Raw genomic sequence first — 61847 nt, 5'->3', positions numbered from 1 at the left:
AGTAGCAGTTGAGGTTACAAAGGCAATTGTAACTTGTTATCGCTTGTTATGTCTACTTTGAATTGAAATTAAAAGCTGTTGCAATGGCAATTCATCTAGTATGAAGAATTAGGAAACAAAATACAATTGCTTCACTTTTATGGACCTTTGCTAGCAACCATTTGAAAAGTAGTAATTATAATAGTAATTACATATTATCCACTGAGGATTGAAATGTCTACCTTTCAAAACATTGCCTGACACTTTCAGAGTTTAACTTGTCAGTTCACTTACAGTAACTGACAAAAGACTTTTGCCTGCAAGTGCCATGTGATTATTTTACTTTGCAGTTTTATAAAATAAAGCTTTGTATTGGCAAAGTTTTGGTAGAGGTGGAGCTACAGCAGTGGTTTCTGTGAGAAGCTGCCAAAATTTTTCCCCATGTCCAACAAAGGCAATACCAGTTGGCTCCAAGATGGAAGGGACCCACGCTGGAACAGTCTGTTCCTGAAGGGCTGCACCCATGGAAGGGACCCATGCTGGAGCAGTTCATGGAGGACTGCAGCCCATGGGAAGGACTCGCACTGGAGAAGTTCATGGAGGACTGTCTTCTATGAGAGGGACCCCAGGCTGGAGAAGGGGAAGAGTGTGAGGAGTCTTACCTGAAGAGGAAGGAGCAGCAGAGACAACATGTGATGAACTGACAACAGCTCCATTCCCCATTCCCCTGTGTTGCTGGAGGGGCGGAGGTATTGAAAATCAAAAGTTGAGCCTGAGAGGAAGGGAGGGATGGTGGGAAAGTGTTTAAAGATTTGGTTTTATTCATCATTATCCTGCTTTGATTGATAATACATTAATTTCCCAAATCAAGTATGATTTACCCATGGCAGTAATTGGTGTTGCTGTCCTTATCTCAACCCACAAGCCTTTTGTTGTATTTTCTCTCCCCATCCCAGTTGAGAGGGGCAGTGATAGAGCAGCTCTGGTGTGCACCTGCTGTCCAGCCAGGGTCAACTTACCAGAAGGCAAAATAGGTACTTCTAACCACAACTTAAAAAAAAAAAACAGCAAATCACCAAAGTAAGGAGTTGCAGCAGCTACTTTACAAAGGGAAGAGAAACTGGAGGAAATTTTTCCACCAGCAATAGCTACCTGGTGTTCTCATTAGAACACCAGACCTCGCTGAGCAAAGGAAGTAACAAACTGAGAACTGACTCACAGATCACAGGTATGCCAAGATTTGAATGGAACTTGACTTTTTTATATGTAGTTTTACTAGAAAGCGGACTCAAAAAAAAAAAAAAAAAAGAACAGTTCATGGATATGATCACACAGCTCTTTCTTTACTGTTTCTTCCTTTCAAATAGTGCAACAGAAGTGGGGCCCCCCCTCTCAGAGCAGCAGGTACACATGGCTTCATTAGTGCTCCCTCATCAGATCCAGCCACCTGTGTCCTCTCAGAAAACAGACAGGTAGAGCAGGGACAAACATCATCATTGCGAGGCTCTTGCTAGCACATTGGTAATCTCCAGAAAGACATTATACCAAATGTTTTACCAATTGTGATACACAATTTTTCATCTCCATGAACAAATTACCTATTGCTTCCACCATCCACTTGTACAAAACAAGAGGTAAGGTATTGGTTTTGCTTCCAAAGCAAACATGGTAAAAGAGGCATGGGATGTGCAAAACACATTTTATTTAGAAGCTCAATAACAAGTTGCATTTGTGCAACTCTCACAAATGCAAACCTTGTTTTACCCTCATCCCTTCAGTTGTGTTGTAATAGGAATTTCCACCATGTCACATCTGGTTTTGTGTGGGCACATACTGCATCACTGCAAAAGTGGTGCAATTGTACCCACAGGTCTGTTTTCCTCACAAAACTGACTGACATAGGTATGAAAGACTGCCCAACAAGCACAACTTATTGGCAAAACTTAACAGCATAGAACAAGCTAAGACATTGTACTAAATTAACAAGCAAGTGTTTGCTAGAGGTGTTTTTTCTCCCCAAACAGGTTGTAAAATTTGTGTTAGGCACTCAGTACCTCTTGCCTGCTTTGCCTATTTTAATTCCTCAAAAAGGCATCAAGCTAGCTGAATCACACTAAAAACAGTTGAAACAGCAGGCACTACAGCTGTCCCAAATTAAAAGTTCACCATGACCTATCAACAGAAGAGAAACCCAAGCAAGTAACCTCTGCTTCTGTTAATTCTGCTCTAATTGCAAGTGTAGAGAATCTCAGCTACGTACTTGTTTTTTTTTCATAATTCAGAATGTATCACTAGACAAAAAGAAAAAAAAAAAACCCCAAACTTGTGACTTTTAATGATTTATTTTTTTGAGTACATCTTGTCAAGTTCCCATATCCATCTATGTTATTCTAATACAACCTTACTATTGCAGTCCTCAAGACCTCATTTGAGATAATGAAATCAATGGTACAAAAGCCTTGGTCAACCTTCACAAGTTGCAGCAAGGATTACTAGCAGGAAAAAAAGTACTCAAGCAAGACCCTGCAAACCATTACTTTATTAGTAGAGGATTTCGGGGAAAGATAGAAATGTCTCTGTTAAAAATTGCAACAGATATTATGCCCAGTAGCAAGCATACATGCTTTCTCCTTCTGGAACAGGCAGAACAATTCACTTTCACACTACATATTTTCAGGAAAATATTTTTCAGTATCAGATATTTTCAAACAGAGAAAATCTGTAAGGTGCTGAAAGGGGAAGGGAGCATGAGTGAAGTGTTGATAAATAAACAGGATATTGTTTAAACAAAAGGCAGTTCTAGCATTTGACCAAGTTGACTGTATGCTTTTCTCCAATGTACCTTGGTCTTGAAATGCAAGAATGTTAGAATCATTTAGGTTAGAAAAGACCCGTAAGATCGTCAGGTTCAACCATTAACCTAGCACAGCCAAGTGCATCACTAAATCATATCTCTAAATGTGACACCTACATGCGTCTTTTTAAATACCTTCAGGGACGGTGATTCCACCTGGGTGCTTCCGTAGGCGGCCTGTTCCAGTTCCTAACAACCCTGTTGGTGAAGAAATTTTTCCTCCTATCCAATCTAACCTCCTGTTGTTTGAGAGAAGAGACTGACACCCACCATGCACCATCCTCCTTTTAGGCAGTTGTAAAGAGTGGTAAGGTTTCCCCTTAGCATCCTTTTCTCCAGGCTAAAAGAAGAACCCAGTTCCCTCAGCTGTTCCTCTAATGAACTGCCTCAAATTCTGCATTTTACTCAAGGAAGGTTCCACCAGTATAACGAGAATATAAAATATAAACACACAAAGAACAAAACTGTCTTTATTTTTTAAATAGCCAATTAACCCAAATTTCTAAACACACTGATATTAACACCCCTTAGACCTTAGCTTTTCTTTTTCATAAAAAGAGAAAGGACACAGATCAGCTGTCAAGCATCATATCCCCATCCTGCTATAGGTTAACCATAAATTAACATTATGTCAGCAAATTAGATGAATTTTTAGTCAAGATATTTAGCAGCACAGCACCACAGCAAAACTGAGGCATCAGTACAAATTTTCTATTAACTATGATAAAAACTACCACTTACAGAGAGCCACAGCTCTTAAATATGAGGATACATACTTAACACTAAGCAGTTTCTCACTGTTTACTATTAAAATAATATCTGCCTTTTAATAAAGGCCAAAAAATAAAAATGAGGCGGTAGATTAGAAACTAAAGTGCTGCAGCCAGATTTTTGTTTTTACTGGTTGCTTGTCCCATTAGCGATTTTTTTTAATGACAAATATCCCTAAAGATATATTAATTTACCACAAACTATGCAAGTATTTAAACTATGCAAGAGTAAACAGTGCTCTTTGAATCCTATATTCTTCCCCTAAACCAGATTTTGATAGCTGGATGATTCAGATACCAAGATTTAGAAAAACTGCCACAGGGATGTGATATGGTTTAGAAATATCTTAATAGCTAAGACTAAATTTCTAAAAGTCTCTTCAGAATATGATTTAAGTGATCCTACTGAACTTCTTTTGTCCACTAACTCCACTTTAGTACTTCTAATATACTGAAGAATAAGTCATCCTCCTCACCCTCCTCTCCCTAGGGTACTTCATGTTCATCAGAACAGCTAGGATCAAATATCAAATTATAGTGTGATAACAAATACAAGGGAAGCCTCAAACTTCCTGTAAAACACTAAGGAAATATATAAACACTAAAGAAATTATTAAGCAACCTGAAAATTGAGTAATGACACTAGTATTAAATGAATAGATAATACTACATGCTCTTGGAACTGGACATTTTGGATATTATTTGGGATTATTTGAATAGTATTTGGAGAGCAAGATTGGTCATCCCTGTCAATGCTACGAGGAGCAACTGGCAGTCCAAGGGCTTAACTCTAGATAAGTTATCACTACAGGACTGCCAGTTTCCCTCCCACCCTTCCTTTGACTATTTCAGTCTATAACAATAGACTTTTTTGCTACACAACTGAATAAATCCTTAATGACAGCCAGGACTTCAGTGTAGCAAGTACTGGTTTTGGTTTGTGGTTTTAGTTTTTCTAAGTTTCCTGTAGAATTTCTTAGAATTTTCTTTTTCAGCAATTCTGAAAAATTCTTTAGCATCACAAGTATGCTAAGGATGCAGATATGCCTTAAACTTGAAAGTCAGGATACCTGGGATTCAATCATGTTTCTGAAACCCTTCTGGAGTCCTTCAGGAGAAAAATGTAGGTGTATGAGAACTGACATTAGTAAAACAAGCAGCACTAGAAGACTCCAGATTTTTTAAATATAAAATCATATGGTGTTATCAACAGGAGCAGGAAGACACTTGATTTTTTTTAAAACAGCATAGTAAGGAGTTCTTGTAAAAATCCAAGGTTTTTTATAAAGTAAGTTAGAAAACATTACACAATTGTTCGCAGTGCTGTACTGGCCTAAGTATCCCAAAATACATAATGTCTTCCAAAAAACAGTCTGGAGTGAGAAAACAGATTAATATTGAGATAGTTATCAAATTGCGAGGTAGATGAAAATCTATTATTTGGGAAAGGTAGCAAGAAACTGTTTATATAAATGGTGTTAAGTCTTACCTATGCAGAGGAGGAAGAACACTGTCCTTCACCTAACAGCAACTGTATTCATCTAATGTCCTTGGTCTGCATCAGCAGCTCTCCTGGAGACGCATGTTGGTGGAATAAAGGATAGGAAAGTAGAGGGAGAAAACTGACCCCATTTGTGTATGCTGGCAAGTAAAACACCATCCAGACTGCAGTGAGGGTGACTGGACTAACAGCATAATGCTCAGAACAGTGGCTATATTGAGTGGAAACAGCAGAAGCCTGCATAGAAAGAAAAGGAAGCACCGGAAGTCCCATACAGTATTTTCCGTAATGCGAACTCAGACACATTGCCCAACGTATTTATGATGGTGCACAACTGCTGAAAGTGTTTCCATTCCTATTCACCACCTCCATCAGATTCCAGGTTTTCATGAAAAGGAAAAGCAGTAGCTAAGTAGTACTGATGCAAGGCCTTTTCACAGTGATGATCAGAGTACCACCTGTAAAGTATTAGCTGTCACAGAAAGCATCCATTTCACAAACCAATGTTAAAAGGACAGCTCAGTACACAAATGGGATCACAATTTTTCTGTTCTTCGGGTAATCTTCAAATTTCTCAAGGTACCATCTGAAAAGGAAAGATGGGAATCTCATGAATACTGAATCTTCAAAATGCTGTCAAAAAAATTATGTAATTTTACAATGTGTTTAATTTAATCCATATATTCTAAAACTACAAACAAACAAAAGGAGCTGTTAGAAAAGTGCTTTCCCATCCTCATCCTATGACATCTATATGGAAAAAAAGTTACTGCTCCCAGCAATGGGAAATCCAATCAATTGATGTGAGAGCAGCCAGGGAAGGAAGGAATAGCTTGCTGGTGCAAAATATGTTGTTGGGCATCCTGAATATTTGCATTTTAGAAGTAGAGAGAAAGAAGAATCCAAAGGGATATCATGTCAAATTGTACGACTTCATGTGGAAGCAAGGAATACTTCATATAATGGAATGACAGTCCTCTTGTGGATCATCATCAGCTCCAGTCAGGATATGGATAATCAAACTGGAATGTGACAAACATTACACTACACTACTGCTAATCCCCCTCAAATAGCATCATTTTCAAATCTAGACCTTATAACACAAACACATTTTCAAGTATTTATTCTTCTGCTTCTCTAAGATTACAAAAGAAAAAAAAATAACTTCATCTGGGCTCCTCAAAGGTGCAGGAACTCATTATCAATAGCTAACTGCAAGATCAAAGCTGAAGTAAGCAGCATGCAATGCATGATAAGCTGCAGCTGTGGAATACCAGCATTATGCTATCTATCCTTTTCATTAAGTTTTTCAAACTAAACGGATTACATCAAAATATTTCCTGACTTACATGGATTCGCTCTTTTTAGTAGTTTATTCTTTTTTTTTTTCTTTCTATACCCCTCTTCCATTTATGCAATTTTTCCCTTCAGCACCAAATTACTTCCTGTAACAACATTTACCTTTTCATAATGCTCTGTATGTCAAGAGCTCTGAAAGAGTTCTGTCAAGGCATAAGATAGAATATAATATACAATGAGAGGCTGAGGAACCTGGCATTGCTTTGTCTGCTGAGGAAGAGACTAAGAGTCACCATTATTGCTGCCTAGAGGTATTGGTAGGGGAGTTAAAGACAATGAAGCAAAACTAAGAACAAAATGCAAACTTGGCAGCTGGAGTGCAATGGCCCCATGCAGAAGTACAGGCCAGAGACTGACTGGCTAGACAGCAGCTCTGCATGAAGGCTACGGGCATCCTGGTGTACAAGTTGAACATGAGCCAGTATGGATTCCTGCAATGATGAAGGCTAACTGCATATTGTCCTGCTTCAACAAGTATAGAGCCACCAAGTGCTTATTCTCCACTATTCAGCAGTTAAGAGCCTGCATCTGCATCACTGCCTCCAGTTTTTGCTTCCTGTGCTACAGAGATGTCCAGAAACTCGATAAGAATCCAGCAGATAGCTACTAAGATGACTACATGGCTGGAACACATAAAAGGACAGGTTTGGGGAACTAGGCTTGTTCAGCCTGGAAATGAAGTTAGGAGGTAATTGCAGTCTTCTGCTACCTACCACCATATTAGAGAGAAGGCACAGCCATATCCTCCCTTTTAGGCACACAGCAAGTAGACAAGTGGCAGGGGATAAAAGTTGCAGCATGGCAAATTCCAAGTAGATGCAAAGAAGAAACCCTTTTCCCAATGAGAATTGAGAAAATCCTGTTCCAGTGTTTTGCCACAGATTGGCTTAAGCCTCCATTCTTGGAGATTCAGAACTCAACTGGACAAGTCCCTAGGCAACTATGTATAGCCTTGCAGTTTGCCCTGGTTGGAGCAGGTTATGCCAGATGACTGGGCAAACTTTGGATGCTCCTCCCACCTAAGGTACTCTTTGACTCCAGAGAAATTGCAGGTAGTAAAACAAGGAGAGATGGTCACAGAAGACAGGCTTGGAAGGTGCAGGTTGCTTGTTCACTGGGAAGATAATACAGATCTGGAACACCCTACATACAAACTGCGGGTGAACATCTGTTTCTGGAGTTTTTCAAAACCCCACTAGACATAGCCATGGCTGCCCTGACAGACTGTTAGCAGTGTTTTGTTGGTTTGGTTTGTTTTTGGTTTTTTTTTTTTTCCCCAACCTATTTCCTTCATAAATTCATGTTTATTTCCTCTCATGCCACTGTGTTTCAGCATAAGAACCAAAGAAGGAAGCTGAAAATAACCAAAACAAAATTAAGGTGTTCAAATTCCTTTAAAAATGCTGTTCCTTAAAAGGAGTCATAGCATAGCATCATTTAGGTTGGGAAGACCTTTAATATCATTGAGTCCAACCATTTTAACCCAGCACTGCCAAGTTCACCACTAAACCATGTTCCTAAGCACCACTCCTTTCAAGAAACAAGTCTTCTCAAACTACGATCCTTCTGTTAACAGGAAAGTCACATTAGCAGTCAAGATTGTTTAGTTACAAAGCAGAAACTTTATTAAATATCACCAGAAATGTCTTCATATTGTCAATACAGTTGATTATAGACAATATGATACAGACTTGACTACAAAATGTGCCTGAGACAGAAGACATTAGAGTGATTTTCAAGATTTTAATACCATAGCAATAAATTTGAATTGCAAGGGAAAGTATAGCAGATTAGCATTTAAGACAATTTTACCCAAACTCATCTATAACCTTTACAGATCCAGGATGAACTGTGTTCCTTTAAGCATTATTTTAACCACCTCATTGTGCTTATGCTCAGTACTATCCTGTTGAAATTCAGCAGCACTTAATACTACTCAGTGTTCTCTATTGTACTCTCCACCGCAGTAGCAGTCTTTCACAAGACTTGCTCTGCAACATCCCTCTGGAATGAGGTGTTAATTTGTGAAATGGAAATGAAGAGTGGCATAGAGTCAAGAAATTATAAACCCCAAACACTTACTGGTGGTGTTGTTTTGCCCTTGAACCCAAGATGAAAAGAGTGCACAATGCAAATGCAAGGCTTTCAATGGTGCAGCAGGCAAGGGCGAACCCAAACCATTCCAGGATCTCTCCAAAAAAGTTGGCTCCACTGACATACTCAAACATTCCTCCTGAAAGCAGGACAGTGTTAGTTTAAAACTCTTATTAAGGTTTTAGAGCTATAACAGGAGCTCAAGGAGAGCTCAATAAGAGCTATATCACCAGTGTCTCTATATAATTTTTAAAGGCAGTGGATTTCATTTCAACCTGCTCAATGAAGGATCACTTCAGATCTTATCCCTAGACAGACCTTCTCCAGTTCTATTTTTCATCTTTAAATCATGAAAGAAAGGCAGATTTATCAATATCAGAAGTGAGTTCATGTCTTTCTAAATAACTACTTTAAAATTATATCAAACTAGTTTTTTGATCACAAACTAAACCTTTTTTATAATAGGTAAAAGCAGAAAATATGCTCCCCTTTAAGAATTCCCAAAAATACCTATAGGGTTAGTTAGCATACAATGTTTAATTTCTTTAAGTAGTTCAGAAATAAGTTAATTATGAACATTATTATGAATTAAAGTTCCAAATTTATCCTCTAGCTTAAAATGTGTTGCAGTAGACCATCCCCTGTCTGGTCTACTGCTTCAGCCCCAGCACTCAGTAAAAGTAGTAATTACCAGTCTGCATTATATGTGTTTTATAGCAAATTACACATAAACAATCAGCACTCACCTGCTGGGAATTTTATAAAAGAAGAACTTTCACCCTAGTTCCAAAGTTCATGTACAAATTGATAAACATTTCAGTATGGGGTTTACCAGTGGGATTAAACAAACAAGTATTTGCCAAGTGTAATAAATGACATGTTTTGACCTTGCTTTAATTATAATTCCTTAGCCTCTGACAAAAGAGAAGCAGAATTCTAGGACTTGAACTGGATAAGCAATATCAAAAAGACCAACTTGTCCTGATTGTACATCAAATAACATGTTATTTCCTTCAGAACTTTTTTTGTACACTGAGTGTAATACACTATACTTATTTTCACATGGGCACTTGGATTTACTTCTATTTATAAGCTGCCTTGGTGAAAAATAACAATCTATTTGGGGGTTGGAACTCGATGATCTTAGGGTCCTTTCCAACCCTAACTATTCTATGATTGTATTGCCATATATATATATATATATATATATATATATATATAGTTATTCCAGTTTTAGTTTTAAAAGTCTCATTAAAAACCAAAAGAGTGACAACTTAAGGGAAACACTTAGAAATATCAGAATTCAGAGGTAACCACTGTTTTTTTTCTCACACTGAGTGTAATATACATTGTAATATACCTGGAGGAGTCTAATGTTTCCAAAAGTGTCAATAAACGTTAACACTTAACTAGATTCCATAAAAAGTCCTTTCATAGCCTTCATTTTCCCCACAAAGAACAGAATTTATAATGCCCAATTTCCTCTGGACGTTTGTCCCCTTTTCTCTGTGTCTCCCTTATCACAGGAGTCATTGCTTTCCGATTACCTAAGACCTTATCTAAGGTCTTCTTTCTCCATCCACCTACTCATTCTTATGAAAGGTAGGAGAAGAACCCAACTCCCTCTTCTTCATTCCCTCCCATCATGTGTTACACATCAGTAAGATTCTCTTGAGCCTTCAATCATCCAGGCTGAACAAACAGTCCCAGCTCTCTCCACCTCTCCTCATATGGGGGACGTTTCTTTTGCTATATAGATTTCTAACACATTTACTCACCTCTTGGTATCTTGTAGCCAGTTTCCCCTGGTTTTCTCAAATTTCTGAGAATATGATCAGAATGAATATTGACTGCCATGCCAATCAACCACCCCATAAAACCTGAAGATAAATATTTAAAGTACTATTGTTAATACACTTGAGCCGAAGTATGTTCAGAAAAGAAACTACAGTCATATATCATTTATTAGGCATATAATCTCAAAGAAGTAATAATGTAAGCAGTATAAGCAATTCTGTTGATATCCTACACAATCCCACTCCCACACTGAGCTCCTCAGCAGACCTCACAGTGATCAACAGGTCTCTACAAAGGAATAGCATTGTAAGTATAAAGTTTATTCTTATATAAATGTATGCATGTGTACATATACACAGATGTAATATTTCACTGACTTCCATACAGAAAAATACATTAAAATTTCAAACACTGAAAGTAACAGCCATTCTTATTCCTGCCAGAGGGATACATAACCCCATTGTCCCACTTTTCCTCTTTTTTTTTTTTTACTGACATCACACCAGAGTTTCCACAGCAGGCTTCTGTGCAATAAGAGAGATAATGAAACTGTGAAAGAATTCAGGCACCATTCACTCACGTCATTCAATAAAATGTGTTAACCATGTATACCAGGCTTTCACAGAAACCAAGATTATTGTTGCATTCTGCACCCTTACGTTTTGTTGCCATAATTGCATGGGATAAATCAAAAGGAATTTAGGATTGAAATTTGGTATTTTCACCCTTCCATTTTCAGTCTTTGGCTACGTTACCTATGTTATCGTCCTTTGAAGGCAGCATTCCTTGTTACTAGGAACAGACAGGATTCAGGCTTTGAGGGTAGATCCATTGTATTGCTTTGAATCTACCTCCAAAGTTATTGATTTTTATTGTCAAGAATATGCCAGTGATGTGCTTCTAAGACAAAGTCCCTTACATACCAGACTAAGACAGCTTTACCTTTTTGCACCCATAATGCAAGTCTTTCAGATGGTTATCTTTCAATACAGAGTAACCCACCATCTCAGCAAGGACACTTAAGTGGATATCAGGATGTAAAGGGCCATGTTGCAAGACCAGCAGGTTGTCAGAGCATACTTTACCAAGCTTTAAGCTACATTTCAAAGTGAAGCTACAGATATAAGTGAACCTTGCCTCTCAAGCATGTTCAACGGGCAGCTTGTTCTCACACTCCCCTGTGGGATACATTTACCTAAAGCATCGAGCTGTCTGCTTTCACAGGGATTAGGAGGAAATGACTACTCTGCAGAGAAACGAAGGTTTCTGCATGAAAGCTCTTTCCATATTTACCTATATAAAGAAAGTTGCTTGATTAGCTTGGTACAATCTGCTTATGTTACAAAACTAATTGCAGAATTCAGTCATGTGGACAAGAGTGTTTCTTAACCTCTTGCTCATACAGCACAGTGCAGTAAGTTTCCATTAGCAATCAAGGTGTGTAGCTGCTGTATGTGAAGTCTTTTGCAGTGAAATTTTACTGTAATCCTTTCAACTATATATTCAATGTAATGACATCATCATGAGATAAAATTAGAGATGAATTAGATCAACATGATGAGGAATTTACAGCCCGATTCATATAACAACAACATTCAAAAACACAGGATGGATATTTCAAATGCTGTTGAATTCCACTTTTAGGAAAAGATAGGTTTAACTTTTTTCCTTCAGAACGGATCTCTGTCCCAACAGAGAATATTGACTCCCCAGTGCATCCAGCAACAAAAATATTTTGCTTCTCTCAGCATTACTATTTAGGTATTAATTTGCTAATTGCCAGAGGAGATTGAGACTACCTTGGAAAACAAAGGATGTTATTTATACAACTAAAGAAGCAAGTCATTGTCTCTATCCATACATTTCTACTCTGAAATGCCACCATAATTTGAGAACATTATCTGCGTATTTGGTCTTCATATCTGTTTGCAAACTACTATAAGAAGTTTTCAGATACGCAAAAAGACTGGAGCTTGTTTGAAGAGTGTCCATTTACTACATAATATTAGTTTGATTTTGTGCATTTTTAAACCTCCTAGTTGAAAACTACCACATCAAAAGGAAACCAAATCTTTCTTCATGGAAAGCAAGCCAATGAAGGTAGGCTACTTTAACAGCACCCCTCTTTGATTTGAAGAACTACTTTCCCCCTGCTGAAATACTGCACGTAACTGTGTTTCCTGCACCTGTACTCAATGGACAGAGAATAAAATTGTGGAAAGCCAGAAGTGGCAGCAGCAGTGGGAGTCTCCCAATATTCTCCACAGATCACCACTGACTGAATATGACTTCATTTCAATCATCACCCCAACAACAGATGAAATCAGATAAGCTCAGCAGTGATGAAATCAGAACTGACGTCAGTAGGCAACAATCCAACACCATTCTCCTGCCCTGAAGGACTGTTAGGGTAGATGAAACCCAACATCATGGACTGAATGAACTCAACAAACTTTATAGGGATTGTTCATTGACTAAATACTGACATTTGTGTGAATATATAGAGATTATATATATACATACATATATATATATATATATATATGCAGAGAGAGAGAGAGAGAGAGAGAGAGAGAGAGAGAGATTGAGAGAGAAAAAGAGATGGTATACTGGAAAGCGTGGGACCTGAGCATGGTGTAAATAGTATAGAATAAAGGGTGGATACTGTCCTGGATTCAGCTGCAACAGTTGTTTTTTTTTCCTAGTAGCTAGTACAATGCTGTGTACCAGCTTTTCTGACCTACTAGAGTTCAGCTGAGAAGGATCTGGGAGTACATCTGGAGTTCTGTGTCCAGTTCTGGGCTCCTGTGTACAAGACAGACAAGGAGCTACTGGAGAAGGTCCAAAGGAAGGCCACACAGATGATCAAGGTCTGGAGCATTTCTCATGAGGAGGGACTGTAGGAGCTGGGCCTGTTTAGTCTACAGAAGACCAAGAGGGGATCTCGTTAATGAATGTAAATATCTCAAAGGTGGGTGCCAGGAGGTTGGTGCCAGACTCTTTTCAGTGGTGCCCAGTAACAGGACAAGGAGCAATGGCCAGAAACTAAAACACAGGAAGTTTCACCACAACGTGAGGAAGAACTTCATTACATTGAGGGTGGCAGAGTACTGGAACAGGCTACCCAGAGAGACTGTGCAATCTCCCTCTCTATAGACATTCAAAACCCACCTGGACATGTTCCTATATAGCTGCTCTGGGTGGCCCTGCCTTGGCAGGGGGACTTGACTGGATGATCTCTAGAGGTCCTTTCCAACCCTAATGATTATTTAATTCTGTGATTGGTTCACTGTCCTAGTCCTCAGATTCTCACCATGACTAAGTCCTAGGACTGCACTCTACAAAGCCAAGAGCTGGTTATGCACCATAATCTATTTGACTTGGCTTCCACCACAGGGAAATGTGGACATGTAAACAGGAAGGAAGCCACAGCATATCCCAGTAGATTATCAGAACCAGAGGATACCCCATACATAATAGTCTTCTGAGGTCATCTATTCAACTCAAGAGGCTTTTCTCCATCTGGATAAACATGGAGGTTAAGGCCTGGCTTCATATTAGGAGAACCCTTGCATAAGAACAACTAAGTGTATATTACCAAACAATGTCGTGCAACAGAAGAGCACGTATGCATTGTTGCACCAGTGCCCTCTTCACCCGTATCTATATAGAATCCCATGCAAAATGACCTACCCTTCTTCAGACTATTTCAGAGTGACAGCATGATAACTGCCATCTGGTTCACCTCCACACCGTGTTTCAGGAATATGCAGTACAAGATGATGTACAAAAAACAGCAGGAGGCCAATTTCTACAGGTGTCAGAAGTGCCTTGTAGACACTTAGGGTAAGCAAGTGCCTTATCTCATTTCTGTGACGAGTCTCTCCAAGGCGGCACAAAATCATTTGGAGCATCCAGATGCCAACAGATATTAGGAGATATACTGACTAACCCCCATCCCTCAGTCACAAGACCATATGAAGATATGGACAACACCCATGCTCTCCTCACGTCTATTCTGTATAGACAGCTGAGGTAGCACAAGTCCTTGGTTGCCTGACTGCCAGATAAAAAGCCTTACACAACAGATTAAGTGCTGATGTTCTGTCATCTGCGCCTTCCGAGTTATAGGTACTGCTCTGCTTCACAGAGCTGCTGCAAGGAAAAGTGTTTTGATGAACAGAAGGGTTAGCCATCAACATGAAAGGAAGTAATTGGAAAGGGGATTTAAAGCAGTAAAACAAGACACATTGACATGCTCCCATACTACAAAGGGCTTGATGAAGCTAAAGCAAGCAAAGGAAGAGCTTCCAACTAGAAGTGCAGACAGAGTAGGAAAGAACACAAGGGAGAAACATGCAGATGCATATATATCCCTGTTTACAGCACTCACCACTTCAGAGTATCATGGGTTCTTTTGGTAAGTTCACAGGCTTTCTACTGGCACACTTGTGTGAGGTACATGCTAAAAATTTACAAAGTTAATCCCACAAGCTCATGGTTTTATCAAGTGTTGCACTGCATTTGACGTTCATTGTTCTGAGCTAAGCCTACATGCAGTCCAGAGAAACTGAGCAAACCACATCAAAACTGTATGCTGCTTCAAAACAATTGCTGGTGTAGGGATGAGCTATTTCTTTCCCAGAATTAACTCCTAAACATCTGAAAACAGTCAATCTGTATATTAAGGCTTCAGAGAGAACACATCAGCTATTTGAAACCTCCCACCATGATGGTCAATCAGCCTCACTTCTCTAAAGTTTTGTCTTAACTGCAAATTTATCTAACTTCAGCTTCCAGCTACTGAACCTTGTTTGGCTGCTACTTGTAAACACTCTCTCATTTCTCTTCTACTCGGTAACTTCATATGGACATAAGAAATACCTCATTAACCCTCAGCAAATATGCCTTCTTGCAATTGTTATTTTATAATCTTTTACTATTTTTTTTCTGCCAGATGTTTAAGAACCAGAACATAATAATCCTGTTGTTCAGGGAGTATGCAGTGTACAACAGCACTGCTGCATTTGAGTTGAACAAAGCTACAAGCATAAACTGCAAATTCGGTGATACCTAGCTGAGATGAATACCAAATAATTATAAACATCCTCTGTGTTCCAATTATCTTGATGTGCACTACAAAATTAAAAGAAAACCCCCAAAAGCCCAAAAGATGTTCTAGTACAAGAACAAGACATCTTCGGTTTGGCTGTTTCATAGCCATGCCAAAGTAAAGATTTACTGTAATAACACTCAGAAAAGTCAGCAAGTGACATCCAAAATGGTTGCTACCATTAATAACACCATTACTAATAGTATTAATACTATTATTAATAGAACTGATAACAGCATTAATTAGTAATACTAATAATTAATAGTACCATTAATACCATTAACAGGAATGTTCACTTTCATAGTTTTCAGGATAAGTTTTTAAAGCAATATTTTGACTCAAAACAGTCATGAAAGCAACACTTTGCTTATGACTAGCATTATTGGAAATATACATAAGCATATATTCCAAACTGATACTATTTGGGGAAAAAAAAAAGAAAAACAAACCCAAAAAAACAGCAAACAAACCCTAATTCATACACAGAAGTATTCACAACAGAAGGCAGACGAATCCAGCTATTATTATTTATACATTTACATATTTTAGAAATCCTTGATACAAAAAAAAAACCCATGAAACCTGGGCAGCAGTCTTATGACCTTAAGTTTTTCAGATGTTACAGGAAGGATGAATTGTTTCATGACTCCTGACTCATGATTTAACAGCACTATATTGAGGTATCTTTTGATTAAGGTACTAAACTAGGGCACCGGAAGGAAATCTACGGTGCATCAGTCTTCAACAATTTTGATCCACTGATCTTTTAATCTTTTTTCTTTTTTTTTATCAGACCAAATTTTAACAAGACTGGAATTTCAAAAATACCAAGAGAATTTCAAGCACTTCAAGTGCCTACCACCCACTGAAGTAATTCCCTTGTGCCTCAATTTCTCCATTTTTAGAACACAAGCAGTACCACCTCCTAATCCTGGCAAAAGAATCTATTTTGACTTACATTTTGTCAATCTTATAGTCATGACAGCATTTAATACAGCAGTCTATTGTCATCCACAGTGTCCTGGGTTGAGCAGTAGCAGTCATTTTTCTCCTTCTTGGTAGCTGGTGCAGTGCTGTGTTTTAACCTTTGGGCTGGGAACGGTTGCTGATAGCAACTATGTTTTGAGTTATTGCTCAAATGTTTGGTTTGTCCAAGGCCTTTTCTGAGCTCATGCTCTGCCAGGGAGGAGGGGAGGCCAGGAGGAAGGAAAGACAGGACACCTGACCCAGGCTAGCCAAAGAGGTATTCCATACCATAGCACATATACCCAGGAGGTAACTGGGAGTTACCCGGAAGCACTGGAGCTCTGGGGGGATGGAGGAGGTATCGGTCGGTGCTCAGTCAGGCAGGGTGGGGTGAGTTATGGGTCGGTGGCTGGTGAGGTGTTGTAATCTCTTCACTTGTTATTTGCTTTATCATTGTTACTATTATTAGTGGTAGCAGTAGTGATTTGTGTTGTGCCTTAGCTATTAAACCGTTCTTATCTCAACCCGTGGGGGCTACATTCTTTGGATTCTCCTTCCTAACTCTCTGGGAGTTGGGGGAGCAAGGGGGGGAGTGAGTGACGAGCTGTGCGGACTTGGTTTAAACCACGACACACAGTAACACTGCAGTAAAGATAAAAGCTTCTTATTCTAAAAGTCTTGAGAAATCTGGGAGAAACACTGATTTGTAAAACAACAAGAGTGGTACTGGGTCAGATCAAGGACCCACACAGACCAATATTATGCCTTTGAGTGACAAGGAAAAATATTCTGGTTTATCCTCAGATCAAAAAGATCTTCCTGGTGCCACTACACATCATACCCTTTTAATCATACACATGGCTTTAAGTATAAATGCAACCTCATTTCCTGATAGGAGTGAGTGATCCACCCCTCCAAACACTTCTTGGACGACCAGTTACATTGTTCTGCAAAGTCCAATCCTATTACGGGGGGGGTAGGCTGGTGCATGTGTGTGCGTGCACACCTAAATACCCTAGCAGCGAGGACTCTGGGCATTAGAAATGGTATCTTGGTATTTAGCAGCTACCCTTACTGGATTTGTACTCCATGAATTCATTCCCCTGTGTTTGGCCACATACAAACCTTTAGTACCCACACATTGAGAAACAAGGGATTTCAGTTTAATCTACATGTTATGTGGAAAGTTTGCTTTGTTTGTTCTAAATCTGCACATTAATAGTTTCATTTCAGGCCTCATGTTCTTATATTCAAAAACAAAACAACAAAAAAACCCAACCACGTGACCCATATTTACTTTGGTGTTAAAGAATAAATATGACAGTCAGCTCAGCTAAGACTGACATTGTGGGAAGGAGTGCCAGTTCATAGTTCTAAAACAAAAAAGGTTAAAAGGCTTCCAGCTACAGCAAACAAAAGAATTAACTATGAGAAAAGTTATAAAATGGGATTGAAGACACTATAAAATTATAATGAAAAATTAAAAGCTGTGAAGACAAAGGAAAACTACACCTAATACTCTCATAACATGTTTTAACTCACCTGTAATAAAGCATGGATCTTTTAACCAGCCTGAAGGGTATTTTGCATAGTTGCTTAAGCTTCGGCCTTGCAAGTATCCATTGTAAACACAGAACAGAAGTGCCAGCGCAAAAGTGAAAAATGGTGTTGGCTTTCCTTCCCGGATCAGAAGAGGAAATATGAGTGCCCTATAACAGACAAGGAAAGAAAAACTGTTGCATTAACAAACAGAAAAGATATTTTTGATCTCCAGAACGATAATCCATAGCCCATATTATCATGCTTTTGAAATTCTCAGCAGTCTTTAATCCCAGTTCAGAAGGAGAGTTACACTTGCTTTGACACCTAAACGATTCTGTTGCCACATCAGAATTAGAAGATCAGTCCTCTCACTCCTTACAACAGAACTGTTGAACCGTGTATCCAAGGCAATTACTTTGAGCATAGGAGTAAAGGCAACTTATGTTTTAAACATGGCATATTTTTGTCCGCCTTTGTTCCCAAGTCCTCATTAGTATCATTAAGCTTTCTGAAATGAGCCAGGTCTCACAATCCCTACATCAAATCCACCAGCACTTCCAGGGGAAAAGTCAATCCCCTTGAAATTAATCTAACTGAGCCCTGTTTCCTCCTTACACTTAAAGGTACCTGAAAATATTAATTCTTTTGCCTTGATAATCTTGGTTTACCCTATGATACCTGATAAAGGCAGGTGACAAATCCACAGCTCCTATCTCATTTTGGAAAGGAATCTTGATTGCATGAGCAAACAAACAGGCTCCAAACAAGAAAAGCAGGTGAGGGTTTCTGTGCTTTGTCTCTCATGGCTAGCCAATTTCCCATCACCTATCAATTTAACTGCAATCTATAATGATACAGGAACAGGATTACTGAAGCCTGAGTGTTCTTTGTGCGTTTTCCAGATACCCCAGATTACTGCTTCAGAAGAAGCTTCGCAGAGGAAGAAAAACCATGACAGCTTTCAAGAAAGCCTAACAAAAACATTAATATGATTATTTAAAGACTGCCGGTTGCAACAAACAGATAACAGTCTACATTCACCTACAGAGCAGTCCCTCTGTTCAGAAACAGCAGTAAGTAACTGACAAAAAAAGAAACTGCAGTACAGCTCAGCTTTCTGTGCAAGCCTTGACTTTTAGTTTCCAGATTTTCCCAGACACAGAGAATGAGTTAACATCCCATGTCTACCCTAACCTCTTTATTCATAAGGCTGGAAAAGAGGGAGTAAAGACACAGTCCTGGGTTTGCAAAGCCAGTTAGCCACCAGGCAAACTGCACATTGCATCCCTCTCTACCACGAGGATATGGAATACTTTTGTTTAAAACCAACAGCCCATCATAATAAACACTGTACGTAGCTGATACCAACACCTATATCACACACTCAAAATTAGCCTGACAAATTTTTCTCTGCCACATTATCACTTGTGGAGTATTAGCAGTAGCTACCATGACTTCAAGTGAACAGCAAAATCCTGCCTAAGCTCTAGTCCGTCTGATTTCTCCCAAGTAGTTTACGGAATATCAGAATACTATTGACTGCATAGTAACACGGGGCACTCAGTCACAGCTCTGCTAGTGCTTTAACTAATCCGTGAATGTCCTGAGGTGGGAGAATCCCACAAGAATCGAGTCAAACTCCTGAAGCAAACACCACGTAATTGAAAAATCACTACCGTTTCCCCATAGCAAAGCTGTATCAGCATCCAGAGCTACTCTTTCTGTATTGGAACACTGTGCTGTTACAACACCAAATACTCTATTCTGAAAGGTGCCCCAGCACTCCACCGCACCCCACACAACAGGGCAAAGCTGCGAGCACGGCAGCGCCACAATTACTTGCTCAGCTCACGTAAAAACCTAGAGCATCTTAGCACACGCAGAAAAGACGTTAGCGATTGTTACAGGGAACAGTAAAAGTTAATTAACCAACGGCAGCACTTCAGTCCCTGTAGCCCGAGAGCAGCAGCCAGGTGTTTCTGCCGGGACTGACACTGAACTGCCGCAGAACGACACCCGCTCCCCGTCACCACCACCCTTTCTCCCTGCTTTCCAGGCGAGCCAGAAGGGAGCTCCCCCCCACCCCAGCCGAGCGCTCCATCGCAGACCCCGCCGCACCTCTGCACGTAGTGCACGATGAAGCAGCCCAGCAGGATGCGATTGGGCCAGGCGGCGGAGACCTCCCCACCGCAGGCGGCGAGCCCGATCGGGACAAGGAGTGAGGGCAGCTCCTGGAGCAACCATGCGGGGCGGGCGGGCAGCAGGCAGCCGAAGCGCCGCGAGGAGTAGCGCCCATAGGGCATGTGTATGAAGCGGAGCAGCACCGCGGAGCCGGCGCCCACCGCCACCAGCCCGTAGGAGAGGAGCTCTAGGAGCCGCTGCTCCTCCGGGCCCGACACCCGCCGCCACAACCCGCAAACGTCGCTGACACCCATCGCACCCCAAACACCTGAGGGGGTCCGGCGGCCTTCATTCATCAGCCGGCCGAGGGCACACCCACCGGCGCAGCGGACCAATCGGCGCCATGGGGGGGCGTGACCGGTACCGCTGCCTCCACCCTCCGGTCGGAGGCAGGTGCTTGTGGAATGGAACATCCGCCGCGGTGGCGGCGGCGGCACGGAAGGCAAGGAAGTCACGGAAGTGACCCGGAAGGGGCGCTTGGGGGGAAGGACCGCGCATGCGCGTGTCGATGCGAGCACGCGGCGCTGCCGCCGTGGGTGCCTCTGTTCGTGAGGGGCGGGAGCGGCCGCACCGACGGCGGGGCGTGTGGTGGGGCTCGTGCGGCGTCTGGCCGCCATGGGCCGCCGCGGGCGGGACCGCCGGCGGCAGCAGCAGCAGCGGCAGGAGCGAGGCGGGGACAGCGGCGGGGAGCAGGCGGTGAGAGCCGAGCCCAGCCGGGCGGGGAGCGGAGGGGAGCGGGGCGGTAGCGCCGCCGGGCTAACGGTGCCGGCGTGTTTCAGGGCTGGGCCGGCGGCTACCCCGAGATCGTGAAGGAGAATGAGCTGTTCGAGAGGTACTACCGGGAGCTGGGCATTGTGCCCGACGGAGAGTGGGGAGACTTCATGGCGGCGCTGAGGGAGCCGCTGCCCGCCACGCTGCGGATCACCGGCTACCGCAGGTAGGGGCTACGCAGGGGGACCCGGGCTCGGAGGTACCCGCCGGTTTTACCTGCTGCCCGGGGAAGGCGAGTCCCCGTCCTGCCTCATGCTGTGTGTCTCCCTCCTGTGCAGCCACGCCAGAGAGATTCTCCACTGCTTAAAGGAAAAGTACTTCAAGGAGCTGGAGGACCTGGAAGTGGATGGCCAGAAAGTCGAAATGCCGCAGTCGCTGAGCTGGTGAGCGAGGTGCAAGTCAAACAGGCATCCTGTGCAGTCCAAACATACAGCCTGACCAACTGGTTTCATTTGCCTTTGCCCTTCTTCTGCTTCTTTGCCCCAGGTATCCAGAAGAGTTAGCCTGGCACACCAACCTGAGCAGAAAAATCTTGCGCAAGTCACCGCTGCTAGAGAAGTTTCATCAGTTTCTGGTTAGCGAGACAGAATGTGTAAGTCCCAGATACATCTTGGTTTGTTTCTTTTCTCTTGCAAATCCCAAGCCGTGTTTTATTTAACTGTGTTATGAGACACTGAGACTGCACCTTTTCTCTCAGCAGCTGAGTAGCTCAGAAGAATCTCGATTTATGTTGGTGTTGATAGTGATTCATCCTGCGCCTGGCACATAACTGCAGTTACAAATGTTTCTCCTATGCTAATTGCATTTGGTTTTTGCTTGAGAATGTGAAAATGAACCCTTGTAAAATGAGTTGCTCTTAGAAAACAGGTGTTTAAATGCAGTAAAAAATGTATGTGTATACGTACCAACACTTACCTTTAGTAATGGATGTTTCTCATTTGAAGATAGTTTCTTGTCTCTTCTGAGCAGAAATTATATCTATAGATTTAACAGAGTGAATATGTAATTATCAGAGACTTCAGTTGGGTGAAAAATGTTGAATTTTTTTGTTGTTGTTACATGGTACCAAACTTCAATCCTGAATTTATAATAGTGTGGGTTAGATTGCATTATTTTATAGAGTTTTAGAAAAAAGCATTACAAAAGAAAGGTGCACTATTGTGTAATAAAAAGAAGGGAGTACTGATATTTGTTTTTGTCCTTTTCTTCCTTTCAAGGGGAATATCAGTCGACAGGAGGCTGTTAGTATGATCCCACCTCTACTGCTTAATGTTAACCCTCATCATAAGGTAACTCAAAAATATGTTTTTTTTCCTAGTAGATAATTTGTTTACACTACAAATTACAAGAGCGGTATCAAGGCTGATACAAAATTCTGTTATGCAAAAATCAGCTTGATGTCTGTTAAACCTCTCTGTGGTTGTGTTAATTTTTAATCTGTTTTTCACATTTTGGTTTTCCCTCACCATGAGCTTGCTGAACAACTTTGAAGCATGTTTAAGCTTGCTTCATAAAATCATAGAATAGTTAGGTTTGGAAAGGATCTTAAGATCATCTAGTTCTAACCCCCTGCCATGGGCAGGGACACCTCACACTAAACGATGTCATCCAAGGCTTCATCCAGCCTGGCCTTGAACACTGCCAGGGATGGAGAATTCACAACTTCCGTGGGCAACCCATTCTAGTGCCTCACCACCCTACTGTAAAGAACTTCCTTATATCCAATTTAAACTTCCCCTGTTGAAGTTTCAACCCATTACCCCTTGTCTTGTTACTACAGTCCCTAATGAAGAGTCCATCCCCAGCATCCCTGTAGGCCCCCTTCAGATACTGGAAGGCTGCTATGAGGTCTCCATGCAGCCTTCTCTTCTCCAGGCTGAACAGCCCCAACTTTCTCAGCCTGTCTTCATATGGGAGGTGCTTCAGTCCCCTGATCATCCTCGTGGCCCTCCTCTGGACTTGTTCCAACAGTTCCATGTCCTTTTTATGTTGAGGACACCAGAACTGCACACAATACTCCACAAGAGCAGAGTAGAGGGGCAGGATCACCTCCTTTGACCTGCTGGTCACGCTTCTTTTGATGCAGCCTATGATACAGTTGGCTTTTTGGGCTGTAAGCGCACACTGAAGCTGGCTCATGTTCATTTTCTCATTGACCAACACCCCCAAGTCCTCCTCAGGGCTGCTCTGAATCTCTTCTCTGCCCAACCTGGAGCTGTGCCTGGGATTGCTCCTACTCAGGTGTAGGACCTTGCACTTGTCATGGTTAAACTTCATGAGGTTGGCATCAGGCCACCTCACAAGCATGTCAAGGTCCCTCTGGATGGCATTCCTTCCCTCCAGCGTATCAACAGAACAACACAGCTTGGTGTCATCGGCAAACTTGCTGAGGGCGCAGTCAATCCCACTGGCCATGTCACCAACAAAGATGTTAAACAAGACCGGTCCCAACACTGATCCCTGAGGGACACCACTCGTTACCGATCTCCAGCTGGACATTGAGCCATTGACCACAGCTCTTTGCATGCGGCCATCCAGCCAGTTCTTTATCCACCTATCAAACTGATGTCTCTCCAATTTAGAGACAAGGATGTCATGTGGGACAGTGTCGAACACTTTGCACAAGTCCATGTAGATGATATCAACTGCTCTAGCCCTGTCCATCAGTTCCGTAGCCCCATCACAGAAGGCCACAAAATTGATCAGGCAGAATTTCACATTAGTGCAGTCATGCTGGCTGTCACCAAGCACCTTGTTGTTTTTCATGTGCCCTAGCATGCCTTCCAGGAGAAGGCATTCTTAATTATTTTGTGCATTATCTGCAAAAGTGAAACTGGCAGTGTTACAAGTGTTACTTTTAATGGCAGGTATGACAATGTCTTACCGAGTGTGTTTCATGATGTATTAAGCAGTGCTTATCAGATGTTCCCTGAAGCTCTCCATAAATGCTCTTTGCATCTCTCTGGGGTCTGTCCTCCAGGTTAGTCTTGTTCATGGCAGGAGCTTTTACAGGAACGGGAGCAGATCCATCCCTGTCTTTTATCCTGTTGTACAATTTCAGCTAACGTTTCTGGAGCTAAAGGTCCAGAAGATAGTCATGTGTTTATGTAACTGGGCAAGAAGGAAGACTCTAAGCTTCCTTACTTAAGAAAGCAGTGTTAGCTGTCAAATGTTTTGCTGTGGAAGTGACTGTATGAATGACTGAATTGCAAGCTGAGTTTGCGATGAACCAGGAGCGAGAAATAATGCTTGAAATCAGGTGCTGGTGTCTGTGCTGTTCTGTTCTGTGGCTGAGGACAGTTCAGATAATTTCCAAGTGCTTCTTCAAGGATATTAAAAACAAGCTGTTTATACTGCCCTGATTTTTTGGCATTAAAATGCAAATGTGTGGGGAGAGATAGCACTTATTTTTTATGAAATCTGTATAATTAACTGGGCTGATTAATTTACTGAGAGTTAATGAAAAATACTACTTGCTCTTTAGTGTAACTTTGCTTTTAATGTGTGTGTAAAGTTCCAGTTCAGCTGAAATTGTTTGTGAGCTGATAAAAAGACCATATTACCCTATCTGTATTCATATTTCTCTTTCAAATCTTTATTTTTCAGCTACTGTATTTGTTCCCTAGAAACTAAAGTCCTTTTTACATATAAGAAAGACCCTCAGAGATAAAGCATACAAAAACCAGAACTTTGTATTTTTGTAAATTGGTTGTCAGAACAATTATAATTCTGCAATTGTGCAAATATATTTAATTTTAACAAGAACACATAGGAAATTTCTCAGACTTAAAAACCATGGAAAGGTAGGACTTGTTATTTAATTTTCTACTCTTTGTAGATTCTAGATATGTGTGCTGCACCTGGATCTAAGACTGCCCAACTGATTGAAATGCTACATGCAGACATGAATGACCCTTTTCCTAGTAAGTCTGGAAAAACTACCAAAAACTTTTGTGACTTTGAATTTCTGCTTTTTCTTGTAAAAGATTGTTATAATTATCACAGATAAATAACTGTGCTTAACTACATTTTGAATCCCCAGTGTGTTGGAATAATACAAGATGGGAAGTACCCCCACATTTGCCTTGAAACTGTGGGATTTCTTGGCTGGAAGAGAGAGATAGATTACATATAGGTATAGGTAGATATCTTCACAGTTCAGACTAGATTAGATCTGATTAGCACTTACTTTTTTTATATATACCAGGTTTACCTAGGTGGTGGCCCATAAGCCCTTGTGTTTTAGTTGTATCCTGCAAACACTGGATTGAGGAGCTTTAGCCTTAGCATGGTCATTATATTGATCTCATATCTTTTTAAGCTTTAGAATCTTTACTTTCAGTTAGATGCTCACAGAAAATATTGCCCATGGAAATTGTGAAGTCAAGGGGAGTGGATTCTTTCTGAATTCTTCTGGAAATCTGACATACATTTATTGTCTTTGGTGGCAGTGGAGGTTCTTTCTGTTACAAAGGTTTTACTTTGAGAAGTTGCTTATTGTTGCTACGTGGAAGCTAGAACTGTCCAGACTGTATGTGACACATCAGTTAAACCCCAGCATACTTCGTGTTATTTTATGTTCAGTAAGGGGTCCTCTATTCATAAGTAGTCTTTTAAGTAAAAGTGTTTACTGAAAGGCTTAAAACAACTTTGAAGATAAAGCAGTAAACTATGTAAAATTACTTAGCTGTTGAGTAGTAAAGCATCTTCCCAATATTTCTGTTTCCAGAGGGTTTTGTAATTGCGAATGATGTCGACAACAAGCGCTGCTATTTGCTGGTTCATCAGGCTAAGAGGTTAAACAGTCCGTGCATCATGGTGGTAAATCATGATGCCTCCAGCATTCCTAATCTACAAATAGATGTTGATGGAAGAAAAGAGGTCCTCTTCTATGACAGGATTTTATGTGACGTCCCCTGCAGGTATCTTGCATGCAAACTTCAGTGTTCAGATTTTAGTGCACTAAGTGCAATGCTACAGTTTTTGTCTTACTGAGTTATGCTTTTGAGTTGTTGATTTGTTATGTAAGTTATGATTTATAGTAACTTCCAAAGCAGATGAATGCCTTAAACTGTCTTAGGTAAGAAGATACCAAATCAAGGTTAACATTTTTCATTCTAAGTGGTACTTAAGTTTGGACCAGTTTTGAACTTAGGCTCAGGGTTCTGAAATACAAAGATAGAATTGAAGCAAACAGTATGGCATAGGAGGACTAGTTAATGTGGGAGAGGGACTGTTAATACTTTACTGCTATAAATGACTTGGATATGAAGTAAGTTTCATCCACAAATAATACAAATCTGTTTGACCTCTGTTACAGTGGAGATGGAACTATGAGGAAAAACATTGATGTATGGAAGAAGTGGACAACACAAAACAGCTTACAGCTCCATGGGTAAAAATGCTTGTTACACATCTGCACTTTCATTTCTCTCTGCTCCTTTTCCCGTTAACATCTGCATGTGTTCATATGTTAGTATAAAACAAAGCAGAGACTGAGAAGAGTCACTTTTCTCTCAGATCAAGAGCCGATGTACCATTCAGAGAAAATGTAGTGTTTCAGATATGAGGAGTGGAGTCTGCGAATCTAAATTGCTTATATTATTAAGTGTATCTGACACACTAACATTCATTGAATTAAATTAGACAAGGTAGCTAATGAAAGAGGGAACAAATAATTTGGTTTGGATTATTAGTGTTTAGGCAGGTAAAATACTGTTGGAAAATACAGCAACTTGTAAGATTTAATAGAAACGTTTTAAAGTCTTAAGAATATTAGAGATGATATATACACGGTTTCAGTTACCTGAGACTGGTTTATGTTAAATGATGGTGAATGAGTACTTAGCCTAATGCAGGTACATGGTAAAAAGCAGTAATTTGAGCACAGATGGAAAAGCTTAGAACATTTTAACAAGCTTTGTAACAAGCTGGGAATGCTGTCCGTTACTGTGACTCAGCTGACCTGTGGTGTTACTGCTAGATAACTCATAATTGCAGGTTCTGTTTTAGTTGTCAGTATGCAAATAGGTTATAAGCTCATTATCTGGCTCAGTGATACTTTTCTCAGAAAGCCGGTGCTAGCTAAGCTGTGTTGTCCATAATATTTGTAATAGATAGCTTCTCATTTTAACTGTAGATTTCTGAGAAGGAGAGCCAGGTTTTGGGGGTGTTATTTTTCTAGTATGGAGTACTTTATAATAAACTTAATGGGACACTAGAAAGAGCAACATACAGAACATTACGTTAAAAGTTATCATGCAATAGTGTTAATGTTTGACCTAATTGGTGTTTTAGTAGATGTAATTGTGTGTCTGCAGTATAGTCTGCACTAAGCTGACTTAGTTTAAAGCTGACTACTTTGTGTATTAGTGACAGCTGTGGAGGTCGGTAAGTACTGATTTAGCCCATGGAGCATTATGTGCCTGTGGTATAGCTTCGAATGTAAGAAACTTGATGACAAATATTTCTGGTTCCTGAATGATACCTAGCTAGATCAAGAATGTTATGTTAGATTGCAGTTAAGAATTGCAACCCGTGGTGTTGAACAGCTGGCAGAAGGAGGGAGAATGGTGTATTCCACGTGTTCGTTGAACCCCATTGAAAATGAAGCTGTGATCGCATCTCTGCTGGAAAAGAGCCAAGGTGAGAATTCCCAAGGTGGGGAAATCTTTTCCTCAGCCCAAAAACCAGTATGTATATGAAACTACTAGTAATAAGCTTAGTGTAGGTAACGTGCTCCTAGTATGCAAAACTGCAGCAATTTTTTTTTGGTACCTGTAGGATTTTGCCAATGTTGATATGAGCAGTCATGTTAGATTGGCCTAAATCGGGTGCCAGTGTGATTGGCCTAAATCAGGTGAACAACTTGTGCTAATAATACTCAAAAGACTTCTACAGATCGGTGGAATTTGGTCTGTGTTATCTGGCTTCTGCTAACTTATTCCACTGTTTGGATTCCATGTGTGATATTCATATTTCCTTTGGAAAACATGGTGTGGGACACTAGTGCTGTATGTTATAGGAGTAAAAAGCCCAGAGTATACTTAAGCAGATAGAGGAATGTTATTGTGCACCAGCAGGTGGAAGTCACTGATACCTTTAGCATCCTTTGATCCACAGTTTGGCATACTTGGACTCTTAAAGTCTTTAAGCTTATGGGTTTTTTTTTACACTTTTGACTTATATATGAAGGCTTGCTTAAGTTGCTCTTAGGTCTTTATCATCTGAAGTAACAAGAGGTAGAAAAATTAAGATGAGCTGGGAAGCAGCACTGCATCAGTTTGTGATGGCAGGGTTTAGTAGCCCAGATTGCTGGTCTTGAGCTGATGGACACTTTTTTCTGAGTTATTAACCTGAAGTTTGGAGATATCTATCCGGATTTCACATTAAAAGTTCCACAGACTAAGTTGAGCCTTGTACAGAGCAGAAGCAGTTGTGTTGCTTCTGAAGCTGAGCCGGTTCTGGAAGTAGACTAGTCTGTTTTGTGTAGTGTTTTCTTTGTGCCAGTCACTATTCTGGCCACCAATGACACGTGAAATTTCATTATCTCAGAAACAGTAGTTTAGCTAAAATGCCTGGAGATAATCAGGAATTGACTATTCAATTTCCAGTCAAAGGACATTTTTATTTAGAGGTAGTTTCTTTGGTGGACGTGTGGGAGAGCAACTTATTCTACGACATAGACACGTTTCAAGTAAATTATGGTATGCTTGGCTTATTGAAGGCTGTAGTACACCAGAGTTCAGTTAAAAGGTGATTGGAAAGCAGTATGGACTAATTTGGGTAGGAGCACACATCAGTATGGATGTTAATGAGGCCAACAATTGCAGCATCTTGGGCAAATTCAGTACTTGAAAATAAGGATCTTGACTTGCTGTTATGGCATTTGGATCTTGTCTCTGCCCAGTGGAGGTATTCTGAAGCTTACTTGGAGGCTATGATGTGTCCCAGTAAGTGAATGTTATCCTTGGAGCTTGAATGTAGGTGTAGTGAAAGAAGGTTGAGGTAGCACAGTAGTCTGCAAGGGACATTGAACCTCAAGTATTTGCTCAGGTCAGTCTAGAAGATTTGTTGGTTCTTTGATGTTAACTTAGGCCTAGCACTGTGTTCCACTGTACTTGTAGAGCAGATCAGAGATTGCTTTCTCCTCAGAGCTGGAAGAAAAAGGCACTTTTGCACCATGTTTCTCTACTGAGAGTTGTAGTATTTCTGACAAACTATGTAGTGCCTGCTCAGTCTGATGTCGTCTTGGGGTATTAGTTGAAGTCATGCTGTAGGTAGGCAAGAATATTTAAAGGATGAATTCAAACATCAGGTTTAATCGGATTTGAAATATCTTTTTGGAATTCATCTATAAATTCATGTATCAGTCATTTATTTAAGACCTGCTTAAACTGTAACTGTAAGAGTAAATGGGTAAGTCATTTAGAACAGGTTGTTAAATTGTGTACAACATGACAAAAAGCCTACTTAGCTGTTAAATAACTATTCAGAATCACAAAAAAAAGAAATACTCAGGTTACTCTTTATAGAGAACACCTATTTAAGCAGTAAGTTTTTATCCCATTCTGTTTGGACTTCGGGCAGCTTAAAGTTCTTATTCAGTAGAGGAAGTTATACTCTGTTGATGTTATTTGTAGATTTATTTATTTTGTATGTTATTTGTAGCATTATGTATTCTAGGCACATCACCTTTTGTCATAGAATCATAGAATGGTTTTGGTTTGGAAGGGACCTTAGAGATCATCTAGTTCCAACCCCCTGCCATGGCAGGGACACCTTCCACTAGACCAAGTTGCTCAAAGCCCCATCCAAGCTGGCCTTGAGCACTGACAGGGACAAGGCAGCCACAACTTCTCCAGGCAACCTGTGCCAGTGTCTCACCACCCTCACAGTCAAGAACTTCTTCCCTTGCATTTAATCTAAAATTACCCTCTTTCAGCTTAAAGCCATTGCCCCTTGTCCTGTTCCTACACACCCTTGTAGAAAGTCCCTATCCAGCTTCCTTGTAGCACTCTTTCAGATACCGGAATGTGGGAATTCTTAAAGAGCCAAGGCCATGTAGTGAGCGATCCAGATACCCTGAGCCTTGTTACCATAGAGTAAGAAGATTCTTGGCAGGCATAAGCAAGGTCAATTGTCTTGTTAGGCCTCTGTAATTTTCCACTGAAAATGTGCAGAGAATGATCCCTGCCAAGGTTGTAGTTTCCCACTGTATTTTTAGGGTAAGGTATTTAATTGCAATTATAACAAGTTATAAACATTAGCTCTGTAAACGATAGTAACCTCTAGACTGACCAATTAGAGCTCAGTATCCAAGGCTGTTGCATAAGGGAGTAAGGGTATAAGAAGAGCACTGTATCTAATAAAGTTGGCAATCGTTTGATCATATTGATCGTCTCTGCATTGTCCGGGACTCCTGCGTCGACACTGGAAAGCTGCTATAATGTCTCCCTTGAGCCTTCCCCAGGCTACACAACCACAGCTCTCTCAACCTGTCTTCACAAGAGAGGTGCACCAGCCCTCTGATCATCTTCATGGTGCTCCTCTAGAATTTTTTAAGCAGGTCCATGAACCTTACTGTTACAGTTTGAAATTTTCCTTTCCATTTAAAAAATAATACATTCTTTTTCCTGTCACACTGGAGTAAATTAAGATTTGAAGTACGTAAAATGAGACTCTATCAAGCATTTTAAAAGGCTTAGTCATCCCAAAAGAGTACCTTTTGAGAAATACTGAGTAAGTGATGATAAAACTTCTATGACTGCATTGCCTGGAACACTGACGTTTAATGATGTGGGTTGTACAGTATTACTCTATGCAACTGCTACAAAAATACTTTACTGTTACATTTTGGTTAATTTATATGTTGCAAACTTACTGAGTTATTATGAACAGTTCTTGCCATCTGTCTTGTTAATTTACATGGCAGTGTTTGTGTAATATTTTGTTCCTTGAAAGCTTTAAAAAGCAATGGTCTTAAAATGGTCTTAAAACTTGACAGAAAACTATCTTTATAAAAGTTAAATTAGGAACACAGCTCTCAAATCTGTTTTAAAGAATGTGTATATTCTTGATTTCAGGTGCCTTAGAACTTGCTGATGTCTCTTCTGAGTTACCAGGTTTGAAGAGGATGCCAGGAATTACAAAATGGAAGGTACTGAGCCTGATACTTCTGTGAAGTTATTGGTCTGTGGTAGAGTGTTAAATTAGGGAGATATTGAAGTTTAACATTTCAAAACATTAGATTGAGCTGAAGTAACGGTAGTGATTTGCTGTTTAGAGTTTTAGACAATATAGCATTGTAGGGGAGAGGGCTAAAAACCTTTCTAATGGTAAGTTCTTATTTCCTCATCTGCTGTCATTTTTTTCCTCTATCTTTTTTTGCTGTCTCCTGTATTTTATAGAATTCCCTTTTCTAATGTGCACATGTGGCCTGCAGGTGGCAATATAATTTCAGCCACTTTTTTAAGTTAGCCCTCCTGCCTGTACAGCCTGTGTGTTAGATTTTACAGTTCTTTAGCTGGTCCATTTGAATCATTTGGGAGTAAAAGCCGTTAAACTCTTTCTGGAAGTCAGCAATAAAATCTGCAGTGTTGTGACTAATCCTAGAGTATTAGTGGAATTATATATTCTGTTCCACAACTTCTGTGGTTTCAGTTCTGGAAACAGACTAGCAGGGAGGAACAAAACCCCTCAAAGCTGCTTCAGCTTCGTGCTAAGAGTATAATCAAGAAGAGTAGAAGGTCTTCCTGGTAGTAGGAAAAGAAGCTCTGATGAACTTCTAATTATGAGGGTGTGCCTTTGTGACCCCACTGGTGGCGCTGTCTTCTCTCACCATTTCACTAGTCTTTTGTAGTGATAGTTTGCAGGTTTATGCCTTGTCCACAAGATGCATGGAATAAAGATTTGATTATGTTCCGCCATTGGAAATTCAGCCTAGAAACTAGCTGGTTTCTTTTTTCTGAAAGTTCTGAAAAATTAAATTTCATGCTAGTAACTGAAGGATGACTTTAAAATGCATAACTGGCTTATGATTTTAATTTTACTATATTTTTACTGCATAGAGGCACAACATATATATACATATATATATATATATATATATAAGGATCCCTAAGGGTATATCTTATTCCCTATAATATTATATAATTAGTCTTAGAGTGCAATTATAGATATGTTCTGGATCCTAGTTGAAAATACAGGCACTACAAAATTCATGGTTCTTCAGTAACTTCATTTGAAAACATCTTTATCAAGACCTATATATGCTGTGGCAGGAGCTCCATGCTTACCAAGCTGTTGTGTTGTATTCTTGGATCTTTCTTGTGTAATGAAATTGGGATTCCTTGTTTCTAAACCCTTGTTTGGCAGAAGTATCCTCTTTGTATATTGCACAGAAGCTGCCTATAGCAGAATGTTTCACAGCCAGTCTTATGGCAAAAAAAGTAGTGTATCTTAAATTTGATGTCTTACTAATCTTCTTATATATTCTACCACTGCTCTTCCTTTGGATTTTGGCAGTCTGTATGTTGTAGCAAGTTACCAGGGATCACTGGATTTTATTCTGCACAAGTCTGTACTTGACTACACACATTGTGAAGCAGACAAGAAGCTAAGAGGTGCAGCTGGCAAGAATCTCATGCACACATACAGTGCACAAAGAACAATATACTTTAAAGAACTTAATTTACTATACCAGAAAATAGCTTCCCTTTTTAGCATCTGAACCTTGGTTTGAAAACTTGTAAAATGGTGATGCATATTCTTCACAGTATTTATATTTACTCCTTTGAAGGTGATGCTGAAAGATGGACAGTGGCTTGAAGAGTGGAAAGATGTGCCTTCAAATAGACAAACACAAATACGTCCCACTATGTTTCCTGTAAAAGATGAAGAGAAGCTGAAGGCAATGAATCTAGAGCGTTGGTAAGTTTTCCCAGAATAGATTTTATTAGGTTTTGATGTTTATTTTGTGTGGTGGTGGGCAAATTATAATTAGGTCAGATTAGGAATGTGCTTGTATAGGTCTCAGGATATTTTAATTGTTCTATGTGTAATGACAATGCACAGTATTTAAATTCCAGTGAACTGAGAGTAATTGTTGGAAATTGCTTACAAGGAATAAGTACTCGCACAAGCAGGCCAAATTCTTTGCATCCAGTAGGAGATACATAGCCTAAATTGCTGGAAAAGTGTAAAAACTTTAACATTTTAAAAGTGTGACTTGTTATTAATTACTTTCCGTAACTGTTCTAAAAGTAAATTATGGAAATGAGACATTCGAACTCGGATGCGAATAGTGAAGTGAATGCATTGCACTGGTGTAAGTTGTTTTACCAGGATGCTCTATTTTAGATCATGTTTCTAGCTTGATAAATTAAATCTGCACAATCCTACTGGGAATATTTAGTTTACTCTGAATGTAAATATAAATATGATGCTTCTAGTACTTGAAAGCCTGAATGCTGACGATGAATGCATTGCAACATTTTTGTCCCCTCTAGTCTTAGGATATTGCCACATCATCAGAACACAGGAGGTTTCTTCGTGGCTGTGTTAATAAAAAAATCACCAATGCCATGGAATAAACGCCAGCCTAAGGTAACTTCTTTTAAAGGAGATAAAATGTTAACTTTTAATAACATTTCTGGATTATTTTTTAAAAGGTTATATGATAGAGAATGTACTATAACTGTTTTGTATTTGTCTTTCAGTCATAGTTCAGATTGTCAATTAAAAATAAATTCCTAAATTCCTTAAGAACTAAAAAAAAATCTGAAAAAAGGGGGTGGCAGGTTGGGATTTTGAAATCATAGTAAAATAGCAGGGTAAAACTTGAAGCTAAAGCTAAGGTTTTGAAAGAACTACAGAAGCAGGTCAGATTGGGCCGCTAGAGCTGTCACTTCCTTCAGCTGTGTGTGGCCCTTCTGCTGAAGGCTTTTTTCTGCTGTGTTGTAAGCAAATTCTGATTTTAGTTTATCTTACTCTGGGCTGGTTGCTCAGAAGTGATTCACCAACAGATTAGTCTAGCAGCTCAGCAACCAGGGAATGGATATAAACCCTTTATGAGTAGCAGCAGTTTCAGCCACCTGACTTTAATCCATTTGTTGTCAATTGTCTTTAAAATCCTGTCAACAGGATTTTAAGTCAACATGATTTATTTGATCTCTTATGTTGCTGATATCTTTGAGAGAAACTTCTTGTGTGTACCCTTTTTAGCTGCTTCTGTTTATTTGATTTGCATCATTAGAACACCGTATGAATCAAGTGTTTGTGGCAGTAAGGAAGAAGCATTTATTCAGAAGCAAGCATCATCCAAACAGTTTATGCTGTTCTAAGTTTAATGTTGTAGCACTCTTACAAAAAGTGTGCAGCAGCAAGCTGTGTGAGTCATTTTGGGTGCTAGGAGGAAAGCAGGAGATCCTGACTTAAAATAGTCTTCTATTTGAGTGCTTGAACACGATTTTGTAAATGGTACAAGAATAGCTTTCCTGAAGAGTTAGTAAGAAATTGTCCAAATCAGTACTAGAGGTAAATGCAACTTGTAATGGTATCTTCACTTAGTAATCAGATTAACTCCCTAAATGGATCTGTTTAAGCCCTTACATACAAATTGATAAGCATTAGTTATGTGCAGAGAGAGAATATAGGTATCTCTTATTACAACTTAGACACTATTTTTGCTTTGTTGAAAATACTGTAATTTGAAATAGGTTCATCAGAAATTACCACAAAGAACAGGAGATGCTGAAGTGACAGCAGCCAATTCAGATGATGGTTCTGAACGCATTACTGAAGAACCAACACTTGATGAAAATGAGTCTAAGAAAAAGCAAGAATTGCAGAATTCAGACACTGAACAAAGCAAAAAGGAAGGAGTATGTGGGTAAGAGGCCATGTCTCAGTATTTGTCCTGTGACAGATTCGTAATTGCTGAGCATTCTATAGTTCTTTTGTTACTGGACTCACTTAGAAGTCGATCAAGAAGAATAAATGAATTTGATTACTTGTCCTCTACTTCCACATTTTCTGTTTTGTATTTCAGCAAGTTAGGAAAATAACTACTTTTCTTGCTAGCATTTGCAAAGTCTGTTAGTCATTTCTTCTCTGTTAAGGAAAAAACTTTCAGAAGTTAACCTTTGGAAGATCTTTACTGTCTTCACAATTACTCCTTCAGAAATTTCTGTTTACTGTTTCTATGGTTTCTGTTTTCAGGCATTGCTTTCACTTCTTAAAATGAGAAGGTTAAATTGTGGGTAGTGTTTTCATAATGAAGCACAGGAAAACGTCAATATTCTGTTTGGTGTATTATCATTACCATAAGATAAATGTTGACTATAGGAACTGAGTATACTGAGTTTAAACCAGATACTTTTATTAAAACTGAAACTGCAATGGTATTTTCTTTTCAGACCACCGCCATCTAAAAAAATGAAGTTGTTTGGTTTTAAGGAAGACCCTTTTGTATTTCTCCCTGAAGATGATCCATTGTTCCTTCCTATACAGTAAGAAAAACATGTTTCTGTTTTGGCCGTAAGATTTCTAGTAGTTTAAAAATATCAGTAGTTCACTTCATCACAAAAGATGGGTCCAGCTGGTCATACATAAAACTTTTCCCTGACTTTGCACCAGATGCCCCTCTCTTCAACACTTAAAACTTTTATATGAAAATAGCCAACTCTAGTTTGCACTGGAAATTTTCAAGTGTATCTTCATGTCTATGACAGCTTGTCTTTTCTGATGTCATGCATCTTAGAAAGTCTTGTTCTGGAGCCAGTGTTAAGTGTTTGCAGAGATAGCTAGAGGAAATGGGCTGACCCATGCATTTTAAGTATGTAATTTCATTGCTTAGTTAATCAAAACAAGTATTATGGCCACAGGAAGTTTTATGCATTGGACTCGTCATTTCCCAAGATGAATTTACTAACCCGAACTCAAGAAGGAAAGAAGAGACAGCTGTACATGGTTTCTAAGGAGCTAAGGAATGTGCTTCTGAACAACAGTGAGAAGATGAAGGTATGGTTCATCTCTTCAGGTTTTCACAGTAGGAATTATAAACATCAGTGAATGTCGCCTTGAACTTTATTGCTGAGCTTGTTGTTTATATTGGTATGTTTGGCAGATGCAAGGGAACTTAAGAATAGAGGCAGGGAATCTATAACTGCTGTGTGTGTACTAGCATTTTTGCATGGTCTTCAGTTACTTTCATGAGTTTGCATTAAGGCTGTTGTATTTATGAGCCTCCTAATTATAAAAATATTAGGAGCTTTGAAAATCTACCAAAAATAGTGGTTAACTTCAGCTCAGTTATTAGCTGGCTGTGTTACATGGGAACATTGTTTAAATAATTTCAACTACTGAACATTTTGGAAAGTTACAAAGCTGAATGGAAATGGGATAAGAAGTATTTTTTGTGAATTACAGGGGAAAATTAAATATTTATATATGACTCCCCATAGAAAATGCCTTGCAGATGCTAAAGATTTGTCTTACAACTTGTTGAATAATTTAAGTTAGAATGGGGTTATCTAGTCCAGCTTCTTTCCTGCCCCAAGCAGAGCTAACTTCAAAGCTAGGTAAGAGAGGTCAGGGCCTTGTCCAATCAAATCTTGAAGATGTCCAAAGATACTCATTACATCTTTGTAGCAGATCTTTGAGATGGATAAATAATTACACTTTTATTTAACATGTAGGAAGTGGCTACATAATGCACCAGGTCCTTAACATTTTGTCAGTTATGTTAGGTAGTGAGACTCTGGGTACTGCAAAGGATGTCATGTCCTAATATTAAGCACTTGTGCATTTTAAGAATCCTGTCCTTGATTGACCTTCCCAGAATCGCCCAGAGAATTCTTTCTCAAAGTAAAATTAACATTAGATCTTAATAGTTCATTGCCCTCATTTTAAGACTGCCACTTCTTCACAGTGTTCAGGTTTAAACACAAAGAGGAGTAAAAAACGTTTTATGTTGAGAGAGAATTGTGTTTTGATAGTGGGAATTCCTTTTTTCCCTTGAATTAATTTTCACATGAGTTTAAATTAGTGTCCAGTGCACATGAACATTACAGCAGAATTATTCCTTATTCTTCCTTTTAGTGAAACAGTTGAGAAAAAGCAAAGTTCAGAGTGGTAATTTAGAATTTATACTCCTTAATGATAATCTTTGGCTTTGCCATTTGCAGGTTATTAACACAGGGATAAAAGTCTGGTCTCGCAACAGTGATGGGGAGCAGTTTGGATGTGCGTTCAGATTAGCACAAGAGGTAATTTCAGAATGTATTTTCAATGGGGATACTTTCATTTCTCCTAAAGCCTGTAGCACAGCTGGCATTAACTTTGTCAGATTAATGATAATTAGCTTTTTCAGTATGGTTTAAAATGTGAAGATTGTTTTCTGACATTAGCTAAATAAAATACTGGTTTAACAATTTTCTTCAGAAAGTAGAGATTGCATTTTGAAATAATTCTATTTATTTATTAAACAGGGAATTTATACTCTGTACCCATTCATTCATGCGAGGGTTATAAATGTCTGCATAGAAGATGTTAAAATTCTGCTAACCCAGGAAAATCCATTCTTAAGTAAATTTAGCAGTGAAACACAGAAGAAAGTCAAAGACATGGGTAAGCCTTCTAATTTGTGCTATGCCAAAAGGGTTGTATATACATATTCTATATATTTATATATATTACATGTATACACACATATTATATATATTTCATTTATAATATAGTATAATATAATATATATATTATATATATAGAAAGGCTATGAGAATCCTGCCACATAAACTGCTAAAAATTTTGACTAGATTTATCTTAAATATACTTGGTAATTAAGTAAATAAGCATTATGGAAACCCAGTGTGCTACTACAAACTGTAGTCCTTTCTGAGCTCAGCCTTTAAGGTTTATGAACTCCAGAGTACAGAAGAGTTGCCAAACTTGTGACTTTTGTGGCACAGTGGTGTGAGGCAGCATTTAAAATACCTGATGACGAAAGGTTTTATATATGCTACTGATATTTATGTGTTAGTGCTCCAGCTGAAACTTTGTTATCTGCAATTGTTTATCATGATTTTCTGTATCAAATTTAGTTATTCAAGTTTTATTTTCTTAAATATGAGGATCAATGTCTAGTCATAATAAGTTTTTATTTCCTTTGTGCTTGGTGCTTGAAGAAATGAAGGCTGGTTTTCTGTCTTTTTGTTATGTTGTTTTATTTCCAAGTCATTGCTGGTCCTTGTACTTCAGTGTTTGATGAGACGAAATGGGAGGAACAATTGTTCTAAAGTTTGGGCTGGCATACTCTTAATGTTCATTTTACTTAAGTGAAAGTTCCTTCCTAGGTTCACTGAGTAAAGTAATCCACTACATGTTTTTCTAGCTGAATTTCTTTGTTTGTGTGGGAGCAGGGTTAGCAGTTGCTTTTGTAATTATAGAAACACTTTGGTCTGGAGAAAAAGACAAAACAAAAAGAATAAAACTGATACTGTCTATAGCTCACTGTACTGACATAGATAACTGCTAATAGCTCGTGCTGTGTGACCGTCTAAAAAATTGTTTTCTTGAACGCTTTCAAATTGCAGTAGTTTTAGCATTGTACCAAGTAACTCATCTGTCCTGCTTTTGTTCCCTCACCCTCTTCCCTTTCCTTGTAGCAATGGGAAGTATAGTTCTGAAGTATGACCCAGACCCTGCGTAAGTAGATGTGTTGCTTTCCATTTATGCAGGTTTATAACTTAGACAAGAAATTTTCACTCAGCCAAAACAGAAGTGGAGGCATAGAGGGGCTGTGAGGCCCACAACAGCACCAGACAGGATACAAAGAATGTAACAGGGAAAAGAAGCTATCTTGCCTGCGTATTCTTAAAACAGCTGTAGGGTTTAGCTTTATAAAGGAGAGCGTGTAGTTCTGCCAGAGGTTCACAATATCACTGCATGTGATTTGTGTGTGTTTGGTTGTTTGTTACCCTGTGAAGTCCAGTATTTGGAATAGAAAAAGCTAAACTTTTTTTGTTGTTCTTTTTTCTTGTGAAAGTAGTATTAGAAGCTCTTCAGAACTTTTAAAATGTAAACTTTCATCTTGCTGTTGCCTATATTAGTTTGAAAGTAGAGCCAGAGAATTGTTTTGCCTGTTGCAGAAATTTAATAACATTGAGCTTATTTGTTTTGCTTGCTTGCTTGTAAACAGCAAGCCATCTGTTTAGATATTAAGTTTAGATAAGTTAAGACAAATTTACTTGTCTCATGTAAATAGTTATAAAATGCATTCAGTGTTAAAGATTGTGCACTTACTTATGTACATGCACACAGGGTATGGCTGTAAAGTTAAGTTTTGAAGATTGACATTCTCACAGTTGACTGAATATAACTGCTTGTTTGTAGAAAACCTGATGATCTTCAGTGCCCTATACTGCTGTGTGGCTGGCAAGGGAAGACATCACTCCGTGCCTTTGTGCCCAGGAATGAGAGACTTCATTACCTGAGGATGATGGGAGTTGAAGTGTTTAAAGCAAAGAGGAAAGATGAGGAATCAGAAAGTAAAACAGACGAAGAAGTTCAACATAGGCTGGCACAAACAGAGGAAGGAATGGATGTGGAAGACAAAGAACATGATCTAGTTGCAAAAATGGAAGCAGAAATAGGTGAAGAATCTTCCCACAGTCCTGTGGAAAACAGTGCTATGGAAGTAGAAAATAAGATAGAGGATTTAGATCAATCTGGTAAAAATGCCAATAGTCATGTAATCCAGGAAAGCAAAGACACAGATAGGAGTAATGTGAAAGATTAGGTTTCTTTCTCTGTTACTTGGCAGCTTCCATGAGGCTGACATCCAGACTTGTGCTTTTAGCATGGAAGTGTATTGTAAAATTTCATTTGGAATGGGATGTTCCTCTTTTAAAGTTCCACCTATTTTATTTTTTAAGCAAAAACTATATATAAAGATATTTCTTTTCAAGTGTGTCTTCTTTTTACCATTTTAAGCTCGGTATTACTGGTGGGTTTCTGTGTCTGTTGCTGGCAACAGACATGCACCAGTAAAAGCTAAAGCCCATAGTTGAAATGGAATAGTGGTATGTACAAACAAACTACCTGTGTAACTGGTCAAGAATTCCTCCAGAAGAAAACACCTGTTTCATTCAAAACACATTAGTTCTAGAAGAACAGTTTTCTCTTAATATTTGCTTACTCCATCTACCACCCAGTCTGATGACTACTTACACAGGTTCTTAAATGGGTAAGGGAATCAGCGTGAGTATGCATACAAATGCATGTATAGGATAAATAACTGAGAACCTGGTTAATAAAACCATGTATCTGGAAACAAAAATGCAGAATGCATTTTGCCGGAGACTAATGTCTGAAATTCTTCTTCAGAGTGACAAATTGCTTCACAGGTGCAGCTAGTGAATGTTGTTTACTAGATCTTCAGCTATGCTGAGCATGCCTGAGACTTGTACCTTGAAATGTGCCTGTTTTAAAAGTCTGTGACTTCCCTCAAATCTGTTGCAGTCATCTGTTTCTCCATCATTTCTTCAGGTGCGAGTCATCTCTAATTTTTGCAACATACTTGTTTATAGCTGAAATAACAGTTTAAAAAGCCCTGTGGAGGTATAAATACTGTTGTATAGTAAATGTCTAAAAGAAGTTATTTAGGTGCAGAAGGGTAATTTACCTAATTTGACTTAAAAAAAAAAAGTTGGCTACCTCAGAAACTTGTAATATAAATTCCATCCTTTGTGACTTGGTTTCAGCAGTACACTTTGTACTTGTATCAGGTGGACCTGAAAGGAAAGCGACCCTTGGTACAAGGTATTGTCCTTCTGTAGGACAGTACCAATCACATGGTGATGCAAATATTTGTGTTGCTTGTCAAACTGAGTTTCACCATGTTTATTTTTACCGATGACGTCCTTATGTGGCTTGGATCCATTTGCTGTACCTTGCTACAGCATTTTGTGATGCTTGCCCTTGAACTACTTTATCAGAGGGGGAGTATTCTTGAGGGAGAGATGTAAAAGTGAAATAATGCCATGTCCTCTGATGAGATACTAGTCTCATGCAGTGAAGACCCATTGACAGGACTCGTTTCCTCTTGAGAGTCTGTAAAATAGGTTAATAAAACATCATTTCTTGCCCTTGGACTTTGCTAACGTCTGAGTTCGTTCTTTCAGTCAGGAGCTACAATTGGACAGGTGCCTTTTTGCAGCCCCTTAGGCTGAAGAGCAGCATAGGAGAAATTTCTTTTCAGTCGAGGTATATGCAGAGTACAATTTCTAATTCTGACAGGTGTATGAGGAAGAAAATAATAGCAACTTGAAACTTCAGGCATGAAACATCATTGCATTTATTCTGGCATTTGAAGTGAAAAACCAGGATCATCTTGTAAGTCCTCATCACCATCACAGTCTGCAGTACTCAACCCTGAGGATAACTTGATTTTAATCCATCTAATCTTTTTATGCTGTAATGATCTCCATAATTTACGAGAAGGTCAAGTGTTAAAGCTCGTGTGAAGAAACCAGAATTAGTTTTTGAATTATGCCTGTATCTACTGATGTGCCTCAACAGCAGTTTAAGCTTTGTTTCAGTCAGTGGCTCTGCTAAGGATACAAGTTTATGACAAGCTGATATGAATACTTGTGGTACAGACAATCCAGACAAATCACCAAAAGCTAAGAATGTTACAGAAAACTAAGAAATCTTGTTTTCTTATGGACTGAGCTTACCACTGGCAGACTAAAATGAGAGTAGAAAGATTTTATCTGGACAGTAAAGTAGCTTATTGGATCATAAACTGACTGGAATTGGGTATAACTTAAACTTGTCCTAGAGTAAGAGCCTGCATCTGCATCATTTTAAACCCTTGGAATAGTTCTGTTGTCCTGCATTATCTATGACTTCTTTTTGGAGTTGGTGCGGAACCTCTGCTTTGGTGGTTTTGCATGCGGGTTGCTGCAAACGAAAGGTGAAAGAGAATTAATGTGCAATCGAGTTAAGTTTGAAAATGAGAAAGTATTAAAAATCACTAGGTTTAAAGTTCACCAAGTCCATCCTTGTGAGCAGTCCCTGTTAAAGATTTAAAGTCCTAAGATTCCTGTAGTTAGCATTGCTGGTTTTCAGAAACAAAGGACTCTAGAGGTTTGCATTGATGGTGGGGGGTTCTGTATGTGATAGAGGGGGGAGCAAGAAAAAGTTTCCTGCATTTAAATGGTGTGATTATGTTCTACTTAGAGGTGTCCTTAGGAGAAGCAGCTGGAGCCTTCAGAAGATAATCTGTTGACTGAAAAGCCTAGAATGAAAAGGAAGGAAAACACCACATGCGATATTCCTTTGTAGCTCTTTCTTTAGTATTTATCTAAAGGTAGTAATTGCTTTGGAAGGCTGTTACAATTTTCATACTTTAGATTGATGCAAAATCAATATACAGTAGTGTAGGGCCACTGAAGTGATTTACTTTTCTCTTAAATGTGTGAGTGCTATTAGAAGCCAATGAGACTTCTCAGTGTATACAGACCCCTTGAAAAATTCCTACCTAAAAACTTCAGAGTTAGCCTTGCCAGTGAAAGAAAACAGGTTATTTCCTGGAACAATCCTTGTCTGGGGCTGCAGCATAGGGAAATCAGTGCTTGCATTTCTTCCAGTGGCAACACTCCACCCTGGAAAGCAAGCAGCAGTGTGTTTGTGCCACGTTGCTGCTGGATTTGAGCTTGGCACATGGTCTTGCCCTGCTGCCCTTCCAGGACCAATCCTGCAAACAAGGCCCAGCGAAGCAGTGTGGGTACAACAGCAGTTCTGTTATTCCCAGCAAACAGGCCTGTTTGCCCTGAGCTTTGTCCAGTTCCGTCTTGAAAATTTAGGAATTTTCAAGTGCTTCAAGCACCCTCCAACAATGCTCCAACTGCCTGGACAAGCTCTTCTAGCCCTTAGCCATTCTCATGGGGAAGAAGTTTTTTCATGTTCCCATTTTCCCTGCTACAATTGCTGCCTGTTCCTCTTGTCCTATCACTGACTGTGCGCCCTTGGGAAAAGTTTGGCTCCATCTTTTCTGTAACCGCTTGGAGTATTGAAGAGAGCAGGTGAAACTCCTTTAACCATTTTCTCTAGGCTACACAGACCCAGCCCTCTTCTCCCCATCTCATCCATCATAGATTGCACCCTCCTAGCCATCTCCAGTTCACTGGGAAATCTAATAGGGAACCTATCCCTATGCTTGACACAGTCCTGCAGATACAGCCTCATAAACAGCGAATAGAGGGGAGTAATCACTGTCCTGAAACCCTTAGCTACTTCATGAGCATTTTAAGTTTCAGGAAGTGTATGCTGCTGCATTTTCTCTGGAATATTCTTGGTGGATTTCCATGCCTTGAAACTTCATTTTCATATTCTGATTTTTCAGATCGCTTTTCTCTTGATGGCACAAATCTGTGCAGCTGTTCAAAATGTGCCAGTTGACTGCACAAGAAGATACAGCCAGCACTGCGCAAAGTTCTCTTGAACTGAAAGAGAAAATGAAATGAAATGCAAAGATTTTTCAGTAACCGTTGCTGAAGGGCTTTTTGTGTGGTGATACACTCGTGATGAGAATGTAAATTACTCGAGTTTAAAAACTATAATTAATGTGTGGGTCATATTTAATGCAAAGCTGCATACCTCTTTTCCACCTCAAAATACTTATCTCCTAATGCAGAAAAGGCCTGGAACTCATGGGAATGCCACATGATCTCCACTTAGAGAAGCAATACATTGTTCTAGAAACATGGGCTATGGAGGCAGAAAAGATGCTTCTCATCTCTGACTGCAGTATAGAGTGGAGCCAAAGGGCATGACTACATCATGATAAAAAAGGAACAGCCAGAAGCTCCCAGCTTCGTCCACTGCCTACGCACATATGTCCTGCAGGCAGTGTTTGAGTGCTTTGAGTCTTGCTGTCTGGGTCTGTGTGTAATGGATCTGCTCTTGGGGACAGTCCCTAGTGAGGCAGCAGTGCAAACTGCTTCTCATCCCCTCTTCTGAGGTCCTGTCTGGCTTTCTGAGAGGGGCTCTCCACCTTAACTTGAAATCCTGTTACACCTGCAAGTTAGGATTTCACATTGCACAGCTTCTGATCCTGAGCAGGGTTGAATCCACCCAACTTCTTCCCCCTCCTAGAAAAGAAAGAAACTCAACAGAAAATGTAACTGATAGAATGATGGGAGAAAGATACTGTGTTTTCTGAGGTTTGGGCTGGTGCTAAGAGGCCTCTGGATAGCCCAGGTAGCCAGAGTATGTGCACCATTTGGTGTAAGGCACTCACAGTGCTCACAGGTCTCTCTTAGCAACAGGTTACCTGTCACACTGATGAAAAACCTCTCTAAACTGCAGAGAAAGAGGAGCTCCTCCCTCTTGGTATTTGCACCTTCGCTCACAGATAACATGTGGAGCCACCTCTTAGTGGCTCATGTATCCACCTTTTCTGAAGAAAGTTCCCTCTCTTCTCTGTAATGTAATTCCTTAGCACCTATAGGATCTTAAGCACGAATCCACAGAAGCAGGGAGTTGACACCTTCGTCCTGAATGGCTGTTCACAAGGACAAAAAGAAACCAAGCTCCCACTTTCCAAAACAGTTGAACATTGCCACTTTTCTTGTGAAACTTTAACTGCTGCTATGGACATTATAACACCTCCTTGAGTTCTGCAGTGCCAGATCTGTCATTTGCATACGCACAGACCTTATGGTGCTTATAGTAAGCTTATTTTTCATACATGTTTCTATATCCTGTCATTTCCTAGCTTTCAGGGCTTGGTTTTGTTTTGAGTGTACAGGGACAAGTACACTCATCTGATCTGAAGTGGTCTTAGAAATAGGTGTTCCTCTACACCTCAGTAATACATTTGCAAGAGGGTGAAGTTTAAATTGATTGCTGCAAAATCAGCTTAAATTACCTGGATCTGTATTTTTTTATTGTTATGGTAAAAATACTTGAGCACTTGTGGAAGGTGCCAGATTGACAGCCTTGAAGTTAAGCTGATTGTTCCGTTATTTCCCAGCTCCTTTCTTCCAGCCTTTCAGAGACATCTGCTCTTTTCTAATCTCCCATAACTCAGTTTTTCAGATGACTACTAAGGCTTTCTGAGACAGCAGAAGCCACATCTCTAGGCATTCTTAGATAATGCTTATCAAGGCTGTCTAAATTGAAGATGTCTAATTTATTTATTCCATTAGGTCTAACATTTCATTACTCTCTATCTCATTCTTTCTCTGGTCCCTCAGACCTTTACACTGAGACTATGTGCATGAACAGCCCCACCTGTTTAAAGGGATAGTTTGTCTTTTTAGATACGTTAATTACTGTTTAGAGAGGAGAGATTCAAAGGGAGTAATAGGCAGTGAGCTTTAAATCAACTGTGCATTCCTTTGCCTTGAATCTATTTATCAGTGTTTTCTTCAGGCTGTTCAATAAGGTAAGAACAAAGTACAGTGATTTCTTGATATCCTGTACTTCTCTTGCCAAACTGAATCTCAGTTTTCACATATTTCTTCCTTAGATGCATGTCTTCTTTTACATTCACTTTAGCAAACAGAAGAAGTTTTCATTCTTTTTTTGAGTTCTTTTTCTGCCTAAAAGTCCACCAGTGAGGGAACACCAATGTGGTTAGGAGGCTGGAGCCCATGGCCTGTGAGGGTGGGAAAAAATGGGTTTGTTCAGCCTGGAGAAGAAATGGTAGGTGAGATCTAATTGCTGTCTTCTGGTACCAGGTGGCAATAGAAAAGACAAAGCCACTTATCCAGGCAAAGTGGTGGGACTGTAGCGAAGGATAGAAGGTGCAGCAAGGGAAACTCCAGTTTATGAGGAGCTGAGCACTGAGGCAAGGTGCCCAGTGAGGTTGTGGGTCTCCAACCATGGAGATCTTCAGAACTTGGCTGAGGAGGCCCTGAGCAAGCTGACCTAGCCCTGAAGCTAGCCTTGCTTTGAGCTAAGCTCCAGAGCTGAGTCAAACCTTAGCCTTCTTCTGGTTCTGGGATCACCCCCAGGGGAATGCCTTCAACAATGTACAGACACAGCTCTCTGAGACTAAAGGTGCTCAATGCACCTTTGCCAACTTCTGGCTATTTAGACATCAAAGTATTGCATTTAGCAATGAGGCAACCATGTGCACACATTTAACTGAAGCTAAACCAGATGCAGTGGGTTAACAACATAGTCACTATATCCCATACTGACTACGTGCAGTCATCAAGTATTGCTAGTGCTTTTCATTTACTGTAGTCCAAGTTAATTCAGTGGAATCTGCCAAAATGCAGTAGGAATAACCTTACTGTTAGTTCAACTTTGTCATAAATCAGAGGATAAATGAGAACTGAGTTGAAACTGCTGATGAAATTGTTAATGTTAGATTGCTATGGTAGAAAGGAGCCTCCACCTTGTTTTTTTGTGTCACCACACCATACCATTGCTTCAGTAACACTACAGACGGTACAAGGCTGGTGAATTGTGTCCTGTGTTTCAAAATGCTGCATTCCTAACTGAAGTAAGCTGCAGTACACGAGTAATGTGAGTCATCTACAGGACTGAATTGTTCTTGTTTTCGTTAAGTCATATGTTCAGCTGTAAATGTTACATTGTCTCTAGAGGCAGAGCATGAGTTGTATATAACAACTATGAATTTCAGATAGAAAGGGCAGATCTGAGCAATTTTAGAACATCTTCATTTCCTGGAAAGAAAATGATAATGAAATAATGAAATGAAATGAAATGAAATGAAATGAAATGAAATGAAATGAAATGAAATGAAATGAAATGAAATGAAATGAAATGAAATGAAATGAAATGAGGGCAGGGTTATCTAGTTACAGACAGCATAGGAAAGCTCATGTTTCCCTCGACTTTGGCCAGGAGATGTCCATCCACGTGAATAAGTGCCACCCCAGCAGTGTGCCCAGAGGGGATATAAGACATTGCCAGCTGGTATGTGGTAAAATGAGGGGGCTCAGGAGATTCAGTTTCTCAGTTAGTTCATTCCAGAAAGGAAGTGTTGGTATGAAAGGAACGACAGACCGTGAGGCACTAGTCCTGCTGGGATTGTTTCAAGGAGGCTGGGAAGTTCCCCTTTGGGAAGAAATGCTAGTTGAAGGTGTTGATAGCAAGTTGTTTGCTTTGTTCTAGATGGCTCATGAGACCATCTCAAAGCAAATGGTCTGTGGAGAGACGTAATACATGGGCGTGCAGTAGGTTCCATGTCACGTCAGCCAGTCCCTTGGAGATGTTTCCAATGCTCTAGACCATCTTAAAGACAGTCAGAGATAACATTAAGGCAACTGAATCTAACTTCCCTGTCAGGAGGTCTTCAGTGTTTAGTGAATAACAGAAACAACTCAGTTAATCTGGGGTTTCAGTCTGAAAAAAAGGAAAATAAGCCTTTTCAAGCACCACTGCGATGAAATTGCACCAGAAAAAAGGTGAGCCGTAGGAAAGCCTGGAAAAAGGTGTCAGATAACAACAGCAGTTATCACAACTGACAAACCATTTATTTGCTGCCTATGGCCATCGCAGTTATTCTGCTTTTCACAGTCGTTGCTTGGGAAAGCTCACACAGTACCTCACTCAAAACCCTCAAATAAGAACTAACTCTTTAGCTCTTTGTTTTAGCTCAATCCTAACTCTTTAATGTTTCCTGTGACAAATTGCAAGAGGCCATGGAAGTGACATGCTCTATTAAGAATTGATGTCATACGAAAGGGCTTGCAGGGTTAAAATAATACAAAATCTCTGATTATGCTATTATAGAGATTGTGCTGTTCCCGCTGAGAAGAAATAGCAGGGATAATGTAGTCCTACTGCTGAAAACTGTTTTTCTGAGTACCCTGAGCACAGGGCAGAACATTAACGTTTTGTACCACAGCCTGCTTTGGTAGTGCTATGATAACAGGGCAATACTGTTGACTGTTGTGAACTACATTGAAAGGAGAGCCGTACTCATCCCAATTCTTTCCTGAAGATCATAGAAAAGCACATTACATCAGATTTAGTCTGAAAAGGCAGACATCATGAAGCAGGGTATTTCCTTGATATGTCCTTTGTAACGTGCCAACCAACTACAAAAAGCTGATGTAATTTTCTGTCTCTCTAGGTTAATTTCTGGGCTATGCTCTGAGGTAGACGAGACCTCATTTCAAATCAAGTCTGTCCACTAAACCAAGAGCACAGGACCATAGAACAGCAGAACAAGCTGGGTTGGAAGGGACTTGCGGAGGTTGCACAGTGCAGCCCCCAGCAGTACAAGGGATCACCTTCAAGGCTGGAGCTGATTGCTTAGGGTCCATGTGGGTCTTGGGAATGTCGTAGGGTGGAGTTGATCCATCACCTCTGGGCACTGCTCCAGTGCTCACCAGTTCCTGCAGGGAAGCATTCAGCAAAATGTAGCTCTAGAGAAGTCAGCTGGACTTTTACACAGCTGTGCTGAAATACTACTGTATTTTCCTGAAATGCAGTACTCGAGTTTAATACACACACACACAAAGACAGTCCATGGCAGAACAGGGAGGTCTTGGTAGGAAATGAGTGGTTACTGACAAATTACCATTGATTAACAGAGAGAATGTAGAGAGATGTATGCAGATGATACTTTTTGTCAGGCTAACTGCTAAAATTGCCAATGGAGGGGCCTTACTATGCAAAAATGAACAGCAGATGCTGATAATAAAAGAAGTAAAGTCTCAACAGCTGGTTAGAACAAGACTTGAATTTATGGCTGCTACCATCAAGCAAATCTGTCAACTAGTGTTCCTAGGCAAGGTCTGGGGACAGGAGTCCAACAAAGGCATTATGATCACTGGAAATCCACTGTATTTGCCTTCAGACCCCTGACTGAGCTTGAAGGTCACAGACAGAAAGATTGGCTCTGGCGCTAGAGCTGTTTGCCCCTTACGTGTGGAAGAAGTGTGCTACCAGCAACAAATGGCTCTCACATATGGCACACATGAGACGGCCCAGAAACAACCTGTCAAAAGAAGCCGAAGCATATGCAGCCTGTGGTAACAGATCCACGAGCTCTCATTATGTAAATGTTCTTTGGAGGGGGGTGACCCTGTTCAACAAACTGTTCCAAAACACTGTCTCCCCACACCCCTGAGGGACGTAGGGTGGTGAGGCACAGGCACAGGTTGCCCAGAGAAGTTATAAGCCAGGTTGGACAGGGCTTGGAGCAACCCCGTCTAGTGGTAGGTGCCCTGCCGGTGGCAGAGGGGTTTGGAACCGGATGAGCTTTAAGATCCTTTCCAACTGAAACCAGTTTATGATTCTATGATTCTATTTAGAATAGGTCTGAAGGAGCCCAGGATGCTGAAACAGCACTGTAGTGGAGCAGTGTGCACGAGCGATGTTTCCGCAGAGCAGAACCATTGCAAACACCAAATAGAAGCTGCTTCCTCCCGTAGACACCCCTGCAGCACTTTTCCTTGAACAGGGGAAAAGCTTGTCTGGCCTGACTACGAATACACCCTTAAATGCTGTGCCTGCTTCTTCTTGTGTGGATGTGTCCATTCTCAAATGGCTCTGTGCATCCCAGCTGGTAAGTGAAATGAGCTGTGAGTCCCTAGGGAGGCTGCAAGGCAGAGAAAGCTTCAGGAAGAAGTGATAAACTGGGTGGGAAGCAGGATGGCAAAAGATAAGCACTGGGAAACTGGGGAAGGTTGCTGGGTGAAACAGGAATCCTGGAACATTTGGGAGAAAGAGCAAACAAAGGATTGCAGCTGGCTGTGGATGAGAGGAACGTCAGAAGGGTTTTGAAGATCAAATAGCCAACGTTAAAAGAAAAATATGCACCTGGGGCATCATATGCACAGTGCTAAAACTGTGGCTTCCCAGGAGCAAACAACACATTTAAGCACTGATGCATTTACTGGTTCCAGCTCCTGAGGGAAATGTGACCACGCAAGAGCTGATCCCTTGAGTGCTTAAAGTGAGCAGTTCAGGGCATTGCTAGCAAGCTACACGACTTCTTAATGGCAACTGCCTCTGCAGTCAATTTGAAGACATGGCAGTTCTGGGCCTGGGAGCAATGATGAAGACTTGTAAGGACAGAAAGTACCAGGACAAACTGGTGAACAAAATAGTAGGTACCAAACCAAATGGCACATAAAAATTATCCTGTTCCACTCGGCTGAAACCTGATTTTGTGCTATAGGGTTAAAGATACACAAAATGCTGAGTGTTCTGTTCTGTTTTCTGGTTGGGTTTGGCTTGGAGGCTTATTTTTCGGATTAAAATAAGTTTCCTGGGCAATCCAGAGAACCAAGAGCCAGTAAAACCTTGTGCTTGCAGCTGGCAAACAGGTTTAATTGGTCAATCGATATAAAAATAGAAATAAAGAAAAGATAAAGGACAACATAACACAATCAATCATTCAAAAAGCCTTTGAGGAAGTCCTTTCTTAGCAGATATAAAAATACAGAATCTTCTTACTGCTACAAGTCTGGCCATGATACAGCAAGCAGGGTAGGACTGAGAAACCAATCTTCAGGATGGAAAAAGATGAGAAATGCTAAAATGTTCAGGAATATTAAGCTTCAACAGATGACCTGCATAACATATGAAATACTTGGGAATTTGAAAGAGGATGTGAACAGTGAGTTAGAGGAATCTGCAGAGGCCACATGGCTGATTTAGCTAAAATCTGAGAATATTATGAGTCAAATGAAGAAGAACCTAGTGAAAGACAAACAAATGGAGATACCGTGACAAATGGCTCTCCATAGTGAACACAAAGAAAGGAGCACTGTGGGGAAAAGATGAAACTCCTCAAACACTTGAATTTCAGACAGAAAACACGAACATGGTCGTGAGATCTGGGTGCTCCTGTACACTGCTCAGGGGAGACCTCTGCTTGATGGGTGATTCCAGGCAGGTACAACACTGAGATGTCACGCTGACACACAAAGTAGGGAAATGTAACACTTCTTTGCTCTCAAACTGGTTTTATATTCACTTCTCCCACATGCAGGCTCCTCTCAGAGGTGCCCATGAAAGAAGACAAGAGCCAGCAGGCACGGTACTAGTTGGACAGGAGGAAAAAGTGAATCACCCAGAGGGGGACTTTGCACTGGAAAAGTGCAGATTGATGATGGGATGTCCACCTTATGAGGTATCTGGGACTCACGCAGACCCTAAGCAACCTGATCTAACCTCAAAGTTGGCTTTTTTGGAGCAAGAGGTTGAACAAGATCATCTCCATTCCAGCCTGAGTCATTCTGATCCCCAGGACAAAAGTCTGATGCTCCCCTCTGAGCCATCAGAATACAGAACTGAATGACTGTCTCATCCAGATGGGTAATTCATTTGTACTGATCTCAACATTTCTGTGTTATATCAGAAATACAAACCAGATGCATGTTTCAACTTTTGCCTAGCACAAGATAAACCAGTTGTTTTTATTGCATATCATGAACACATGAATGGAATTTGCAAGTAATATTGAAAGATTATGAGTTATAACACATAAATATTGTCAGGCATTCTTTAGGAAAAGCCAGTGTGTTTGTACATTGTATTCAGAGTCTTCAAATGCCTTGGCAATTACCAACTAGCCAAAGCTGCTCCACGCATAGCAATATGAAAACTAGGAAACCTTTTTGACCAGCTTTGAGCATGTTGGAAGTTTCCAGTGACACTGGGGCTGTAACAGACAAAGATCTACAGAAATCACTGTAAACTGTAGATCTGGTGGATGAAAAGCTGAACAAGAAGCAGCAATGTGGGACAAACCCCACCTGGAGTACTGTGTACAGCTCTGGAGTGCTTAGTACAGGAAAGACATGTACCTCTTCAAGCCAGTCCAGAGGAGGGCCACAAAGATGATCAAGGGGCTGGTGCACCTCTCCATTTCGAGCACACCACAAGGGACCTGGTAGGTTTATCCATCAGGCAGTGGCAGATGCTTCAGTTGGAGAAGTCAAGGGAAAAACTGGGAAGAGAAAATCAGTTTTTTCAATATGTAGCTTGTAAACAAAGTGGTATCTCTGGTCAAGGAGCTGTGAAAATAGAAAGAAGTCTCCTTATTTTATTCTGAAGTCAAGAAGCCAAGACTTCGTATTTTCTTACAGGTGGGTGGATTCCATCAAAGATACCTAAATGCTCCTCTTCCAGATTGAAAGAATTGAAGTAATGCCTACAAAGGATTAAATTTTTACTACTTGCTTGAATCAGAGAGCATAATCTCTTTATGTTACTGGTGCTAACGCTGAGTAAACTTTGCCAATGTTGTCATCTGCTGAGCAATGGTATTCCTGGTTTGGCTGAGTCTACCACGGAACCAGGTGCCAGACACCTCTGTGGAAGATGGAAGCACAGTGGCAGGGGGCTCTGCTTAGAAAAGACTATTTGCCCTTGGTCTAAACATAGCCTCCCTAAGAAGTTAAGGATTCTTGTGAAGACATTTTCCAGTTGGAAACAGGGAGGTCTGATCCTGTTACTATTGTTTGCTTATATAGAGAAAAATCTGACCAAACAATTAAAAACCTCCTTGATGCTTTGCCCTGTTCAGCTGAAGCTGGATATGCCGGCTGTTTAACTTCATGAGTTGATGAGTATGCTTAAGCTTTCACGATTTGTTTTACAGCATCAGTATTAAAGGCATGTAGGCATTGGGAAATGAAACACCATTTCATTTTCTCTATTACATTAGAACTGTTGTTACATGTCGTGGGACAACATCCCAGATCACTTGAAGAAGTGTCCCGAAGGAAGACGTTATTTCTTGAAATTAATTTCAATGACAGAGATGACATGACCATGGTATAAACCAGGGCTGCCTACTCACAGATTCATACATTAGCTCTAACAGAAGATAGCTGTCACTATTGCAGAGCATAACTTTAAACCACACAAAAAAGCAGCAGCTATGTTTATTTGTGCTCCTTAAGCTCAGTACACACTGCAATTTACTTGTGACACTGACAACTTCCCACTTTCTCTCCAGCTGGTACATTGCACAAAACTTACCTAAAAATATACCCAATCAAGTATATAGCTCTGCCAAGCAGGTACAAGCCATGCAACTTACAGATGCCTGCTGGCTGAGGACACAGACATTTGTGAGTGCTTTTCTTCCTACTAGCGCTTGCAACTCTTCATTCAGATGGAGTCCACACTGGCCCATGATGGTCTCAGAGACAAGGCTCCTTGGGTATGAGCCACGTGTACTCCGCATCTCTTGGGAAAACACTGGGAAAGTGGGAAGACATATTTAAACTGCATGACTGCTCCAGGCATGTGAGGTAAGATAGGAGAAAGAGGTATAAGGACTAATTTTCTGGTAGTTTTTCAAATTCCTAGGCACCCCCTGACTTCTTGTCCACCCAGTTTGGTTTTCTTTACTGACAAGGATTTATGTTCTTCTCTGTCAAAAGAAGATTTAAAGAGAAAAGAAGATTTAAAGAGAAATCAACTGCATAAACTGAAGCTTCTCCTTCAGGAGGCTGCAATAGCCTCTGATTCTTTTCCTTCCAAAGGACTTGTAAGTTCCTCCAGGAACACGGCTGCCTACAGTAATTTATGGTCAGCAGGTATACTCGTGGAGACTATTTCTGACTCCTCCTTTGCCACCTTCTCCATAGTGGATCCTCACCACTCATACTGCAGCTTGCCTTGTTACATTTATGCTTCTTCCATAAAGAATTTACCATGGGTAGTACAAACAGTGTCCAGCTGTCTCCATCTGGGAGATGGTGCATGAATTGTAGAGTAGATAGCTCCAACTAGCAAGCAGGTCATGTTACCTGTCAGTGACATTCATGTCAAGAAATGTATTTTCTCTTCAGATCACGTCCAATGGGTAGACACCTTTGAATTTATTACTGCCAGTGCAGAAAGAACAGAAATGGCTTAGAGAGAAAGTTGTCATTTTTACCCCTAATGCTGCAGAAGATGTGTATGTAGTTATGCTCCAGATTTGAAAGCCTTATGGGTGTTATGGTGGAAAGAATATCAGAACAGTCTGTTTCAGCTTTGCTTTTGATTTGGGTCCAAGTTTCCCCTGTATGTATAATATATATATACACACACATGTATATGTGTGTATATATACATATATATGTGACTAGAAAATAAAAATACATTAAAAAAATAAAAATACATCAAGAATAACCAAGTGCCCATAGAGTAAGTGTCCAGAAGATCAGGCCAAGGCTAAAATTCTTTCTTCCTGGTGGTGGAGGAGAGGTGACAGGCAACTCAACATAGATACCCCTTGTTTGAAAGATACCCTGTAAAGCCTGAGCACCTCTTGTGCTCACTGAAAGCAGCAGAATTGCTCTTGCAGTGCTTAACATTCAAACCAACTGCATTTCCAGTATTACTCCATTTCGCTCCAGCACAGAGGATGAACAAGCTGAATCACACACTGTTCACTGTGGCAATGTGAACAGCTGGGCTCTAGGACTAGTCACTTTGAATACATTAGGTCCTTTGTTCGATCCCTTTGTTTTTCCAAGTGCTCTGACGGAGCTTGTGAGGGAAGGATACTTGACAACACAACTTTATCTCAGCAATGGGTCAAAATAAGTGCAATCAGAGAAGACTTTCCTATCCAGGAACAGGGATGCAAAGCATACAGGGGAGCAGGGAAGGAAAAGACAAACCTGGGTCCATACAGTGGCTGTATTTGACCCTACAAGGTGGGCAGGGGAAATATGTGCATTGAGCAGACTGGGATATGCTGTACAGCAGAACAGGGACATCAAACACATCATTCCAAATGACAGTCCCTGTCAGAAATGCCACCAAAATCCTTTCTGTCTCAGGCATTATTTTGCAGAATGTTTAGAGGATGCAGGTAAAACAAGATGCAGGCAAGACTTGAAAACAGGGGCTTTGGCCCTAGGAATTCAAGAACAGATCACCTTAGCAATCACGAAAGCCTTGCAATGTCAGGCAAGTTCGATTACAATAACTTGCTTTCCAGCATTTAGAATTTTCCTGCAGAAGATTCCATCTATAAGCTCCAGGCTTGTTATATGCGGTTTCCTTTCTATTCTTTCTGCTGAGGGAAGTACATTTCAATCTTGCATTGCAGGATAACAAACAACATGAAAAACCTGTTAAGCTTAGAGGTCTTAATGGAAAACACAATTAAAAGTTCTCTCAAAGGCATATTTTGGCCATGGAATTTGTTTCCCCAATAGCTTTGAACAGCAAAATTTCTAATATAAATAATATAAAAGAATCATAGAAACAGTTCGGAAGAGACCTAAACTCCTGTTTCAAGCATGGCTAACTTACAGGATGGATCAGGTTACTCAGCACTATCAAGCTGAGTCCCAAAAATCTCCTACAATAGAGATGCTATTGTTTCTGGGCAACTTACTACAGTGCCAAACTTCATGATATTCTTGTTGGCCCATTCATTCAGCTTGTCTAGGACCCTCTGAATGTGAGCCCTGCCTCCCAGAATATCAATCATTCCTCACAATTTGGTGGAATATCATAAATTCTACTAATACACTGTAACATTATATTATGTAATAAGAACAATATCATCCAGTATAAGGCATTACCTGTGTTTGTATTTCACAGAACTGAACAATGCTGCCATAAATGAAGAAATGGTTTAAATATCTCTTAGGGATGGTCTCCTTTCATTCCCAAGATACATGCTAATCTATGTCAGCATGGATTTCCTGCTGAATTTGAAGTCTTGGTTTGTTGAGGAACTTCGAAAGGGGAATCTTTAGTAAAAGTCTATGGATGTTGTTAATGCAAATGGCAAGTGAAGAACTCCTCGAAGTCACACAGACAATTATATTTGGTTGAGTCACGTTTCCCTGATTTTGCCAAGAGCACCTGCAACATACTTCAAATATTTCTGTTAGTAAACCACAAATAATTCAAAACATGTGAGGTCACTGAATGAGAAAACGCAAGAACGTTTGTCAGCAAAAGATAATGAATGTAAGTGTGGTGGCAAACACCAAGTACAGAGCGCAAAGTTTTCAGAATGTGAGGAGTTATCTCTGAATTCCCATTTGGTGAAACACAACTGCAATGAATATTTATTGCCACCTTATTTAGCAGCATGAACAAAAGGAACTGTTATAAATAAACAACACTATGACAGCTTCACTGCTGTTAGCTTGACGTTCTTGTCTGAAGTCAATCAAACTGAAAGACAAAGCAATCCGGGAAAAAAAGTCTAACATTCCACATTACACAGTTTCTATTTTTGTGTTAAATACCGTCATCATGGATTTGTCCAACACTTACTCATGTGAGAAAGTTGCTGGTGAAATTTGACAGGTGTCAGCATGGCATTTGCATGCTTCTAGATTGAAATGCAGGTTTTAAATGTAAATTTATATGACTTGTTTTAATGTTTCCTTAGTGTTTCAGTAAAACTTGGAAGTGATATAAAAGGGAGGTAAAATTTACAAAGCAGAGCAAACTACACTTAAGAGAATGCAGTTAATTAGTCAATATCATAGGGGGGAACAGAGACAAGCTCTATCTTTATATTGTCTTGTAATGTCCTACTAGCTGCTCTTGCTGCAGTACCTTACCTTTACCTTTTGACGCACAAACAAAACCTCTTCTCCAATGCAGCTGTGCTGATACTAGCAGGTGACTCACTTTCAACCTATTTGTCCTCAGACCTAGTTTGACAGCCACTTTATTCTTCAGAGTGGGCAAAGAAAAACTTTAAATGTGTCGCTAACTTACACAAAAACCTCCAGTGTGTATTTAGTAACACATCAGCTCTGCAAATCCTTGCTCAGATCAGATACACTGAACCCTTTGACTCAGTACAAGTAACACACACATTTGTAAAGTATTTGCAAGATCAGTATACGCATACAAGACAGGATGCACACGGCGTAGGAAAGCTTGGAGGCTTGCTGCCCCAGCTTCCCACAGCTGGCACTTTGCAGGGCACTGCATGCCCTTAGTGCATGTGCACAGCCCTCTTGGTCTCTCATTCACTTACATCAGTGCTGCATCTTCCCCCCAGGAATGCATCAAGAAGGCTGGAGGAGATACATACCCATGAGTTTTTTCTTCAGCATCTCTACTGACTGTCATCTTCTGAAATGTGAGGTCTGTAGAAGACTATTTAATACATATTGGTGCTTGGCTGGAAGGGGATATGTAACTGGAAAACTACACTGTACCAGCAGGTAGGCCTGCTTAATTCTGTTTGTATAGTTCATAGTGCAGTTTGAGAGGAATCTCCTTCACCAGAACTTACCTACTGCACGGAAGAGATAAACCTTTCACACTGACTCACTCTGTGGAAATGCTTCCCCATGTAATTTCAGCTAAGAATTGCATCTGCCCATCCAGCACGAAAAAGTAAATCCTCAGTACACCAGCCAAGCTCCACACCCAAGCATTCAGCTGGAAGACATTTTTCCTCTAAAAACTTTCTCAACAAGAAGTGTGTTCATAATTGATCACTTCGTTGGAGTCATGTGAATAACCACACTGGGCATAATGCTAGTGTAAAGCAAAGACACTATGGTTCCAGGTCTGTGCCTGAAAATCTTCATGAGGAAGAGAGAGGAGAAGTAAAACATGGCAAATACACTGAGATTTAAATCCCAATGCCAGTTAGTTTTAAAGTATTTTCTCTATACAGTCAGCCTATCAAGAATAGATTTCTCTCTATTGCAGGTTCCTGTGGAATGCAAATAAACACACATCAGAGCACTGGCCATCACATTGATCAATGCTTGGCAGCTGTGACTCTGAATGGCTTTCAAAATGAGCCTTCTGAAAGTGGGTATATTACACAGTCATATCGCATATATTTGTTGTATTAGAAAGGCTTTGTTCCAACCCTGCTGTTCATGCAAGAAGTTCTGTTTTAGGATTTTATGTCCTGCTTTGGACAAGGAGAATGAAGTGTTTTATGTAATACAGTGTCATAGCACCAAATGAACAGACCACACCTATTATCTTTCTTTGGACTCAGGACTGAAGTTTAGGCTGGAATGAAGGAGATATACTGACTGCCTTCGGGAGAGAAAACAAGGCAAGTGCAAGAGGTCTTTGGTGAGTTTGTGATTGTTGAACTTTTAGGACTGATTTCTAGTGACACAAAAATACATTCCCATATAAATCATCAGCTCTGCTCCTTGTGGATATCCTTCAGTGTTTAGGTATTCAGAGATAGCTTTCTCCCTTTATCAGAAGCGTTCGCTGTGCAATGCGTGTATTTGGTCAAGTAGCTTTTTCAGACTGAAAGGAGGTCCTCCAAAAGGACATATTCTAAAAAAGCCAGGGAACAACTTCCTAATACGTCACACCTCCCCAGATGCTCATTTTAAATTGATCATCTGTTCTGGGGACAGCAGATGGAAAATAATATCCCTGATAATGGGTATAATGAGAGCTGGAGGACTTCTGCTGACTGCTAATTGTACAAGAAATCCTGAGGAGACTTTTGACTGGGTAAAGGGCGACTGTTGATGTTTACTGTCTGAAGAAAAATTCTCCCCTTTCTTTGATATTGAGGAACTTTGACAAATCAGGCAACTGGCTGATCTACTTTGACTTTGGCTTCCTGAAGTTTGGGATCTGGGAATGACACTTGGCTTTACTCCTGCCATAAAAGTGAGGCAACGGCCTGGTTTCAGTTCCACACCACAGCTCCAAAGCTTAACATCTTTCTCAGCTGCCACAAGGATAGAACAAGGAGGAAGCACATATGGCTTTCTAGTATACAAACAAAAAGGACATTATAGGATCTTTTTCAGTGAAGCTCCTCAACAGAAAGGCACCTGGAGCAACTCTGAAACCAGCTCATGCAGTAGGTCCTGTCTAAACTGCTGTCCTTCACCTCTCTCTATTGCTTTTTATGGTGCTGTGCTGCGCTCCTTTGACCCCTGGTTTCATACCCTTCTATCACCAGACTTTTTTTATCCTGAGTTTCAGGTGCCCAGTTACATCCCCCTCAGCCTGTGCTTCTCTCTCAGGTCTTCCTCTCTTCCTTCCTCTAACAGACCTTTCTTTTCCCAATACTCTCTTTAGGCTTGCCTTTTGCAGAGAAAGTAGACCCTGTCTAGCATACAGCTAGAAAAAAACATGGACTAATTTTCCCTAAAATAGATCAACCCTCTTTCTAAATCTCTTAATTAACTACATTCTTAGCCAGCCATCTCCCTTCCTCCCTGGTCAGAAGCATAATACTTCTGTGCTCCCTGCTGTTCCCTTTTTCCGGCATCTCCCCCAGCAAAGGCTGCTCCTGCTATAAGCTGTTGTCTCTTCAATAGGAGCAGCCTTATTTTTGGTGCGTCAGGAACTTCATCCTGCCCTAGCTCATGCAGTGTACTTTTCCTGCTTTCTTCCTTGCACGATTTGTTGCTGCAGCTTATCACATGCGCTCTGCTCCCCTTCTGCTACAGCTTCAAAGCTCTCCAGATTTTTGATTTGCCTCTCCTACTGCTCTAAGGCTTTGAGTGATATAGAGAACCTCCTACAACCAGAAAGTAACTGTGACTTTTAGCAATGATGTTTGCTATAACTATTTAAAGCACACTTAAGAAGACACATAATAAGTAGGCTTGAGGGAAGTGGTAGCAATCCACCCACTATGCTCCTTTTAGCTAACCCTTTAATTAAATATTAAAGATACGGTTCTCAGGAAGATTTAAAATAACCCACTGCCAGAAAAAGAAGACAGGTTAAAAAACAGCAGAAAAGAAATAACCTCCCTCCAAGATTTACCACACCCTCACACTGCTTTTAACATAATTTTACTGCGCTGATGAGGGAACAGTTTTTCCAAAGGGAAAGAACAAATCTTATGCTTACCAGTGCTACATCCCTCTTCTATAGGTTCTCAGGGAGTCCTTGTAGGGATTGCAAATTACTTGATGCCTGAACACCCTTGTTTCCTCTTTCAGAAAGGATAGAAAAAGAAGTGTTTATAAAACTGAGTAAATAAACTCCTTGAAATGTTACTCCTCACTCAAAAGTCACATTCTGCTGCTGGATGCACAGAATTGATACACAGTTTGAGGGGAAAAACATATATACACTGATTATAGTATTATTTCCAAGTACAAAGCAAGGTGATATAAATTCACAGCAAGATTTGGGCAAATTTGTGGTACCAAACATTTCCATTTATAACTGAAGTAAGGCATACCCTGTGGGTACCACCAATGGTCAGAGAAAGAGAAGAGGCAGCTGATGCAAATGAGAAGTGTAAGAAACCAACTACATCCACAAAACTGAGTGGTTCTGACCTGCGTAGCCATTTTGGTGAAGGCTTTGATTATTTTTCCCCCTATCTAGCTGACAAACTTCTACACTGGCAAAGCATCTATAGATAACCTGAGCAGCGGTTTTGCACCAATACTGGAAGAACACCTGCTCTGCTACTTCTCTGCTTGTGCTTAAACTCCACCGTGCTTTGTTACTCTTTTGTTTCTCTCTGCTGTAGTTTTAAATCAAACTCCAACCCTCCAAAGCTCTCTGTACAGTCTCCCATTTCAATTTGCTCTTGTGTTAGGCATATAATGGAAACTGTTTGCAAACACACACTGTCTTCCCCATCCAAATCAATTTTATAATCTATATTGTCCTGCTTTCAATTAAAGTATCACCACAACAGGTATTATCTACAAGGTGCCTAGATTTTCACAATAGAAAACCTATTACTTTGAATACAAAAGTTGGCCAAAATGATTAAATTCCTGAGGCAACAGAAACGATACTGGTGATTTTATTCAGCATGTCTCCAATACGATTTTCCATTTGGAATCCACATTTTTCAATGCTTTTCTTACACCATTCTAAACATTACCTTCAGCTTTTATGGAGTCGCTTAAGAAAGTTGGTTGTTTTTTTTTCTTTTTTGATTTGTTTACCAGAAACTTAAATCTTCATGATTAAATAAGAGGACATTTATATACATCAGTGGGTTTTCTCAGATACTGGGCTCTAAGTACATACAATGCCTATTGAGTGAAAACAAAAAAGAAAATTCCAGTCATGCAAATCACCTTACAAACCATGTTTCATTTGACTTGAAAATTTTCACTCTGTTACTGGCATCTCATTTTAAAATTAAGCAGATTTGTTTTTTAAGGTTGCTTTGTCCATTTCCATTCGTTTGGTTTGCCATTTTGAAGAACGGACAGGCCACATGCTACTGCAGAAGGTACCGGCAGGGTAATAATGGTTCTGCTACCACCGACCACCCACTCCGAGCCCTGGCATGGATGCGTTTTAAAAAACCACCTAACCTTCAGCTAACTGCACTGGTTTATTTCTGAACAGCACATCACAATATCAGCATAGATAGCACATTGTAACCGGTTGGGTGATTCCACTTAGTTTTTCAACACTACGACCTTTCAGCATTTTCATTCTGGTTTCATTTATGAATTAAAGGTCATATATAGAGCACAAATGAGGTCTAAATTTAGTCACAGCAGACCACAGTTCCACATAAAGACAAATCTTCAAGTTATGTTGACCTGCTAGGAGACAAAGATAAACAGCACAGCAAACATGTACCTGCAATGCACTGCTTCCCTATTAAATATTAACTGTTTCATTTACATTTAAATGAACTGAGCAGTAATGGACAGACTTTCCAGTACCGCTGTTTGGTGCTGCTGTCATGGAAAGAAGCTGAAGACAATGTGGGCTGTATGGGGGCAAATGACGCAATCTCAGCATCCGCTCAAGTGACTTCACTGATGACCATTCTCCAGTCTTGAAACATAATCCTACACAGCATTTTTTTTCCCTCTCCCTCTGTAAACACATCTGTTCATAAATAACTTAGATGTCTCCTTGACATTCATGGTATGTAACTGAAGCTGAAGTAGAAAAGGATGGGCGGTGTACAGCACTGAGGAGATGTCACAGTACTTTTATTCAGCATTTTTGTCAAGTGCAGGTTGCTAACATCAGCCATCAGAGACC

At 40.1% G+C, this 61847-nt stretch overlaps 3 protein-coding genes across 3 annotated transcripts in view; 1 reads left to right on the top strand and 2 right to left on the bottom strand.

Annotated features, from left to right (window-relative positions):
- Nucleotides 1-2295: 2295 nt before the first annotated feature.
- Nucleotides 2296-21302, bottom strand: SRD5A1 (steroid 5 alpha-reductase 1). Its single transcript, XM_034074324.1, has 5 exons — nucleotides 21144-21302; nucleotides 17976-18142; nucleotides 10336-10437; nucleotides 8546-8696; nucleotides 2296-5690 (listed from the first exon to the last, which is right to left on the bottom strand). Exons 1-5 carry the CDS (start codon nucleotides 21179-21181, stop codon nucleotides 5624-5626), a joined length of 525 nt encoding a protein of 174 aa, XP_033930215.1. The 5' UTR covers nucleotides 21182-21302; the 3' UTR covers nucleotides 2296-5623.
- On the top strand, nucleotides 20700-39894 carry NSUN2 (NOP2/Sun RNA methyltransferase 2). Its single transcript, XM_034074318.1, has 19 exons — nucleotides 20700-20852; nucleotides 20936-21093; nucleotides 21206-21310; nucleotides 21414-21519; nucleotides 22145-22216; nucleotides 24766-24850; nucleotides 25657-25849; nucleotides 26248-26322; nucleotides 27442-27572; nucleotides 31013-31086; nucleotides 32728-32858; nucleotides 33437-33533; nucleotides 34646-34818; nucleotides 35345-35437; nucleotides 35813-35948; nucleotides 37115-37195; nucleotides 37418-37556; nucleotides 38594-38633; nucleotides 39321-39894. The coding sequence occupies exons 1-19, from the start codon at nucleotides 20772-20774 to the stop codon at nucleotides 39724-39726; spliced, it is 2376 nt and encodes a 791-aa protein (XP_033930209.1). The 5' UTR covers nucleotides 20700-20771; the 3' UTR covers nucleotides 39727-39894.
- A 20724-nt stretch (nucleotides 39895-60618) lies between these two features.
- UBE2QL1 (ubiquitin conjugating enzyme E2 QL1) overlaps nucleotides 60619-61847 on the bottom strand; it is an 18246-nt gene continuing 17017 nt past the window's right edge. The window contains exon 2 of the mRNA XM_005153373.3: nucleotides 60619-61847. This exon is cut by the window's right edge and continues 116 nt beyond it. Within this exon, the coding sequence (XP_005153430.2) occupies nucleotides 61832-61847 (16 nt within the window). The 3' untranslated portion in view covers nucleotides 60619-61831.

Source organism: Melopsittacus undulatus, chromosome 1, assembly GCF_012275295.1.
Source record: "Melopsittacus undulatus isolate bMelUnd1 chromosome 1, bMelUnd1.mat.Z, whole genome shotgun sequence".
In the NCBI taxonomy this organism is placed as follows: Eukaryota; Metazoa; Chordata; class Aves; order Psittaciformes; family Psittaculidae; genus Melopsittacus; species Melopsittacus undulatus.
This window is presented reverse-complemented; position numbering and strand designations above follow the sequence as displayed.

Excerpts from the sequence above, each read along its gene's own strand:
- SRD5A1 (XM_034074324.1), bottom strand. The coding sequence starts at position 21,181 with ATGAGGCAGGACGGGGACTCGCCTTCCCCGGGCAGCAG. Across the intron at positions 18,143-21,143 it reads TCGCCTTCCCCGGGCAGCAG|GGCACTCATATTTCCTCTTC; the intron begins GTAAAACCGGCG and ends TGTCTGTTATAG. Across the intron at positions 5,691-8,545 it reads AGGGCAAAACAACACCACCA|ATGGTACCTTGAGAAATTTG; the intron begins GTAAGTGTTTGG and ends TTTCCTTTTCAG.
- NSUN2 (XM_034074318.1), top strand. The coding sequence starts at position 20,772 with ATGGGCCGCCGCGGGCGGGACCGCCGGCGGCAGCAGCAGCAGCGGCAG. Across the intron at positions 33,534-34,645 it reads GGAATAAACGCCAGCCTAAG|GTTCATCAGAAATTACCACA; the intron begins GTAACTTCTTTT and ends AATTTGAAATAG. Across the intron at positions 38,634-39,320 it reads AAGTATGACCCAGACCCTGC|AAAACCTGATGATCTTCAGT; the intron begins GTAAGTAGATGT and ends GCTTGTTTGTAG.